This window comes from Aulonocara stuartgranti (genome assembly GCF_965226115.1).
Source record: "Aulonocara stuartgranti genome assembly, chromosome: 20".
Taxonomy (NCBI): Eukaryota; Metazoa; Chordata; class Actinopteri; order Cichliformes; family Cichlidae; genus Aulonocara; species Aulonocara stuartgranti.
The window spans coordinates 27,635,248-27,707,336 of NC_138956.1; the positions used below are offsets into that span (position 1 = coordinate 27,635,248).

General features: G+C 40.0%; 2 protein-coding genes across 2 annotated transcripts; one reads left to right on the plus strand and one right to left on the minus strand.

Moving 5' to 3' along the window:
- Positions 1-18,451: 18,451 nt before the first annotated feature.
- Positions 18,452-42,359, minus strand: LOC309697686 (deoxynucleoside triphosphate triphosphohydrolase SAMHD1-like; the record flags this gene model as incomplete). Its single annotated transcript, XM_082519801.1, has 17 exons — positions 42,313-42,359; positions 42,068-42,154; positions 41,529-41,689; positions 41,093-41,265; positions 40,614-40,690; positions 22,155-22,853; positions 21,970-22,070; positions 21,676-21,811; positions 21,161-21,252; positions 20,959-21,077; positions 19,869-19,987; positions 19,472-19,498; positions 19,320-19,391; positions 19,044-19,088; positions 18,892-18,957; positions 18,647-18,751; positions 18,452-18,535 (listed from the first exon to the last, which is right to left on the minus strand). Coding segments are annotated over exons 1-17 (2,208 nt in total), but the record flags the coding sequence as incomplete, so codon positions are not given.
- A 7,479-nt stretch (positions 42,360-49,838) lies between these two features.
- On the plus strand, positions 49,839-52,013 carry LOC309697740 (uncharacterized protein; the record flags this gene model as incomplete). Its single annotated transcript, XM_082519853.1, has 4 exons — positions 49,839-50,169; positions 50,358-50,420; positions 50,757-51,730; positions 51,974-52,013. The coding sequence occupies exons 1-4, from the start codon at positions 50,068-50,070 to the stop codon at positions 52,011-52,013; spliced, it is 1,179 nt and encodes a 392-aa protein (XP_082375979.1). The 5' UTR covers positions 49,839-50,067.
- Between the last annotated feature and the right edge of the window lie 20,076 nt (positions 52,014-72,089).

Genomic DNA, 72,089 nt, shown 5'->3' on the forward strand with positions numbered 1-72,089 from the left:
TTATACTGACCACATGGGCAAAGATCCCAAATGCCCAGCACGAGGACAAACATGTCACAAGTGTAATGGTAAGGACCACTTTTCAAAAATGTGTCGTACAAAAAGACAGAAGAAACAAAATGTGAATGCTGTTGAACAAGATGATTATGCATTTACTGTGAATGATGATAATGTACCTGAGAAACATACCTTTTCTGTTGGGGGAATAGAGTTGAAAATGTTAGTTGACTCTGGAGCTACAAGTAATGTGATGGGAGAAAACATATCGGAAAAGCTAAAAGCTGAAAAGATAAAATGTCACTCATATGTACCCAAAGAGCAGAGGAATTTATATGCATATTCCTCAGAACAGGCACTCACGGTTAAATGTGCATTCAGATGTGAAATCAAGATTGGTGACAGGACTGAAGAGGCTGAATTTATTGTGATTAGAGGTAATGGTGAACCACTCCTGGGGAAAAAGACTGCCATAAAGTTAGGAGTGTTGAAAATAGGTGAAAATGTCACAATGTCAATGTCACGCTGTCACAGATTTAAAGCACACTCTTAAAGAAAAGTATCCAAAAGTGTTCAAAGGAGTAGGAAAGCTAAACACCAAACAGATCAGCCTGTACATTGATCCAAATGTGAAACCAGTAGCACAGCCACTGAGGCGCATACCTTATCATTTGAGGGATGCATTGGAGAAAAAGATCAATGAACTAATCGACATGGACATTATAGAACGTGTAGAAGGACCTACACCTTGGGTAAATCCTGTAGTGGTACTCCAAAGAAATGTGACAAAGATATCAGAATGTGCTTAGACATGAGAAAAGCAAATGAGGCAATAATCAGGGAAAGATACCTCATATCCACTGTGGATGAAATCTTGCAAGGACTAAACGGCTCTGCAATCTTCACCAAACTCGATTTCAAGTGGGGATACCATCAGCTAGAGCTTACCCCGGAGTCAAGACAGATAACTACATTTGCAGTGCACAACGGAGTATACCGGTACAAAAGGCTAATATTTGGAGTCTCATCAGCTAGTGAGCAATATCAGCATGAGATTGCCAATGCACTAGCTGGCATTGAAGGAGTTGAGAACATTTCAGATGATGTAATCATACACGCGTCAGACCAGGAAACCCATGATAAGCGCCTGCATGCTCTGATGAAGAGACTCTCTGACTGTGGCCTGACACTAAACTCAGAGAAGTGTCAGTTCAACATGGACAGACTCGTGTTCATGGGAATACTGCTGACACAGAAAGGCATCGGCCCAACTGAAGAAAGAGTGAGAGCTGTGGTGGAAGCCCGAGAACCGAAGAATGCTACTGAGGTGAGAAGCTTTCTTGGACTGGTAGGCTTCAGTAGCAGGTTCATACCACAGTTTGCTACACTCTCTGAACCACTAAGACGTTTAACTCGAGAAGAAACTATGTTTACATTTGGGCCAGAACAAAAGCAAGCATTTGAAAGACTAAAGACTGAGTTAGCCAGAGCAGGTACCCTAGCCTATTTTGACAAAGAAGCCCCAACCAGAGTCATAGCAGATGCAAGCCCTGTAGGCTTGGGCGCAGTGCTAATACAAATACAGAATGGAGAAGAGGTACCAGTGTGCTACGTAAGTCGGAGTTTAACAGACTGTGAGCGAAGATATTCTCAAACACAAAGAGAAGCCCTAGCACTGGTGTGGGCATGTGAGAGACTACATCATATGTGTATGGCAGGAAGTTTGACCTCATCACAGACCACAAGCCATTAGAGGTCATATACAGCCAGAAATCTAAACCTTGTGCACACATAGAAAGATGGGTTCTCAGACTGCAACCATATGACTTTAAAGTAGTGCACATCGCGGGAAAACAAAACATTGCGGATTCACTGTCAAGACTGCTGTCTGACACCACGTCAAAAGAGATACATAAGCATGAATCTGAAGAATATGTGAGCTTTGTTGCAGTTAATGCTACTCCAAAAGCACTCACAACAAGAGAGGTTGAAGAAGCCTCTGCTACAGACTCAGAATTAACAGAAGTGCTACTTCTCCTCCCTCTTTTGTCATCCAGGAATTCACACACACATGCACAGGCTGGTCACTCGCCCCCACCTTTTCTTTCTCTCTCACAGACACACGCACACATTTTACTCCTCGTTCGTTCCGCCTGTGAACCCGCCCCTCGAGGCTGGCTCACACAGACTTCATGCTTCTCGCAGTCCAGGGCTCGCAAAATTTTAAAATCCCTGGTAGCCCTTCGGGCAGGCACTCTTTAGTTTTTGGTAGCCCGAAATAAATTTGAGTAGCCCGAATAAAAAAAGATTATTTTTATTGTATAATATTGTAAAGGAAACAAAACATCAATCAAAAAATTGTTAAAACACAAATTACAACAACTGTGTAAACATTACAATCAACTCAAATATCTGGTTCTAATTAAACAGAATTTTCTGTGAACTTGTTAGAACTGTGTAGAACATGAATTAGTCTGTGTCAGATCCTGAATCTGAAATTTCCACTGAAGTCTCGGATGAGAAAATGCCACTCGACGTTGAGGGCATAGCATCTCCTTCATCAGCTTTCTCTTCCTGTGCATTGCCCTCCATTTCACTGCTCTTTGTTCTTGTCGGGGTTTTATGATCCAGGTGTCTTGAACCTTTTCCAGAAAACATCCAGAAACGAATCGACTTGTCAGGGCAAAAAGATTCAACTGTTTCCCCATTAATGGAGAGTTGCATGCAGTCATTCAGTGTTTTAGGGTGTAGAGAGGTACGATGTGTTGTCTTCACTCGGTTCATGCAAGAAAATCCTCTCTCACAGATGGCTGTCGATGGACTAAGTGTCAGCATTAATTTCACCAGCAACAAGATATGAGAGAGATGTTCTGGATTCTCAGAGAGGAGATCTCTGTACAAGCAATCTACTTTGCGACCCCGGCGTTCTGCAAGCCACACTTTTAGATCCATCCATTCTTGTGGAATTTTCTCTTTCTCTTCTGCATCTAGCAAACAGGCAAAATGTGTGACAAGATAATCCACCTCTTCATCCCCATAATTTGCTAGTTCTTCTCTGGGGTAGGGAAGAGTGGAAGGGTCAAAAACCTTGAAACAAGAGAGAGGCTTTTCGTGGAGATTTTTAAATCTGTTGTCCATGTACTTGACTGTGTTGTCAATAATCTTCTGGATCTCTGCACCAAAGGTGTCTTTGTCTGTTCCCTCACCTCTTCTAGCAGGTCGCTGACTTTTTGTTAGCCGAGTTCCACAGTAGCAAATGCTACCATCCTGGTTCGCTGTGAACTTTGTGTCCAAGGTTTTCTGATATTCTCCTGGTTTTGTTTTTAGGCTGAGTAAGCGTGATGTTGTGCTCTCAACTAACTGATTTGTTCGTGTGATGTTTAGGTTATCATGCTGAAAATCAGTAGAGCACTTGGATAAGATGGTACTGTAGTCCAACATGAAATGCAGGAAGCGAACAAATTTCTCAGTCTTCATCTCCTGCACCACCCCCTTAGCCTTGGCTGCATCCTCGGCTTTGACATCACTTCCTTCTGCCATGTTCTCCATATGAACAACAGTGGGAGTGTAATTTTTTTCCACAGCCTTTAGACATCTCAGCCGGCTTGGAAGCCACCGTGTGCTCTTCAGCCCACTGAAATGTGCCAGCCTCTCATTTAGCAGTTCACTTATTTCTGTCAGCTCTCTTCGCTTCTTTGGGGAATAGTAGTACATCTTAAAGATGGTTTTCAGTGTATCTTCAAATTTCACCAGGTACTCACAGACTTTCACGCTATCCAGCACGGCTAGCTCTAGTTTGTGTGCCACACAGTGGATTGTTATGATGTGGGGTATCCTCTGTTTCAGTCTCCCAGCTACTCCTGTTTTCTCACCCATCATCACTGCAGCACCATCAAAATTTGCACACACTACTTTCTTTTTCCATGTGTCCTCTCTGATACCCATGGTGTTCACTGCTTCATCAATAGCCTCTAAAATACCTGCAGCATTTGCACTCTTGACTGGCTGACATTTGATCATGTATGTGGCTATGTCACCATTATCCCTCACATACCTGACGTGAACCAACTCCTGTTCTATTATACCAGTGTCTGTACTGCCATCTGCAAGAATGGATAAGAACCTGCTTTCTTGAATTTCCTTTTCAATCTGGTCTCTTGAAGTTTGTGCTATTGCTCCAATAAACTCTCTGCAAGCATGGTCATTGAGGTAAGTGGAACCAAGATCTAGGCCATTTGCTTTCTGAAGTTTGCAAAGACTGCTAAATTTTGCCAGTGGTAGTTCACTCTTTGCAACATAGTACGCAGTTCTAAACAGCTTTTTCAGGACTTCTTGTTGTGCTTGGTTTATTTTTAGTATGGTTTTTGCAATTGGTGTTTGTTCTGGGACAGATGCTGCAGACTGAGCACCAATGCATTTCTTGTGATGCAGAGATTTCTCATGAGTTCTGATGGGGTCTTTCCTAAAATTACTGGTCCCAGTAACAAAGGCGCTTGTCGACTCAGCAATAGAGGGAAACTCACGACACACCCGGCAGAACATCATGTTATTTACCTTGTCATATTCCAGCCACAGAAATTCTTTTGTCCATGAATCCAAAAAACTGCGCTTTCTTTTTGCCTCGTAATCTGATTTATGATAACTTTTCCGCTTTGTGGTAGGTCTTTCTTTGCCTGTCCCTTCTTCATCCTTACCTGTCTTTTTTGGCTCAGCAGAACTAAAATACCTGCGTAAATCCATCTGTCTTTACACATGCCAGAGATTTTTTTTTAAATTCTCTGCGCAGTCAACCTCTAGCACGTTTAAGCTTGCTGCGGGAGATTTCACGTGTCACGTTTGAAGAGTAAGCTAGTGAGTGATGTTGTGTCCTGTCTGACTATACCATATTGCACCACTAGAGGGTGGTGTCGTGAAATAAGAGGAAAGTGCAGTCGGGAAATTGTAGAGTTAGAATATAGTTAAGACGGCTATCTGATAACTCGATATGTCTCCCTGTTACCTCTACGATGTAAAGTTATGTGCTGCATTCATTAAAGAGCACTGTTCTTTGATGAGGACTCAGCTAATTACTTAGCTACATTTGCGAAAGAAAGTTTACTTCCTATGATAGCCCGACGGGCAGGGCTGAGATAGATTTTGGTAGCCCGACTGGAAATATCACTAGCCCCGGGACGTCGGGCTAGCGATTTTGCGAGCCCTGCAGTCCCATTCAAACTTTCTGCGAGACACTTCTTTCTCTGCTTATTCTGGACAACGCCCTAGACGGCACACAGAGCGGGTGCCATCCGCTCTTGTGCACCTCACAAATTTTCAAACTGCGCCACGGACTCGATACCGCAGTTTCTCTTCCTTTAAAAAATATAAAACCAAACTCAACCCCCCAATTGACTTCACAGTTTGCAACAACTCGTGACATGGCCTCCTGCCGCGATTTCTACACACCACAAACACACACTATTTTGTTTAATCCTCATACACTCAGCTTCCGTATCAAATCACTTTCACAGCACACCCAGTCATAATCAATATTAACAATTCACACAACCAATTTACACTTTATTTTATATACTCAGATGTGTATAAACATGACAAAAGACACCAGATGCCAAAACAAGTTATTCAACAGTTCCTTATCACTCCTTCAGAACCTCTGTACCAGTACACCTAACTTTTTGACTAATTTAAAAGCCTCTAAGCCCAGGTCCAACCTTGCTGGTCAATCAACCCGCTTCGGGAACACCCTCGCCGACAGCGGTCAAATTTTTAAGCCATAATTAATTTATAACCGCTTCCCGCAGCTCGACAGGAAGCTCCACATCCAGCGTCTAAGTATCCCACTTGCGCCTTCAGCTTTACTTAAAGCTCACCTGTCAGTCACGATGAATGGTCACGGCCGAGTCCAACTCTTCACCCAAACAGCGCAGTAAAAATGTGGTCCCTGACCAACTGGTTTTTAACGGGTGTCCGAAATCCCGCGGGAACCACCCGAGCTGATCTGGACGTCGTCAGAAATAACCGTGCGTCCACGGTTACCCGTCGCTGCAAAACGCTGAACAAACCGCGCTCTACGGAGTCCAACTCCGGTCTTAAAGTAATTTAAATACTTTTAAAAGCATCACTTATGTGATGCCTGAATCCAATTCTGCTGATCTGGGAATAAAATCCCTTAGCCAAATACCCTAACCTAAGCCTTGCTTGGCTGGCGTCACAGTCAACAATTATAACACATCAACTTAAACACGTAATATATTAACTTAAACACACAACCTATTAACTTAAAATTCACCCCAGAATTAACAGCAATAAATTTTGTCAGTCAAATATTCCCCAAACTTTTTATCACTAATTACCCAAAATCACCACAGACATTTCCCCAGAAACTACTGAGTGAACATTTAATTTAGCTTAATTTCCAATTTAGCACCTTTGGATATTACTTTAATCAAGAGGTGGTGCTTACCTTTCTATTAAGGGCCCGTCACTCAGTCGACCTGCTGGTCCAAACCGTCTTTGACCGCACCTGCCGGACCTCAGCCAACCCAAGTCCCTCCTCAAACTGGGTTTTCGGCACTAAAACTGTCCTGATTTCGTATTTGAGGTGAGAGACAAACGACTGGAGGTCCATTGTGCATCAAAACAATGATTTTATTTACACACGCGTGTGGTGGAGATGAGCTCTGCAAAACATCAGCCTCGATCTCCCCAGAACAATAAACGAGCAGTCATATATATAACATAGTTGATGACGAGCATCATGCGTCAAAGCAGATAACTAACATGCATCACTTCCAGTAATTCCGACATTGAACACATTCAAAAAAGAACAGTTCCTTCCTCTGTTCCTCCGCCACCGCCAGATGCTTCCTGTTATTTCACTTACTGCACTTCAGAATAGAACATGAGCATGCCATTTACAAGCAAAACAAGTCTATATACTGTGTATGTGTGCAGGCAGCCTTATGTGTGTCTTGACCTCAGTGCATGACCTACTCTGAGTCATCTGTTACCAGGCAAACTCCAATGCAGCAGGCTGCTGAACACACAGGCCTGTATTATATGTGGTGTATTGTATTGTAAGCATGTATGCAATTCTTCCATAGCTTTGGGTCACTTTACTCAATAGATCGGCCGAACACCGCGTCGCCCGAAGCTTCAGACCATTAATTAACTTGACCGAGCTTCAACTCTATAATTAGCACAAAAATGCAATGTGTATAACATGATTACAGTTGCACCTGCAATGAAAGATTATTATGTGATTATGCTAACACCTGAAATACAGACTTTAATGTAACATCAACAGCTTCAGTAATTGGTTTGATGAAATGATAATGATAAATGATAAGTAATGCAACAGTAATGATAATGGTTATGAATAGTAACAGTAAAATAATATTCTAATCTCCACAGAGGGGATAGAATCCACTGACATTAAGCCAAGAAAGCTCCTTACCATGCATGGAAGGTTTTAGCCCAAATCCAACACCTTGAGACTACGTTAAGTGAAACAAAAGACTAAGGAGTGTCAGAACCACTATCCGGATGAAAGAAAAAGATCTATGAGTATTTCAAAATCAGAAATAATAGAAAACGAAACAACTGTGAAAATGACAGAAACCAAAACATTTAAAACTTTCCACTAAGGCTGTCATGGGCCTGGGTCTGTGACCCAGTGATCAAGTGTTATTTTTGGGTTTGATAAATATTTATTCATTTCATTTGTCTTCTGGAATGCTTATGATGGTTTGGTGTGATCTGCCCCTGGTCCCTCGCTTCCCTGTGTACGAGTTGGAGTGAGTGTGTGTGTGTGTGCCATGGTATGTTGGTTTTGCTGCCACACCAGGCCTGGAGCGTCTCCCGCCTTTGAGCCAGCCACACCTGGGATTAATCACTCACCTGTTGCCGATGTGCCTAATCAAGAGGCCCTACTTAAGAGAGCAGTGGAGCAGCAGTGGGTGTGGGATTGTTACACTAAGAATACACTGATAAAAGCTATTTTGGAGAGAGGTCTATATAATCTAAGGAAATCATATAAATTTTACTCTATTATTGCACTCAGCCAAGGAATTATAAAGTAATGGGTTAATTATACCCTTTTCTTAAGACTAACAACATTACATTAAAAAATGCAGTAAAATATACCCCCAAACCATGAGTCTTATGTTCCCAATTGCGCATGCGCCGGACCGCGCTTTTCGACTGAGCGGGACAGCAAGCAAATTCTGGGTCCTTTCTCCGGATTCCATCGAACCCGATCAAACCACAGAAGTGACGGTAAGCTATTTACACAGGGTGAATAATATATAATAGTGCATGCAAATGGTAATTTTTGAAGTGATGAGCTATTACACTTCACTTGTATTGCTTGCGTCTGTGTAATGCACCATTACTTGAAATGAAACTTGGAATCTGTTGCTGTCTGTTAACAGTCTAGACAACTGCCAGTAAGTTGCAATGAAATGTGTTCATGGTGCGCTTTTTATCAGTCAGCATGCAAAACCAGTCCCGGACTGGTAAAGTGTGTAAAGTAAAGTGTGCGTGTTAGTCCCCATAGGGAAATAGTTCCTCTGCATTTAACCCATTCACCCAGTGAAGCAGTGGGCAGCCACCAGTGCAGCGCCCGGGGAGCAGTGTGTAGGGACGGTACCTTGCTCAGGGGTACCTCAGGGTAGCCGTTTAGTGGAGTCGAACCCCCGACCTTCCGATCATGGGGCCACCACTTTACCTACTGAGCTATCCCTGCCCCCAGTTTTTATTTTATTTTATTTTTTTATTTTATTTTTTTTAAAGTGAAGTAAAGGTAATCGGAACACTGAGGTCGTGTCCAACTTCATGGGCTGAATCCTCCTGAGGATCCGGCCTTCGCGGGCTACGGGTCCTCAGAAGGTCGGGTAGGCTGACCTTAAACTTATGTTTAACCTGAGTAGCGAAAGACGGTGGTGATCTGAAAATGATGTGCCGGGAGTTGTGCCGTTCTCGGCGGCTCTAGTGACCAAGCTCTCGGTTAGCTATCGAGCTGGTAGGTAACAGACGTCTCTGAAAACGTTGAAGCACTTTTGCAAATATGCGATATCTTGGTAAACCAAGCACATATTTGAAGTTTACACACCCACATTCTCGCCTGAAAATATGTTAAAAGTTTATTTTGTGATTCAGAAAGATTAATAAGAGTAATTTTAAAACTTGGTAGCAGCCGCCATTGCCGGAAACTGGAGTTTGGCTGGGCTGCGCTATGAATTCTGGGATATGGTGGGCCACGAAGGACACACCCGACCCCTCTTTCAAATTCGGGGAAAAGGAGGACGCTGTCTGTCGCTACCCGATCCGTACCGGAAACCCAATCGGTACCCCGCATGAGCAAATCTTACGTCACTTCCTCTCTTTGCCAACATTGTGACATTCAATATATTTGAATGATACAGTTAGCGCCCAGTTAGCTCCTAGCATTTCTCAACAGCTCTGCCTCTTTTTTGACTACTGGGACATTTAAACAATGGATAATCCGTATACAAACAAATTCATGCTTTTCTCCTCAACAGAGAGTGTTGAACAACAGCGCCATAAAATAAGAAGAATGGCGCCTAATTACAGAGTTAATAATACAGACTTTGTAATATGTCACGTGAAGATTCATCAGCCAGATGAAGTGTTTACTGACAATTGACAGTGATAGCGGGCATCATCATCACTATTCCAATCAATCCTCTCCACAGAGACAAGCATAAACACACTCGACTATCACTAAATCAAATTTAACACATGTTTGTAATGACGCTAATTCAGTTTACAATAGGGTTCATTCGCTCGGTCAGCAGGTGGCAGTATCCTCGTACACTGGGGAGTAAACTGCCATTAAACGAACAGAAGAAGATGAAAACCCCTGCACATGCGAGTGGTGAGAAAGAAGCTTCCTGTGTGGCTGGGTGTCAGAGGCTTTGAATGGAGGAAACATAGCAGAGACTGAGAAGATTTAGTTGGTGAAATATATAATGGCAAAGTAACAGGATAATTAATTAACGTGGTCAGGTCTGTTTAGAAGTACAGAGTTGGACAAGAAATTTATAATTTAGTGATGACACATTGTTATAACGGGTTTATATCTTATGCTAAATCTAAGTATGTTAAAGTGCTTAAAGGGGAACATTATTGTGTGCAAATTGTGTGGCTTTTAACAAGATTTTTTGTGTATTTAGCAGGTGAAATTATGTCAGTTGACCTCGGACTCTTGGGACGCTGTGGAATCTGAGGCCAACCACTAAGATATGATGTGGGGAAAATGAACAGAGGGAGTGATTTTAAGTGTGATTTCAGACTATGTAAGTATTAGTTAAACCAAGAGTAGGGCAAAACCTTTGTGGCCCTGAAGTTCTAATCCCCACAACATATCGATAGATTAATAAGAAATTTTTTTGTGTTTAAGATCTTTGGGGTTGTTGTTTGAGTGATGGGTGGATTCTGTCAGTTAGGTTTGGGTTGTTTTCTTATTTTAATAGAGGGAGTTTTATTAAACATGGACATGTCTAGAATTGGGCCCTTTAAAATTGTAACAGTGCACTTAGAGAAAACCTGTCAGGTGATTATGTTTTGTGTTTTGATGAGCTAATAATCAGCTGTCTTTTTCTCATTTTTGTTGTAAGCAGGCCTGCAAGATTGAATTAACAGCGCTAAAAAAATTTTTTTGGGAGAGCAAATATAAGGTGACCTTTTCCAGATTATAGCTGGCTGAGGAGAAGGCCACCTGTGGGAATCTGGAGTTCCTGTCTAAAAGGATTGCGGCGTGTCAATCCAGACCAAAATGATAGACAAGTGTTTTTCTTTTGAGTGAATGTGTGAATGACTGGACTGTGACTGGACTGACAACTGGACCAAGGCTACCATGAATAAAGGGGGACAAACAATTGACTCTGTTGGGGAGAGAAAGGGGATGCTTTGCAGACTTAATCTTTTGGCTGCCTTTGAAATAAGGGGCTTTATCAAGGGAGCTTGATGATTTAGCTATGATAAAACTTACAGATAAGTAATTGCTTCTATGCTTAAACTTAATTGAATGAAAATGCTTGTTTTGTTTTTCCTTTGATTTTTTAGTAGAATATGTAGGGGGTCAATGTAAAAACAAAATGCTTCTAGACATAGATAACATGAAGGTTCATTTGTAGGTGAGAGTTAAGACACATTTTGCGTGGAAACTTTTGCACTTGCAACAGTTTTTTTTAATGCACGCTTACAGACACAGACATGACGTAGATTGGTTTCTGGGGTAAAGGTGAAAAACAGTTTGCTTTGTCTTTGCTTAGCAAGAAGTAATGCAGAAGGTGTGAAAATAGGCCTGCTCTGAATAGGTCATCAGGAAAACATCTGGAGACTGAGACAACCATATAGGGCAAATGTGGTAGAGCTTGTAAATGTACGTGTGACTAAAAACAGGAAGTAAGTTGAGTACAGGACGTGCTTGAGATGATCAGATAAGAGAAGAAGATAGTTTCTTAAAGGGGGTTAAAGGTTGTTAAACGTGTTGCTTACCCAAATGAATAAAATTGAAGATTATATATATATATATATATATATATATATATATATATATATATATATATATATATATATATATATATATATATATGATTTTTTATACACAAATTGCGACTGTGCTCATAGGAGTTGTCACTCGGTCAACGTTGTTCAGCGTGACTGACTGAACTGATATATTGTAGAGATGACCTTGAGTGCCGATGGATAGATGCTAACACACTTATACACATAATTAGGTTAATACTTTTGATTAGAGTCCCCAACATGACTCATTCTCAAGTGAGAAATGAAGAGGGGGAACTGTTGAGGTTTAAATTTATAATCTTAAATGCTTATATGCTGATTATATTGCTTTATATAAGAAAGGCCTAACTCTGAGTACACTCTGTGCCAAAAGTGCTGACAGGAAACTGTATGCTTTTGCAGAAGCATGGTAATTGCAGTAGAAAGTCAAACCAACTATGCCGTTTGATGGAAACTTAAAGTGTGGTGTGACGTAGAGTGCAAGTATATAAATAACTAGGCTTCCGTTTGTGCTTCAGACCTGGGGTTGTGTGTTTTGTGTTCAGGTCTCCATATCCCGGATATGTAAAATAAAGATAATTTTAAAAGTAAAAGGACCACTTTTGAGCCGTGTCTTTCTTGGCCCTAAAGAATCCAAAAGAACTGGAATTTAATACTAAGAAGTAGTGCTGAAAGTTAGGTAGTTCTAATCCTCCTTTATCCTTGGTCTTTTGTAGTGTTTTTAAGCTTATACATGGGGGTTTAGGGGCTATGCGCTTACCTGCTGCTCTCTGGCAGGTAGCTCCATGCCCTCCTGGGTTTTAAATGCACCTTAGAACACACATACACCAACACTACATATGAGCGGGCGGAGTGAGGTTTAGAGTCTTCACACACCCCCGTTCTCTGCTGCCTGTTGGAGCGGGGGGGCTAGGAGGAGGAGTTGGCCGTCCAGTTGGGGTCTGGAATGTGGGGCCTCCCTGCTGCTGCCTGGCCAGGGCAGTCTGCTTCACTCCACCCCAGGGAAAAGGGTAACACTACCTGGGTCTGAGTGCAGTTTCCCCCTCCAGGGGCAAGGGTACCTAGACCTGGGGCTTAGAGTACGCTTGGGGAGTGTGATTGTGTGTACAGTGTCTATTTATGTCTGTCTCCACGTTGGGTGAGTGTTGAGTATTTGCATATGAGAGCATGAGGGTGGGAATGGATGTTTGTATCTGTGTGTGCCTATTTTTCTGTGTTTATACGTCAGGTTGGATATTAGACGCCACCTCTCTAGGGAAATCTCAGGCCCTCCAAGTTATGGAGGCCTATCTCCCCCCACCCCTCCCCTCCCCCTGCCAGTGGCAGACGCCCTCAGACATCGGTGCGTTGGTGGGTCTTTTTTCTTTCTCAACAGGTGATCCAGGTGATTGATATATATATTTTTTGTCTGCTTATTTTGTTGGTTTTTGTTTTTTTGCCCTTTATCACCATTCCTCTTCCCCGCTGTTTTTCTTTCCCTCTTTCTTTCTCCCCTTTCTTTTCCCCAGTCAAGTCTGTCCCGTATTTAGCAGGTTAAAATAAAATAAACAATAAAAGGCGAATCAAATAGACCAATACAGCAAGGCTGGGTTGGTCAATTTGGTAAAGTAAATCCGTTGGGCATGTTTCTTTGCCTTTAGACAATAATTCTGATGGCAAAAGAGCCAAACAGGACAGGCAAAAAAAAAGAAAAAAAAATACTTTGTAGAACCACTTTTTGATGCAATTACAGCTGCCAGTCTTTTAGGGTATGTCTCTACCAGCTTTGCACATCCTTGCCCATTCTTCTTTGCAAAACAGCTCCAGCTCAGTCAGATTAGATGGTCAGCGTTTGTGAACAGCAGTTTTCAGATCTTGCCACAAATTCTCGATTGGATGTAGATCAGGACTTTGACTGGGCCATTCTAACACATGGATATGTTTTGTTTTAAACCATCCCATTTGTCACGGTTCTGGGTCAAATTGACCAGCATTTTGAGTTCTCATGTTTTGGTTTGATTTTGTATTTTTGGTTATTTTCTTGATCTGTTTTCAGGAGATTATGATGATGGTGATGATTAGTATTATTTAGTATGTTCCAGCTTAATCTGATTTAGGTTTAGTTCTGCCCGTGTAAAGGCCGTGTTTCTTAGTCTGCATCTTTGTGTATTGTTTCCTGTTTTATTTTAAAGGATTATGTCTTATGTCAGTGTGTCCGGCTTCGCTCCCCCCTGTCTCGTTAGTCCTAATCTCTCCCAGCTGTGTCTCCCTCCTGGTTTCCATTCCCTGATTACTTCCCTGTGTGTATTAGCCCTGTGTTTGCCTTTGCTCAGTGTCGCGTCGTACCCTCACGTTAACTGTGTGTTCTGTCTGCTAGCCTGCCTGTCCGCTTAGTTAGTTTTGTATTCTCAGTTTAGTTAAGTTTATGTTCTGTTAATGCCCAGCAATAAAGCTGAGTGTTTTTGAGTTCACGTCTGCCTCCAAATCCTGCATTTAGGATCCTTCCTCTCTGCCTGCCTGCACACAGCCATGACACCATTGTTGCCCTGGAAGGTGAACCTCTGCCCCAGTCTCAACTCTTTTGCAGACTCCAAGAGGTTTTCTTCCAAGATTGCCCTGTATTTGGCTCCATCCATCTTCCCATCAACTCTGACCAGCTTCACTGTCCCTGCTGAAGAGAAGCACCCCCAGAGCATGATGCTGCCACCACCATATTTGACAGTGGGGATGGTGTGTTCAGAGTGATGTGCAGTGTTAGTTTTCCGCCACACATAGCGTTTTGCATTTTGGCCAAAAGTTCCATTTTGGTCTCATCTGACCAGAGCACCTTCTTCCACATGTTTGCTGTGTCCCCCACATGGCTTCTGGCAAACTGCAAACGGGACTTCTTATGGTTTTCTGTTAACAATGGCTTTCTTCTTGCCACTCTTCCATAAAGGCCAACTTTGTGCAGTGCACAACTAATAGTTGTCCTATGGACTGATTCCCCCACCTGAGCTGTAGATCTCTGCAGCTCGTCCAGAGTCACCATGGGCCTCTTGGCTGTATTTTTGATCAGCGCTCTCCTTGTTCGGCCTGTGAGTTTAGGTGGACGGCCTTGTCTTGGTAGATTTACAGTTGTGCCATACTTCTTCCATTTCTGAATGATCGCTTGAACAATGTTTGGAATCATGTATGATTTTCGTTCCACTTCTCACGTGTACACCACTTTGTATTGGTCTTTCACGTGGAATTCCAATAAAATTGATTCATGTTTGTGGCTGTAATGTGACAAAATGTGGGAAAGTTCAAGGGGGCCGAATACTTTTGCAAGCCACTGTATATATACAGCTAATTATTACATTTTTCTCTTTTTCTTTATAAATTTCAATTGTTACACATTCTAATACATTATCAATCGCAGTTGTCATACTTTCCACCACCTTGTAATTTAGGTTTTTGTCCACATACACAGCTACTCCCCCTCCACTTTTGTTCCTTCTATTTACACAATTCACATCATATCCCATCAGTCCAAAGTCCAGTCCTTTCTCAGCATAAATCCATGTTTCAGAAATGGCAATAATTCCAAATGGATTTGTCAACTCATTTAGATATTCCTTATCGGCGTTGGCTGTGGTCTCAAGGCTGAAGCTGATCAACAACAACAAATTCTCTCCCTGATAACAGAACAGTTTAGACTCCTCGTCCCCATCTGGATTCCAAACACCTCCAAATGCTTATCCAATCCAATCCAATCCAATTTTATTTATAAAGCACTTTAAAATACCCAGCACAGGAACAAAGTGCTGTACAGAAAATAAGTTAAAACAATAGAATAACAAAAAACAGCAAATTAAATAAATAAAACACATAAGACATAAAATTAAAACAGCCCTATGTTAAAGCAAAAACAAGATAAAACAGCATCGAATCACCTAAAAACAACTAAAATAAAAATAAAAAACCAACATCTCACGTGGTGTCAAAGGCCAAGGTAAAGAGGTGGGTTTTCAAGAGTGACTTAAAAACAGATAAAGAAGTGGCCTGTCTAATCTCTAAAGGAAGCTCGTTCCACCGTTTGGGAGCTGCTACAGCAAAAGCACGATCTCCTCTAAGTTTACGCCCAGTCCTGGGTATCTTCAGGAGCAGCTGATCAGCTGACCTGAGAGAGCGGGTGGGTGTATAAGGCTGTAGCAGCTCAGAGAGATAAGATGGAGCTAGGCCATGGAGAGCTTTAAAAGTAAATAAAAGAATTTTAAAATGAATCCTAAAAGAAATGGGCAGCCAGTGAAGTGAAGCTAAAACAGGGGAAATGTGCTCAAACTTTCGAGTGCCAGTTAAAAGACGAGCTGCGGCATTTTGCACCCTCTGTAGATGACTAATATATAATGCACTGACCCCTATATAAAGTGCATTACAGTAATCCAGCCGAGTGCTAACAAAGGCGTGGATCACTGTCTCAAAGTGCTGCCGTGAAAGAATTGGCTTTATTTTTGCCAGCTGCCTGAGGTGAAAGAAGCTAGATTTTATCTCCAGCTAAGGTCAGACAGCGGCTCTGCCCCCGCACCAGACGAATGGCAGTAGGGCAGGATGGCTGTGTCTACATCGGCTCACCCCCCCCCCCCCTTACCCCTTACCCCTTAACCACCCCTGTTGCTTGCCATTTGTTTTCATGGTGTTTTGATGTGGAGATTTATGTGCTCTCTGTGCTGAGGAGTTTTGTTTGTTTTTCTGTTCTCATACTGACCTCCCACCAGGAGCCGAGTATGAGTAGAGGTCTCTTTTTTCCCCTCCTCCACCTACCCGTTGTATTGCACATTTCCTAGTTTTTTCTCTATCTCAGACCTGTTTTCCCATGTGACATCTGTGCTATGTATGTTTGTTCGGGGGGGGGGTGTCCAATTTCACTGCAGGCTGTAATATTTGCATGTGAAAAATAAAGGTTTCTTTGACTTTGTTGTGTCTGATCTGTCCCTCTTGATTCCCATGTGTCTCCACATTCCCTAATCGCTCTTATTTGTACATATTTTGTCAGTTCCCTTTTGTCCCTTGCTGGATTGTCTGTTCATCTCCCTCCATGTTCCAGGATCTCTCTCTGTGTTGGTTTTTGTGTTGCCCAGTTTAATTTTCCTTTTAGTGAATGTCCACTCTCCTTTTATGCTTTTCACTTTATATTTTTTGTATTTTTTTTTGTATATTACTATTAATAAGTAAAGATTTATTAGCTTTGAATAGCGCTCCAGAGCTACATAGGAAAGGAATAAAAACACGTTCATAAACAACAAAGTTTTTTTAAAACTGCTCTTAAATTAAACTTGTTCAGAGAGACACTCCAGGAAAAACGTTGGAAATCCTTCAAAACTTTAGAACCCCTTTTTTTGGCATTAAAACAAGACAAAGCCCTGTGTCAGATAGTTGTGGCAGTAGTCAGGCAACTTGATGATGTCAAAGCATATGATGGCTCTTGGCTGGCGCCTACTTGGCACCTTCTCAATCAGCTCTTTGGGTGGAACCTCCAACCCATCCAGAACTGCAAAAGATTCTTCAGATGCTCTCAAGAAGCTGTTGTCCTTACTAGTCAGAAATTCCACTTAAGCTTTAAGCTCTACTCAGCTTTATCATTCTTTCAGGTTCTTGGCTCGCTTTGTGGGTGGATGGATTCTTTACAGATGGTGTCGGGTTCATTTTATGAGAGAAGATAAGCTTAAAGTTTTCATAATTAAGTATTAAGTGGTTAAAGTTTCAAGTTAGTTTTCCATGGGTGCCATTGTGCATGGAGCATTATGGTTACCTTTTTCTGGCAGAACCGAGGGATGCACATTGTTGTGGCATAAATGTTATAGCTGTAACTTCACTGTGGCGTGGTTAGTAGCGTTAGAGGGTGATACACCTAAGCTCAATCAGCTCATCGTGCCTCCCCTGTATAAAAGTCTGTGGTAGTTGTTGTTGGTCTATGGGAGGCTGGAAGCTAAAAAGCTGTAGCTGCGAGTATTGTGGAAACAACAACCAGAAATAAAATGTTTGCTGAAAAGTGTGATGATGTGGTTGGGTTTGTCATTCATGCCACATTCACGATGACACAAAACATGAGGGAAAAAGAGCTTTATTTTGAATTTACCTGAAATCAGCGGTAAACAAATTGGAATAGGAAAGCAGCTAAAAGATTGTAACCTTTGTAGATTTTCATTTAGCGATGACATGAAAAATAATGAATATTCACACAAGAAGCAAATCATAATGCTACCCAAAACTGCATGTTTTGAAACAACACAATCTATTTAGTGTGATTCTTGTGAAAATGTGCAATAAGTAGTCGAAACATTACAATAAATGACTCACTTTAGATTATCAAGAGTTTGTTTCATATTGATACATTTTGAGGGAATTGTTGCAGGAAGTACTTAGTATCAGTTTGTATCAATCACAAAAAACAGATTGAAAGTCATTCAGCATGTAATATTTTGATAAAATTTCATATCTAGAATAAATCAGATGGTTAAGATAAGAAAAAAAACAAACAAAAATATTTAAAATCTCCAAACTACATTAATTGCCAGATTCAAAACACCCATATTAAAATCCCTACAGTCACACAAAAACTTGATACATGAATCTTTCACATGTTCAGATCGTCTGGTCATTTCCTGGAGTTGCTCAACTAGTGTTGGGGTCAGTGTTATCCTCCTCTTCCACATCCTGTAAATAAAGCTTATTAGTACCACCAATATGTTAGAGTTTTGAAGTGTAATCTGAACTCAGGGATCTGACAAGATAGACAGTTTTCCTACTTACACTCACATCATTTTGCTTATTATGTAGTAATGCTGATCAAAGCAATTAAATAGAATAAAGTAAGTAGTACCTCAAAGCCATAGTCCTTGCACCAGTCCTTGAAAGCTTTCTTGATATCGTTTTCTTTCTTTTCTATGTCTTCTGATTCTGATTCTGAGTCTGATTCTGATTTACGGTTCTTCCAGTAAACCCTAAGTGTCTCGTCAGAAAAGCGCTCTGGGAGAAGCTTCGACACCTGACATCAGGCACAGCAGCATATAAATTACGTATTACACAGCCAATGTTTTCTTATGGAGATGCATAAAAAAAGAACACAGCACATAGAAATAAAGGCTGTAGTTCTCACCTTTGATTTGGAGATTGGGATTCCTTTGTCAGGGTTATCCTTGCGATAGAAAAATGCTTTACTGATGGGGTCCTCAGTGTTCATCCCATAGTCAAAAGTGACAGGCTAAAATAAAATTTTACAGAGAAGCCTGTGTTTATATCCACATATAAATATTGGCCCAGTGGAGGTTGCACACATATTTTAAATACATTCGGGGAAAAAAATCCAGATTTTAAGAAAAGTTATTAATCAATAAAACTCACAATGACTTCAAAATTTCCCCCAGGACACTTTTCATCCAGTTTTTTTGTCAAATCTGCCTTCAACTCCTGAACAATGAAGGAGATAATAGGACAGAATGTGCATTTTTATTATTGTTTTGTTAATCTTGTTTTTGAGCTGCTCTCATTCTTACCTTCATTTTTTCCTTTTTTCCTTCCTTGTTGTATTTTTCCTTGAGCTGAGAAAGGGGGGAAGTGGGAGGGAGAAGAAAAAGATTTATTCAGTACTGAAAATGCACAGCAAGCATGATAACATCAAACCAAAGGCACAACCTAAAATGAAAAGCTACAGGGAGGACTATGTTCATATTCACATGAAATAATTGCCCAGTGGGGGTTGGAAACATCTTAAAAAAATCAACAACAAAAATTAATATTTTAAGAAAGGTTCACAAATTAATAAAACTCACAATAATCACAAACTCATTCTTATCGACCCCAGGAACGTCCTTGAACAGTTCTTTTAAACTTTTCTTCTTCTCCTGAAGGATGGAGGTCAAAACATGTGTCTTATTATTATTGTTTTGTTAATATTGTTTTTTTAAGCTGTTCTCATACTTACCTCTGATATGTCCAATTGGTCTTTTTTCTTGTATTGAAAAAGTGGGAGGGGGAAGAAAAGGATTTAGTCAGTACTGAAAAAACACAGCAAGCATGATCACATCAAACCAAATGTTTAAAGAATCTATGTTTCTTAATTTCTCTGCTTCAAACACAATATTTCTCACCCATCAAATATGAGCTGTTCCAAAACTTTCTTCAGATATATTCTTTCTTCAGATATACATTAACAGCTTGGTATTTTAGTACATGCATGGAAAATTGACTCTTTGAAAGTAGTATTGCATGCATTCTAAGCTCAGGTTCTGTGCTTCCTCCCTCCCTTTCTCTGTCAATGGATCCCATTCAGTGTGAATACTTGACTTGTAATACAGGCACATAAAAACATAATTGCTTACCGTGGCCTGACCCACACAGTAGTACAGGTCTCGATCCATGACCCTCTTTAGAATCTTCCTTGCCTTCTTCAACTTATCTGAAGTAGAAGTAGAGTTGAGTATTTTTTCTATCACATGATCTACAGAGTAAACAGAAATAAATTGGAAGTTAAGACAGTTCAAACAAGATAAAACAATAAAATTCATCTTACAAAGTTATTTACACAAACTTATATCACAAAAAACCAACTGTATTATTATAGCAAACATTACTAAATATAGTGTAATAGAGTAAAGCCCCTCTGCAGAGAACAGTAGTTTAACCTCCTAACGGTGTGTTCACACTGAACGTGATAGACGCGACCAGAGCGTCAGGTTTACATGTAAAGTCAATGGAGAAGCGTGATGACCTGCGACTGGGGGTCCTGCGAAAATTCAGGAGCAGATTAGCGTTGCGAAAACGCGTCAAACACGCGTCAAAGTAGCGTGACTGGCGCATTTGACGTGCGTCTAATTCGCGTTGCACACGTGTTGAGGTGCAAATTTGCACGCGTCTGGCGCGTTTTGGTCGCGTCTATCACGTTCGGTGTGAACACACCGTAAGACCTGAACTCTTCCACGGCATGCGTTTTAATTTCTCTTTGATATTTGGGCATATTGGGGCCTGATGAATGTAAAAACAAAGAATTACCAGATTTATTTATTTTTTAACCTGATTTTTGTTTCTAAGAAAAATGAGAGCCACATATGAGGATATTCGTTTGAAATTTCAATAGAACAGTAGCAGTATAATGTCCTCGTAAGTGGATATCAGGCCCCTCTAGAGCAAAATTGAGTATTTTGGTCTAAATAACCCAAAATGTGATGTCCACATATGTGGACGCCAGGTCCTAGGAGGTTAAATAAATATACAGTTAAATTGTTTCAAAAATGTCAGTCAAAAGGAACATAGTCCTATTTGTGTGTTGTCCATAATCTTTCCCAATTCATATCTGTATTTAGTTTATCTGAAATAAACTGAATGAGATAAATAAAAACTTTTATAGGTAAAAAAAAAAATGCATGTAAAGACAATTTGTAATTTATACACAACACAGATCAAAGCCACTACCTGTCAGCTTCATGTATGCCTCCATGTTGTCTTTGGCTTCAGAGAGAGAAAACGTAGCATTTGAAGTTTCAATATGCATTTCTTGAACCTCATTTGCTAGCACGAGGGCATCTTTGATCCTGGAAATAATGACCCAACATATGACTTTAGTGGCACACTGCAAACAAGCTAAATTTTGTGCTAGTATTTTGAGTACACTCACATAATTTCTACAGCCAACGCTATCTTGTGCTTGCAGGCTCTTCTGTGGATAGAGTGCCTTTGTTGGAATATGTCATACAGATTTGCCACTTCCTGTTGACAGCATAGTTTAGTTATAGCTACTCATATATAACTTGTGTAACTTGTGTATCTGCAAATATACACATTCTGTATTTTTCATATGAAAGAAACTATACTGTGGTGGGGCTTGCTAATTTCTTGTTTTTGATTTATGTATGTTATGTTTTGTTTTACTTCATATGTTTATATGTTTCATATGTTGTTTGTTTAATTTAAGACAAAAAAAAATTAAATGAATGAGAGGTAAAACTTGAGGGGGTAGGGACAAATAAGTAAATACTTCAGCCTACTCCTTTTCAAACAAATAATGGAATGATATTTTGTAATGATTGTGAAGGCACATGTTTGAAATGTTTGAAATAAAAATGAACTGAACTGAACTGAAATATAGTTTTCCTTAAAAATTGATTTAAAAAAAAAAGCAGAGGTCAATACCTTGTCTCTAGAGCAAATGTGCTTAATTTTTGTTTTCTTTTTGCTCCCATCCTCCTCCTCCACATCACACACCCTGGCAAACATAATGAAGCGTTGATGGTCAAAGTTGTTCCGGATGCCCAGGTGGTGGCAATCCCTGAGATGGGAGAGAGGAAATGTGAATTAAAAAAACAAACAAACATCAAACAAGCAAGCAAACTAACAAACCAACAAAAAAAGCTTGTGGTAAACTCTTCAAAGAACCACTAAGTCTACTACAAAAATTGAATTTTTCTTTTGTAAAGCACGCTTCACCTGGCAAAGTAGTCAAACTTGTCAACATCAATCCCGGTTTCCTTGTTTGCCACAATTTCATAGAGAAAGGATTTTTCCTTTGTTCGACCTTTATACTCCCACTGTGGAGATAAAGCCAGACTAGAAGCATTAGATTCTCACTTCTGCAGCAGCGATGATTGTGAATTCACACAACTGATCAGTACCGTATCCTCATCTTGTTCCTTCTCCTGAGATTTTCCATCCTGATCTGGTTTCTTTTCCTGAGATTTTTCATCCTGATCTGGTTCCTTCTCCTGAGATTTTCCATCCTGATCTGGTTTCTTTTCCTGAGATTTTTCATCCTGATCTTGTTCCTTCTCCTGAGATTTTCCATCCTGATCTGGTTTCTTTTCCTGAGATTTTTCATCCTGATCTGGTTCCTTCTCCTGAGATTTTCCATCCTGATCTGGTTTCTTTTCCTGAGATTTTTCATCCTGATCTGGTTCCTTCTCCTGAGATTTTCCATCCTGATCTGGTTCCTTCTCCTGAGATTTTCCATCCTGATCTGGTTCCTTCTCCTGAGATTTTCCATCCTGATCTGGTTCCTTCTCCTGAGATTTTCCATCCTGATCTGGTTTCTTTTCCTGAGATTTTTCATCCTGATCTGGTTCCTTCTCCTGAGATTTTCCATCCTGATCTGGTTTCTTTTCCTGAGATTTTTCATCCTGATCTGGTTCCTTCTCCTGAGATTTTCCATCCTGATCTGATTCCTTCTTCGGACGTCCTTTAATCAGTTCTTCAATGAACACCCGGTCAGGATAACTTTTTTCTTCTATTTTCAGTCCATACTCCTTCATCATTTTCTTCAGGCCATTTTTTTGTTCCAGTAGGCGATCAAGCATATTAATAGAGGCATCCTCATGCTACAAGAATACACAGACAGGTGCTTTAGTGGCGACAGGATCAAAGTGAAAAAAAGCAAGCATGCAAATGTTGTTTTTAATCGCACATTTAAAAAAAAAGTCCCAATTTGCTTTACAAAGCTGATGTACAAACGCTGAATTTAAAGCAATACAAAATAAGATGGCTTAAGTGATACCATACATGCCAACCCTCCCGATTTTTCCTGGAGAATCCCGAATTTCAGTGCCCCTCCCGAAAATCTCCCGGAGCCACCAATCTCCTGAATTTCCACCCAGACAACAAAATTAAAAAACCATATCCCTACATCTCACATCCCACTAGCTTGATGTACAAAAAAGACGCAAAAAAAACGGTAAACTACTGCTAACGGAGAAAAGGGAGAGAAAAACATGGTTAAATTGTACAAAGACGAATAGTTCTAGCTACAGTCAACAGGGGAACGAGATTTGTAATGTACATGATTTAATTTGAGCAATCTGAAATGCATAATATGTATTGTATAGTTTACAGTCACTTGGTATTCGCTCGCTCTGTGGTAGAGTATTACTTCCTGTTCCTGCTCAAACACAGTGGTGTTTCTGAGTAGCTTATCTGCTTAGCAATTTAATTAATTAAATTAAATACAATCTTCACGTGCTTCATCCGAAGCACACTTTCTGTGTAGTCACCACCTAATTTATAGCCAAAGAATTCACTCACTGTCTCTGTACTGTTTCGCTAGCTTAGCTTAGCTCATAGCCGACTCGTTAGCACCATGGCTACTTCACCTGTCCCTCCTGCACTTTCTTGCTCATTGTGTCAGATGTTTAGTTACTCCTAGGCCTCCTTTAGCAGTAATGATATCTGTAACAAATGTAGCATATTTGCAGCTCTGGAGGCCAGGATTACTGAATTGGAGACTCGGCTTCGCACCCTTCATTCAGCCGTAGCTAGCCAGGCCCCTGTAGCTGGTGCAGCCAAAGAAAGCGTAGGCCCCACTAGCTGTTCCCCGGCAGACCCCAAGCAGCTGGGGAAAGAGGGTGGCTGGGTGACGGTGAGGAGGAAGCATAGTCCTAAACAGAAGCCCCAGGTACACCACCAACCTTTTCATGTGTCCAACTGTTTTTCCCCACTCGGCGACACACCCGCCGGGGTTCAAACTCTGGTAATTGGTGATTCTGTTCTCAGACATGTGAAGCTAGAGACACCGGCAACCATAGTCAATTGTCTTCCAGGGGCCAGAGCAGGAGACATTGAAGGAAATTCAAAACTGCTGGCTAAGGGTAAATGTAAATTCAGTAAAATCATAATTCACGTAGGCAGTAATGACACCCGGTTACGCCAAACGGAGGTCACTAAAATTAATATTGAATCGGTGTGCAACTTTGTCAAAACAATGTCGGACTCTGTAGTTTTCTCTGGTCCCCTCCCCAATCAGACCAGGAGTGACATGTTTAGCCGCATGTTCTCCTTAAATTCCTGGCTGTCTGAGTGGTGTCCCAGAAACGATGTGGGCTTCATAGATAATTGGCAAACCTTCTGGAGAAAACCTGGTCTTGTTAGGAGAGACGGCATCCATCCCACTTTGGATGGTGTCATGGTCCTGGGCCATGTGGGCCCAGTATTCTTAGTTTTCATGTATTTTTGTATTTTGTTCTTTATTTAGGCCATGCTTCCTGGGTTGATCTGTTACGTTGTTCCTTATGTGTTTTCCCTTCGTGACTCTTACCCCCTGTGTGCCCCTCTGTGTATTTATGAGCCCTCGTCTCTCTTTGTGTTTTATTCTATGTTTTCCCCAGCCCGTTATGTCTGCGTTCTCCCCGTGCTCTCTCTCCTCCTGTTTGAACCTCTGTGTACTTCCTGTTTTACTTTGCCCATCTCCCATCAGTGTTACGTTCACTCCTGCCGTGTCTTGTTATGATTATCAGTGTCACCTGTGTTCCCCGTGTGCATCCACTTCCCCTGATCATCCCTCATGTGTATTTAGTCTCTGTGTTTCATACAGTCTGTGTCGCGTCGTCTGTGTTCCCACCCTCCGTGTTTCCATGCCCAGACCTTTGTATTCTAAATCATAGCCTTACCTTAGTTCATTCCCAGTTTAGGTTTCTGTTTAGTTATTGCTTTTGTGCTGCCCTTATTCTGGTTTGTTTCTCTTGCGTTACCAGCCACAATAAAAGGCTCGCTTTTGTTTAAAGTTCACTCCCGTGTCACTTTTGTCTGCACCTGAGTCCTCCATGCACTCTCCACACGGTCTGTCACAGCGGACCGTGACAGGATGGAGCAGCTCTCATTTCTGGAAATATGGACAAATTTATTAAACCCCCCAAAATATGACTATCCAGAGTTGGGACCAGGAAGCAGAGTTGCAGTCTTACACGCCTCTCTGCAGCTTCTCTCCTCCTGCTACCCCCCCAAAAACCCATCTCCATAGAGACTGTGTCAGCTCCCAAAAAGACAAAAAACAAACTAAAAACCAGCAATAAACAACTTAAACATAAACAATCACAAAGAAAGAACAATACAGTATCCACATCTGAACCAAAGAGTAAAACAGTGAAATGTGGATTATTAAATATTAGGTCTCTCTCCTCCAAGTCTCTGTTAGTACATGACTTAATAATTGATCAACAAATCGATTTACTCTGCCTTACAGAAACCTGGTTGCAACAGGATGATTATGTTAGTTTAAATGAATCAACACCCCCGAGTCATTCTAACTACCAGAAATCTCGAAGCACAGGCAGAGGGGGCGGTGTGGCAGCAATTTTTCACACCAGCCTATTAATTAACAAAGTACCAAGACAGACTTTTAATTCATTTGAAATCCTGATGCTTAGCCTTGTCCACCCCAGCTGTAAAACTCAGAAACCAGTCTTATTTGTTATCATCTATCGTCCACTTGGGCCTTACACAGAGTTTGTCTGATTTCTCAGCCTTTTTATCTTATTTAGTTCTCAGCTCAGATAAAATAATTATTGTGGGTGATTTTAACATCCATGTAGATGCTAAAAATGACAGCCTCAACATGGCATTTGATCTGTTATTAGACTCAATTGGCTTCTCTCAAAATGTAAAAGATGTATAAAAAAAAAAACCCAGGTTTCTCTTCAGCACTGTAGCCAGGCTGACAAAAAGTCAGAGCTCTATTGAGCCAACCATCCCTTTAACATTAAGTAGTAATGACTTCATGAACTTCTTCACAAATAAAATTTTTATCATTAGAGAAAAAATTACCAATAATCATCCCACAGATGTAATATTATCTACAGTTACTTTTAGTACCATTGATGTTAAGTTAGACTCTTTTTCACCAATTGATCTTTCTGAGTTAACTTTAAAAATTACTTCCTCCAAACCATCAACGTGTCTTTTAGACCCCATTCCTACAAAACTGCAAAGTCCTGCCATTAATTAATTCTTTGATCTTAAATATGATCAACCTATCTCTAATAATCGGCTATGTACCACAGGCCTTCAAGCTGGCTGTAGTTAAACCTTTACTCAAAAAGCCATCTCTAGACCCAGCAGTCTTATCTAATTATAGGCCAATCTCCATCCTTCCTTTCATATCAAAAATCCTTGAAAAAGTAGTTGTCAAACAGCTAACAGATCATCTGCAGAGGAATTGTTTATTTGAAGAGTTTCAGTCAGGTTTCAGAGCTCATCACAGCACAGAAACAGCTTTAGTGAAGGTTACAAATGATCTTCTCATGGCCTCTGACAGTGGATTCATCTCTGTACTTGTCCTGCTAGACCTCAGTGCAGCATTTGATACTGTTGACCATAATATCCTATTACAGCAATTAGAACATGCTGTAGGTATTACAGGTACTGCGCTGCAGTGGTTTGTATCATACTCCAATTTGTACATGTAAATGGAGAGTCCTCTTCACACACTGAGGTTAATTATGGAGTTCCACAGGGTTCGGTGCTAGGACCAATTCTGTTTACACTATACATGCTTCCCCTAGGCAGCATCATTAGAAGACATAGCATACATTTTCACTGCTATGCTGATGACACCCAGCTCTATCTATCTATGAAGCCAGATAACACACACCGACTAGTTAAACTGCAGGAATGTCTTAAAGACATAAAGACCTGGATGGCCGCTAACTTTCTGCTTCTTAATTCAGATAAAACTGAGGTTATTGTACTCGGCCCTGAAAATCTTAGAAATATGGTATCTAACCAGATTCTTACCCTGGATGGCATTACCTTGGCCTCCAGTAACGCTGTGAAGAACCTTGGAGTCATTTTTGACCAGGACATGTCCTTCAACGCACATATTAAACAAATATGTAAGACTGCTTTCTTCCATTTGCGCAACATCTCTAAAGTTAGAAATATCCTCTCTCAGAGTGACGCTGAAAAACTAGTTCATGCATTTATTACTTCCAGGCTGGACTACTGCAATTCATTATTATCAGGATGTCCAAAAAACTCACTGAAAAGCCTTCAGTTAATCCAAAACGCTGCAGCAAGAGTACTGATAGGGACTAGAAAGAGAGAGCATTTTTCTCCTGTTTTGGCTTCCCTTCATTGGCTTCCTGTTAAATCCAGAATTGAATTCAAAATCCTGCTCCTCACATACAAGGTCTTAAATAATCAGGCCCCATCTTATCTTAATGACCTTGTAGTACCATATCACCCTATTAGAGCACTTCGCTCTCGCACTGCAGGCCTACTTGTTGTTCCTAGAGTATTTAAAAGTAGAATGGGAGGGAGAGCCTTCAGTTTTCAGGCCCCTCTTCTGTGGAACCAGCTTCCAGTTTGGATTCGGGAGACAGCCACTATCTCTACCTTCAAGATGAGGCTTAAAACTTTCCTTTTTGCTAAAGCATATAGTTAGGGCTGGACCAGGTGACCCTGAATCCTCCCTTAGTTATGCTGCAATAGATGTAGGCTGCCGGGGATTCCCATGATGCATTTAGTTTTTCCTTTCCAGTCACCTTTCTCACTCACTGTGTTAATAGACCGCGCTGCATTGAATCATATCTGTTATTAACCTCTGTCTCTCTTTCACAGCATGTCTTTTATCCTGTCTTCCTTCTCTCACCCCAACCGGTGATTAAACAGAAGTGTGAGATGGTCGAGAATTTACGCCAGCATCCGGTTATATTTAGATAGCATGGAGCAGACGCAGTTTCACTCCACCGAGAGAGCTCGTGGCGTAATTCTGAAGGCTACACCGTCACAGTCGCTCACTTCCGGCCTACCCGGCTGTCAGAGGAACTGGCCCACTTAGACCACGAAGGCTGGGTCCTCAGGTGGATGCAACCTCTGAATTTGGACAGCCGTGGCTGGGGGACAGTAATAACGGTGACATTTAACTTACTTGGGGTGATTGTGGCTCAAGAGTTGGGAGTTTACCTTGTAATTGGAAAGTTGCCGGTTCGAGCCCCGGCTTGGACAGTCTCGGTCGTTGTGTCCTTGGGCAGGACACTTCACCCGTTGCCTACTGGTGGTGGTCAGAGGGCCCGGTGGCGCCAGTGTCCAGCAGCCTCGCCTCTGTCAGTGCGCCCTAGGGTGGCTGTGGCTACAATGTAGCTTGCCATCACCAGTGTGTGAATGTGTGCGTGAATGGGTGGATGACTGGATATGTAAAGCGCTTTGGGGTCCTTAGGGACTAGTAAAGCGCTATATAAATACAGGCCATTTACAGGCCATTACTTTAAATAAATAATTTTAAATAAATAAACACTGTAAAATTCAATTTTTTTGTATATGTGTATGTATACGTATATGTATACCTACCCCCTTCACTTTTGAATGTCTCCCTAATTCAAGGTTGGCAAGTATGAGTGATACAGCAGTGTTAGCTTTCAAACATCATATCCTAAAGTGCATTCTATTATTGTGGATAAGACAATCATTCTAAATCTAACTATTTCAAGTGTTAAATGTTTTAATTACACCAACTATTATATTTATAATTAATTATAAAATTATATTTCATTTGGTTGGGGGGGGAGAGACACCTCCAGGCAAGTAAAATTAATAAAGGTGTGGAAGTATGAAGTTAGTGGTTTGAAACACTGTTGAATAAATTTCATTTCTAAAGTGTATTTAAGATTTTAAATGTTACCTGTACTTTTGTTAAGACGGCAGTGACTGTCAGTGCATGGTTGTTGATCAATAGTCATGACAATTGGCCATATTAATGATCAAGAAACGGTCCTCACAGCCCATTGTTTGTCGATTTTCAGTAATTATGATAACGTACTGTTGTTGGGGAAACCAGCAGTCAGGTGAGACTCAAGAAGTCACTTGGATATTGCTGCACATCTGCCTTTTCAAAGTCAGAATCCTTGTTTGTCTTTTGCAAGAATGTCTAATTACCAGAATCCAAATGTGCTAGCCACCTTAGTCACTTTAATGAGCAACATAGATTCTTGTTCTCACCAGAGCAAAGATACTGGCTGGACAACACTTGAAGTATCCCTTACATTTAAATGGAGGAACAAATATAACTGTATAGAAGAGAGCCATAACAATTACTTAATCATAGTCAGTTTCAAAATTAATTTAACTGAGTAGTTTTGCTGTATTTCATTTTTTTACTTCTCCAATGTAAGTGTACTCAGAGCTCCAAGGGGTTCAAACAGAGCATGTCCAGTAGCGTCCATGACAAAATTGACAGCCGTCAATTCTGATAAACCAGATCATAGATGATGCTGTGGCCCTCGTTATAGTAATCCATGAGAATGACCCAGTTCATTATCAGCCTGTAAATGTCTTCAAAGTGTCTGGAGGTCTCCCAAGAAGTAATACTGCTTGTAGTCATCTATTCACTACACCTTTGATCACAATTATTACTAAGGCACATAACATTGTGTTTATTCAGAGTACAGTAGTCTGGGTGCTGGTAAACTGTATCAGAGCACAGTATCTGTTTTGTTTTTTGTTATTTGTTTTCGTTTGTTGTTGAAATAACTGGACTAGAAGAAGGACAGTGGTATATGTACATTTTAGAATTTAACATTTAAGAGTTTAACAGTTCATGGTGTAATTAATCAAATCTGCTATTGAGACATTCAAAAGTACACATGTCGTCCTTAGCATCTGATATTCTTTTTAAAATTACTTATTTTAGTAATGCCATTGTCACCTGAGCTCTCCTCTCACCACAACCCTGCTTCACCCCTATCCACACATCTATCCACAACAAAGCGACCCCCACCCCCCACTCCAGCCCAGCCTCATATCTACTTCACAGCTGATCAGGTGAGAAATCAGCTCAAGAGGACGAAGGCAAGGAAGGCAGCAGGTCCGGATGGAATCTGCTCCAGACTGCTCAGGGACTGTGCAGACCAGCTCTGTCAGGTGGCCCTGTACATCTTCAACCTGAGCCTGAGTCTGGAGAGGGTTCCTGAACTGTGGAAGACTTCCTGTGTGGTTCCGGTGCCAAAAATCGCACACTCCAGGGAGCCCAACCACTTCAGGCCTGTTGCCTTGACTTCTCATCTGATGAAGACCATGGAAAGGCTCATCCTGCACCACCTTCAGCCACTGGTGGGCTCAGTGTTGGACCCCCTGCAGTTCGCCTACCGTTCTGGAATTGGGGTGGATGACGCTGTCATCTACCTGGTACACCGATCCCTCTCTCACTTAGAGCAGGCGGGGAGCACTGTGAGGATCATGTTTTTTGACTTCTCCAGTGCTTTCAACACCATCCAACCTGCACTACTGAGAGGGAAGCTGGAGGGAGCCGGAGTAGGCAAAAAGCTGACTGCATGGACCATCGACTACCTTACCAACAGACCACAGTATGTGAGGCTCCATGACTGTGTGTCCGAGGTGGTAATCTGCAGCACGGGGGCACCACAGGGCACGGTTCTCTCACCTTTCCTGTTCAGCCTTTACACTTCAGACTTCTGTTATAATTCGGCTGATTGCCATATACAGAAGTTCTCAGATGATACAGCCATCACTGGATGCGTATCAGACGGGAATGATCAGGAATACAGGGGGGTCATCAGTGACTTTGTTGGCTGGTGTGAGACCAACGTACTCCAAATCAACGCCGGCAAGACAAAGGAGATGATCATAGACTTCAGGAGGAAGTCACCCCCTACAACACCGGTGAACATCCAAGGGAAAGACATTGAGATAGTGGACTCTTATAAGTACCTGGGTGTTCACCTCAACAATAAACTGGACTAGACTACAATTACAGACGTCCTGTATAAGAAGGGCCAGAGTCGACTCCACCTGCTGAGGAGACTGAGGTCCTTCAGAGTCTGCAGGACTCTGTTAAGGACATTCTATGACACTGTGGTAGCATCTGCCCTTTTCTATGCAGTGGCCTGCTGGGGGAGTGGATGCACGGACAGGGACAGGAGCAGAATTGACAAACTGGTGCGGAGGTCTAGCTCCGTGCTGGGATGTCCCCTGGAGTCTGTGGAGGTGGTTGGTGAGGGGAGGGGAGGATGTTAGTAAAGCTGACATCCATCATGAACAACCCACATCACCCACTGCATGAGTATGTGAGTGGGCTGAGCAGCTCCTTTAGTCAGAGACTGAAACACCCTCGCTGCAGGAAGGAGCACTTTCGCAGATCATTCATCCCAACAGCAGTTAGAATCTATAACTCCTCAATCACGATGTCATAAGTCACTGGACACTGCGAACATCCACGGTCACCACTTCATGCATAATGGACCTTCCATGACCTTCCAAGCTAAATAGTTTATGTCTTCCATATTTCCAACTATATCCATAATCACATACTGTGTATGCTACCATTGTATATAGTGTATTATCTTACTTTTTTTCATTGATTGTACTTAATTGAATTTTTGTATTTCCTTCATATATCTGTACTTGAGCTGAGGTGACGCAAAAATTTCCCCGTTGTGGGATCAATAAAGTCTTATCTTATTTTATTTCTTAAATATTAACAGTGCAGTGTGTTTTGGGTGGAGGTCAAGAAAATACTGAACTGGAGAAATGTACTTAAGCTTTTAAAATTAGCAGTACTCAATGTGATTGAGGCAGTCTGTTGCCTCAAATTGTTTACGTTTTGTGTAACATGTTTGAGTTTTCAATATTCAGATCTTTGACTTTTCTTTAATTGAATAGGATTACAAAAGTGAACAATAAATACTGAGTTTTGCTGAACTGAAAAAGTGACTGTTGCACTCAGTCCTTTTAAGTTATGTCAGCTAGTTCCCATTGGAGAAATAAATAAAAACTTTAGTTCTAGTTACTAAATATTTTTGAATATAGTTATTAAATATTTTACTTTCATTTTAGTCAAAAGGTACATTTCAAATGTAATCAAAATATTAGAGTTCTGATAACCTTCAACTTTTAAATTCATCAACTTAAATTTAAGGCAATCAGTTGGCTTAATTTTCTTTAAATTCTGCAAACTTCTTTGGGTTTACAGTGTAGCTATAATTTCATATTGTAGGTATATTTACTCTGTATTTATTTCTACCTGGGCTTATTTGAGTTTTTGCACTGAACAGAAAAACAGCTTGTAATGTGAAGTGCTGTTGGGTCAGAAAAGCCACAATATAAATTGTAGTCCATTTCCATTACTTTTTCAGTGATACGGTAAGATTTGATTTGTGTTAAACCCAACCTCAACCCTGCACCCTTAAGAGCATCAAAATAGCATTAAAAGCACCCTTACACCACAGGGTCCAGACAAAGGGTTATTATAAAACAACCTGAGAGTAAGACCTGGGACTTGAGTTTTATGTTTTAGTTTAAGAGTCGACCCAAAAACAGACTGGACACAAAATAAAACCAAGTACCTTTGATTATAAAGGTACACAGCAAATTCAAAAGTGTTAAATGTTTTGGTGTTAATAGTCTTCTTGCAAAAGTAGAGTTAATTTTACTCTAAGTAGAGTCACATTCTTTTCATGTAACTCTGAGGTGTAAAATGATAGTAGTTAAAATCGAGTGTTAAAAATGAGTGTTTCTATGTCAAATCTGGAGGTGTTACAATGGAAACATTAACTCTTGACCTCTTAACTCTGAACTCCTAGAGGTGCTATGACACCAACAGGGATGATCTGATATCCTCGTGTTGGTGTTGTTCCCAAATCATCATTAAAATGTTGTTCCAGGTTCAACATTGCAAGTGACCAATCACATTGTTGTGACGTTATTCTTTTGCGAGCCAAGCCATTCGTGCATTCGTGCAATTCCAATGTTGCAAGGACAATATCAATTCTGCTTACTGTTTATTAAAGAGTTACGGTTAGGGTCAGGGTCCGTTGATCGGCGGACAGAGGCGGTTTCTCGCAGCTTAAGTACAGTTTTTTGTTTTACGGCGGTTTTTCCCGAAGTCGCAAAAGTATGACGTCACGACATTCTGATTGGTCACTTGCAATGTTGATCCTGGGACAACATTTAGTATGATGATCTGGGAACAACACCAACACGAGGATATCAGATCAGGCATTAGCCATGTTGCTTGGTCATAGCATAATATTCTGTTTTAGCTAGCTGAAAGGTATTGTTTGTGGGCAAATACCACAGCCTTGAAAAAAGCTTGCATGTGAATTTTCAGTCAAACCTTTGGTCAAATACACCTAAAACAATGTCTAGAATGTGAAATGTTGGTATAATGGTGCTACTTGAAGCCTGAAAACGATCGCCCATAAAAAAAACAAAAAACGAGCAAACAGCAGTAGCAGACGTCCTGACTGGATTCTACGTTAGCATAGATCCCTCCAGAGTTTCGTGCACACGGTTTAAGTAAAAATGAAAAAGTTTGAGGTTTTACATTTAGTTCAGTATTACCTGTTGCCTGTGTCTTTGTCTTTTGGGAAAATACTTTACACAAGTAATGGCTCAAAGAGGATTCCTTTTTTTTTTTTTTTCACTGTGCTCCAATTGTTTACTGGATTATTTGTGCCATTAATTAGTGTCAACTAATTTTTATTCAATCTCCGCACAGGATATGCTTGTGAAGATGGATTATGGGGGAGAGCAGAAGTGCGTTGAAGTTCCACAAAGGGATGAATGAAGGACATGCATATTGTATTGAAGAAATAAGTGATGAGAATGCTGTTATTTGCATTTACCAGCTCATCTATGTCAGACCTTTTGATAAACAAAATTCTAATGAAAGTGAGAACATTTATACTGTTACATCTTTCAGAAAATGTTTTGAAATTGTGGTGCACAGTTCAGAATAAATGTTTTTCAAAAACCGTTGCATCTTTTTAGTAAATGTTTATTTCCAAAATAAATTTCTAGAAGTTCAGAACAGTAAAATTCCCACTTTTTAGTATGAATTAGAAGATAACTCTTGCGTAGATAAACTAAAATACTCTTTGAGAGTTAATATATAAACTCTTAACACCAAGTGTTAAATTATCAACTCCAGACAGATTTGGTGTTTAACACTAAATCAGAGTTAACATACCAACTCTCCAAAAAGAGTTAAATTAACACTCTCTGGTGTGGACCCATATAGACACTTTAATAGTGTTGAAATCAAATCCGACAGTGTTAATTTGGACATGCTGGATTTGCTGTGTAATGTGGATTTAAAAAAGCACCAAAAGGTGCAACAAACAAAGTCAAAAAAAATAAAATGGGGCAAAGAACACACAACTCACAGGAGAGACATCACTGTATCATGGCTTCCTTGAATTCAGTTAAATTGAGTTTATTTATTTTTTTCTCCCAAGAAAACATTTTTAATTAATTAAAAACAAGAAGGATATAGCTAATACAATAGAAATTAAAAGTTATAGAAGAAAATTAAAATGCTAAAAATGGAGCATGCACCGTGACGCAAACCGTAAATTTTATCCAAACTAAAGGTTTAAATCACCGTCAATTTCAGTATTTTATGCAGGAAATAGATTCAGAGAATGCCGACATTCCTTATCATACAGAGGTCCGTTGGCTGAGTTGGGGAAAAGTTCTCAATTGAGTTTTTGAGCTCAGCAGGGAAATCTGTCAGTTCATGAACATGGCATGTATGATGTGGTGAAGGCATTTCAAGTGAAGCAGTCACAAATGCACCAGTGCAACTTGCCTCTCTTTCCCTGTTGCCAAGTAATGTTGAACCACGTCAGCGCAACAGTGTTCCCAAATGCGCACTTTGCTGATAAACTGAGCGCACTGATTTTACTCAGCGCTTTGGTGACTTTGAAGCACAAAAAGAGAATTTCGAGCTGCTTCACAACCCATTTACGTGAAAACTGCACCTGTGCAGATTCAGATGGAGCTGCACTGTAATGGGACACTCAAGGCAAAGTACGACACTGAATGGCCCGCACAGTTTATTAGTTCCATTCCTGAAGCAAAGCCCAGCTCCGTCTACATGCAGCTCCAAACTTGTGTATGCTTTCATTTATTTTCATTTTTTTGGCAGCATGTTCATATTTCTAACTAGCATAATTTTGACAGGATATATATTTATGAAGAGCAAAATATTTACAGTTTATTTTTTTAAGTTTATTTATTCTGGAATAATATTCCTGTCTATTTTTAATTCATATTTATGTTTAAAAATAATCATTTTAGTGTGTTCAATAAATGTTTATCTTGTTTGGCCCGCGACCTAAAGTGTGCCTTGAGGTTTGGCCCCCTGTGCAATTGAGTTTGACACCCCTGCTCTAAGGGATTAATAGGAAGAAATCTCTGTCAGAACCAGGCTCAGATAGGGCAGCCATCTGCTGCAACCGGTTTTGGGGTGAGGGGAGGAAGACAGGGCAAAAGATCCACTTTGCAAGAGAGCCAGGGATTAATAGCAATGATTAAATGCAGAGTGGTGTATAAAGACATAGCGAATTAGGTGAATGAAGAAGAAACATTCAGTGCATCATGGGAAGCCACCACTAGCCTAGCTGCATTGTACCAGATTCAGCGAGGGTGTAGGGTCACCTGATCCAGCCCTAACTATACAGTCGTGGCCAAAAGTTTTGAGAATGACACAAATATTAGTTTTCACAAAGTTTGCTGCTAAACTGCTTTTAGATCTTTGTTTCAGTTGTTTCTGTGATGTACTGAAATATAATTACAAGCACTTCATACTTCAAAGGCTTTTATCGACAATTACATGACATTTACGCAAAGAGTCAGTATTTGCAGTGTTGGCCCTTCTTTTTCAGGACCTCTGTATTTGACTGGGCAACCTCTCAATTAACTTCTGGGCCAAATCCTAACTGATCGCAACCCATTCTTTCATAATCACTTCTTGGAGTTTGTCAGAAGTAATGGGTTTTTGTTTGTCCACCTGCCTCTTGAGGATTGACCACAAGTTCTCAATGGGATTAAGATCTGGGAAGTTTCCAGGACATGGACCAAAAATTTCAACGTTTTGGTTTTGGTCCCCGAGCCACTTAGTTATCACCTTTGCCTCATGGCACGGTGCTCCATCGTGCTGGAAAATGCATTGTTCTTCACCAAACTGTTGTTGGATTGTTGAAAGAAGTTGTTGTTGGAGGGTGCTTTGGTACCATTCTTTATTCATGGATGTTTTTTGGGGCAAAATTGTGAGTGAGCCCACTTCCTTGGATGAAAAGCAACCCCACACATGAATGGTCTCAGGATGCTTTACTGTTGTCATGACACAGGACTGATGGTAGCGCTCACCTTTTCTTCTCTGGACAAGCCTTTTTCCAGATGCCCCAAACAATCGTAAAGAGGCTTCATTGGAGACTATGACTTTGCCCCAGTCCTCAGCAGTCCATTCAACATACTTTCTGCAGAAGATCAATCTGTCCCTGATGTTTTTTTGGGAGAGAAGTGGCTTCTTTGCTGCCCTTCTTGACAAGAGGCCATCTTCCAAAAGTCTTCGCCTCACTGTGCATGCAGATGCGCTCACACCTGCCTGCTGCCATTTGTGAGCAAGCTCTGCACTGGTGGCACTCCGATCCCGCAGCTGAATCCTCTTTAGGAGATGATCCTGGCGCTTGCTGGACTTTCTTGGACGCCCTGAAGCCTTTTTAACAAGAATTGAACCTCTTTCCTTGAAGTTCTTGATGATCCTATAAATTGTTGATTTAGGTGCAATCTTAGTAGCCACTAGTGATGGCCAAATGAAGCTTTCTGAAGCACTGAAGCTTGTATTGAAAAACGGTTCATTACTCAAAGCTTTTCAACACAGTCCTCTCTGGTGACATCTGGTGGCCAAAAATATGAAGAGCAGCTTGAATCCCCAAAATAAAACCAACTGCTTCATTATGATTGCTCACGCTACAGCAGGGGCAATTCTAGGATCAGAGATATGGGGGTGCTGAGCACTCAGAGAGCTGCCCAGCCAGGCAAGATAAACTTTACTCATCATGATGAGACTTCTTCCCTGTCTATTCCTCGCTGGCTTCAAATCTCTCAGTGGAATGATCAGTGGTTCGCTATCTGTCACCATCAAAACACCACAAATCCCACGAATGATTCATTTCCTTATAAACCATTGAATCAGACGCCGAAGCAGTTAGGCTCTAAATGAAGCTTCGGACGTCACTGATCACGTGACTCTGGCCAAACGAATCAAGCTTCAACACAGTGCTTCTAAAGCAGTGTGTTAATTTTTTTGACACACGCACCGTAGCGTCAGCTTCAAGCGGGCCATCACTAGTAGCCACAATATCCTTGCGTGTGAAGCCATTTTTATGCAACGCAACGATGGCTGCACGCTTTTCTTTGCAGGTCACCATGTTTAACAATGGAAGAACAATGATTTCAAGCATCACCCTCCTTTTAACATATCAAGTCTGCCATTCTAACCCAATCAGTCTGACATAATGATCTCCAGCCTTGTGCTCCTCAACATTCTCACCTGAGTTAACAAGACGATTACTGGAATGATCTCAGCAGGTCCTTGAATGACAGCAATGAAATGCAATGGAAAGGTATTTTTGGGATTAAGTTAATTTTCATGGCAAAGAAGGACTATGCAATTCATCTGATCACTCTTCATAACATTCTGGAGTATATGCAAATTGCTATTATAAAAACTTAAGAAGCAACTTTTTCAATTCAGAATCAGAATCAGAAAGGGTTTTATTGCCAAATGTTGAGCAGGTTTACAACATTAGGAAATTGCTGCGGTGCTTCAGTGCAAATTTCCAATATTTATGTGATTCTCAAAACTTTTGGCCACGACTGTAGAGCATATAGTTAGCGTTTGATCAGGAGACCCTGCATCATCTCTTAGTTTATAGAAGAAGGGAGATTAGGGAAGTAGAGAAAGCTTGGCAAAACAGACAATCAAGACACTCATAGGGGAAGTTAAACTCAAAGCAACGCACAAGAGATACTATCACCCATCTATCTAACTATCATAGTAAAACAGGAAATAATAGAGAAAAGACACACACTTAACAAGGTAAAAGAAGAACACTGGGGAGGCAGGAATAACAAAGTGAAGACAAAACTGAAACTCACCATAATAATGAGAAAATAGACTCTACCATAGTAAAGTGATAAAGGTTTCAAACAAGAATCTAAGAATGCAATAAAAAAACCAAAACCAAAATCGAAGCCTTAACCCTTTAAAGCCAGTCGGAGCGGGCACGCTGCGTTTTGCTTAACTATTTTTAAATCCCGGTAGCACTGCAACCATGTAAGCTAGCAATAATTTTTTTTGTATATGAAACCGGAGAAATTTTACTTATATCTTATGCCATCAGTTTGTCCTAGGTAACGGTTTCCTTCCACATATAGCTTTGAAAAAACTACATAAAAAGCACTTGCAGCAACAAAAACATAATATTACAGAAACAAGCTTTGCTGATCTGATCGGCTGTTCGTAACACTTCCTATGTCCATCAGCGCGAACTATCGCATATCCGCCATGACCTGGCCGAAACCGGAAGTGATGTCATTTTGCGGAAATGTAGTTTTTTTTTTTTTTACCATCAGGGCCTCATGAGCCTATACTGGTGTTTTTAAAAGTTATGTTTGACTTTATGACTTTCTGTGTCGTTTCTGGGATGCTTAGAAGTCAAATTCCACTGCTGGAAATAGTTTATTTTGATGCATATACTATTTTCTTTTTGCAAATTTGCATTTTAATATTTATTTTCGTTTTTCCTGCAGTATATAAAAATTGGTGAATTTCAAAAATAAAACTATGAAGACACTCAAAATAAATTTCCTGTGGTGGGAAACTATTTTGTGCAACTTTTTTGTATTTACAGTTTTGAGGGATAAGCCTCTTAAAATTCTCTAACTAGAAATATATGTTAAAAAAACCAAAACGATTTTCAATTTTTTTGTAGTTTATTGCACTTTTTTGCAATTTATGTAATTACTATGCACTTAATGCATACATATTATTAAAATTTGGGCTATAATGGTTGTTTTGGTGTACAGCAACTTGAAATGCTCCCAAAAATGGCACTACAGTATGTAAAAAATATAATATAATATATAACACTGTGTCGGTTTGAAAGGTACTGTCTTAAAGTTTTTCTAGTCCTACCTGGATAACAGGAGTTTTTCTGTTCACCTCGGTGAACTGTCATCTCCCAGAGCTCCTTTAACTTGTGGTGTACCTCAGGGGTCCATTCTAGGCCCCCTGCTGTTTACTCTGTATTTGCTCCCTCTGGGCGATGTGCTGCGCAAACATAATGTGTCCTTCCACACCTTTGCTGATGACATTCAGATCTACCTCCCTCTGAGGTTAGACTGTAAGGACTCTCTGCAGCCGTTATTCTTCTGTCTGTCTGACATTAAGACTTGGATGGCTCTTAAGTTCCTACATCTAAATGAAAGTAAAACTGAAGTCATTGTGTTTGGGCTTCCTAAAGACCCCAACCTTTCCTTTGATTTTATGGGACCCCTAACTTCCAAATGTACTTCCTCCATTAAGAGCCTCGGTGTTACTTTTGACAGTGCTTTTAAATTTGATAAACAAATCAGCTCTGTAGTCAAGGGATCTTTTTATCATCTACGGATTTTAGCTAAAGTCAAGTCCTACCTGTGCAGGAACAATCTAGAAAGGGTGGTCCATGCTTTTATTACATCACGGCTGGACTACTGTAACTCCCTTTATGCTGGTTTAGATCGTTCCTGTCTGCATCGCCTCCAACTGGTGCAGAACGCTGCTGCTCACATGCTGACTGGTTCCAAAAAGAGAGACCACATCACTCCGGTCCTCTGCTCTTTCCACCGGCTCCCAGTTGCTTTTAGGATTGATTTTAAAATTTTACTGCTGGTTTTTAAGGTTCTTAACGGTACTGCACCTCCTTACCTGGCAGAGCTTCTTAGCATTTATCGCCCCAGGAGATCTTTGAGGTCAGCAGACCTGATGCTTTTAGATGTTCCCAGGTACAGATTAAAGACTAGGGGAGAGAGGGCTTTTGCTGTGGCTGCACCCAGACTGTGGAACAGTTTACCTCCTCACATCAGATTCTCCACAAGCCTAGGAACTTTTAAAACTGCTCTTAAAACTCACCTCTTCTCATTGGCTTTTAGCAAGGTTTAACTTACTGTTTTAACTTATTGTTTTATCAGTGAGGTGTTTTATGTACTTGTGTATTGTACAGCACTTTGGTCAGCCTTGGTTGTTGTTAAATGTGCTTTATAAATAAACTTGACTTGACTGACTTGACTAAAAGCTCTGGCAGTCGTGGTTCGATGGTAGGTCTTAAAGGGTTAAACACTGAGTAGCAGGTAAAAGCTAAAGAGAATCTCAGACATTATATTAACTAACAGGTCAAACAGAAACATAAGAACCATAAGACTGGGGAACAGGTACTCCTACAAAGTTTAAAATCAATTGCCCCTAAAGTTCGGATCACTTTTTACTGTAGTTTAATTTATTTATGCCTTTTCAATTATTATTTACTTACCTCCCATTTCCCATTGTCTTTTTTGTCTGCTTCAGGCATAAACATCCGATCAAAAAGATGAGAAAAGGGCCCGTGCCCTTTATATGAAAAAATAAATATATAAATTATTTGAACAATAGGGTGATTTGTGATAACTTATTATTAGTCATTGCACACTGACTAGTATAGACAGGTACTTGTATAGATGGGAATGCAGTGCAGTGAACAGCTTCTAGTTAAAAGGAAATATTGTATAACACTGAAACGTAGATAGCATTTATTTTATTAAGATGAGAAACATCTGTTGTATAGTGTATATCATATTTTATCCTATTAAATGTTCATCCTGTTTAGACTTTATTCCTAGTCACATCAGTGGTCAAGGTCAACATAATACTTGACATGGGGATAGTTTCATTTTAGTTTCATGTTTAATCACACCTTATGATGACCATCTGCAACATAATACTTGTGATACATAAAATATTTGTATTACTTACCTAGGTCATGACAAAGACCGGCAATCTGCACACAGAGGACATCTTGTTCACTGATGAGTGATTCCTTCAACTCATCTAACTTCTCTAAATCCTTCAACTCCTCCAGTGCCTTGATCTGCTCCAACTGCTTTACCCTCAGAGCTTTTGCAAGCTCACCTGCTAAATGTGCCACCCTTTAAAGAATAAAGGTAGAACACACACACATACACATACTCTTTAGTGCATTGGATTAATTGTTTTCAGTTGGTACATTGCTACACTGCTAAAAATAGTAAAAAAAAAAAAAGTAATACTTTGAAAACACATCAGATCTAAAGTATATCAAAAAAATCTCCTTTGGGCTATATAAAATATTATCAGTCAATCAATCAATCAATAAACCAGTCTGTCCCTTGTTTTGGAATTTTGTTACATGTGTGCAAACCCATGGACATACCCAATTGAGTGTTCAAAGCGGTTGTGGGATGCTCCTGGATAAACAAAATACACCCCACCAAGTTGCTTGATGTTTCGTAGTCTCTGGAACTCAGGGGTGTTTATAATTTTGACAAGAACTGGGTGTAACTCAATGTGGCCATGGATGGGATCATTAAACACCTTTGTGAAGAAAAAGAACAAGACGACAATCAAAAGAAGACTAAAAAGAATTAAACGATTTCCAGCTCTTACCCAAGAACAGGTAGCAGGTCTCAGTCCTTTTATATATAACTTAATGTTTTTCAAACAGTGGTATGTAAGCATTGAGGCTGATGCTAGGCTAAGGATCTTCTAGTATCATGCCTTTTACTGTGGCAATGGCAACTTGTTTAAATAAAAATAAGGTATTTTCCCAAGAGGAAATTTAAAGGATATTTTATTTTACATGGACAGTTACAGTCCTTTTGAATATTTTCAATACTGTACCAGATTATAAGAATATTTTTTTTCAATTAACCGGTTATTGTGAGATAAACACCAAGAGTCAAGTTAAATCACCTTTCTTAAATCTTTGCTGTTCTTCTGGACTGCAATTTTGCAAGTGCCAGGGTTGGTGTCATCGTCATCCTTGTCAGGTTGGTTTATCTACACAAAGTTGATTAGTAAAACCAAGACAACAACCAGGTACAAAACCAAAATGACAGAGTTATATATACAATATATATAATGTTTAATTGCAACTTCTATCATATTACTTTTTACATAGTAATCTCTATATCTACTACAATGAAATAAAGTAGTACCTCAAAGGGTGGTGTTTTGCACGGCTTTTGGTTGACTTTATTCATCTTGGACATAGGGCTGAACGATTATGGAAAATAATCTAATTGCGATTTTTTTTTGCCCCAATATTGCGATTGCGATGCGATATGCGATTATTTTTTAAGGTCTTTGTCTTCTGTATTATTAAACAAAGACAAGCAATACATCATATAGTATGGCCAATACTATATTACATTAATTTTAAACTGTTCTTTCCTGGAAGACAGACCTCTGTTATGATGACATGAGGTGATGCATGAATTGATGACTGACATTTTTATTTAACTTCTTCAATCACAACAGTATATTTGAACATACACAATAGTTTATTTTTAGCTTACAAACATCTGAGCATAAAGTGCTGACAAGGAACCCTGGTGTAAACATTAAAATGAAAGTCAGTGCAATGTGCAGATTGCAGAAATATACTTAAAAAAAAATCAGTGGCTTTACCACACTCAGTTTTTCGACATCTGTGAACTACTAGACAGTCATTCAATTAAAAAATAATATTAAATAAATAAAACTAATAAATAAAAAATACACACATCTTACTGATCTCTGCAGTCAGTAACATTACACATAAAGTGCAAACATAATAGCAATTGTATAAACACACACACAAACACGCCTTTAAAGTTTAAAGGCGTGAAATTGGACGGTCTAGTTCTGATTAGCGTCACCGCTGTCTCGGTGGAGTTTAATAAACTCGGCCGTCTGCTTCTTGCTATCTAAAATATAACCAGACACTGGTGTAAATTCTCGACTGTCTCATACTTCTGTTTAATAAGTTTTCTGTTTGACGTTTAGTCAGCTGTGTGAAAATCAAGGAGGAACCCACCCGGGGGATTAATAAAGTTTTATTTTATCTAATCTAATAACTTTAATCTCAGCCAAACCGATTTACTCACGAACAAACAAAACACTGAAAAAAGCCCAACAATAACATTTTTAGGTTGTCTAAGTGACTTATATATTACGTTTAACCCGAGCAGCGAAACTCCGCGGTGATCTGAAAATGATGTGCCGGGAGTTGTGCCGTTCTCGGCCGCATCAGTAACCCTCGAGCTCCCGGCTAGCTGTCGAGCTGGTGGGTAGCAGACGCCTCTGAAAACGTCGAAGCACTTTTGCAAATATGGGATATCTTGATAAACCGAGCAGATATTTGATGTTTACACAACTACTTTCTCGCCTGAAAATATGTTAAAAGTTTATTTTGTGACCCAGAAAGATTAGTATGAGTAATTTTAAAACTTAGTAGCGGCCGCCATTGCTGGAAACTGGAGTTTGGCTGGGCCGCGCTATGAATTCTGGGATATGGTAGTAATTTCGACAGCCTTATAATCGCAGTATAATCGCAGCCTTTGCGGTTAGAAAATTGCACTTGATCATGTCGCGATATTATCGCAAATGCGATATATCGTTCAGCCCTACTTGGACACCAGGCACACCAGGGACAACAGCACAAAAATGACATATTAGACAGCCAAAGTTGTCTTATGGAGATGCATAAAAGAAGAACAAACAGTGCATGGAAAGTGATACTGTGTTATCATCTTTGAGTGGGAGATTGGAATTAATTTCTTAGGGTTTTTCTTGCGATTAACAAATGATTTACTTTGAATGACGTTCGTGTCTTTCATCCCAAATGAAAATTTTAAATGAAAGAATGTATTTTCCCACGAGGAAATCTAACTGATATTTTATCCTTGTCCTTTTGAATATTTTTGATATTTGATAGAGCTGATGCTCTCATGGAGTCCTTTAGTGCTGCAGGCAGATTCTGCTATTCCTATACTTATTTTCCACCCTGATTTACGAATAAATTCTTTACAAATCCTACCATGTGAATTCATGGATTTTTTTTTTCACATTCTGTCTCTCACAGTTGAAGTGTACCTCTGGTGCAAATTACTGACCTCTGTCATCATTTTAAGTGGGGGAACTTGCGCAATCGGTGGCTGACTAAATACTTTTTTGCCCCACTGTATATTAGGTTTGTCATTCCATGACCAATTCTGGACATCTGTATGACGCCCAAACTTGGTCTACAATTTGGGCATTCAACCACGCCCCAACCTGGATGTCAATAAGACGTTCAACATTTCAACTTTGGAATGGGTAATTTTTTTGGATGTCATGTAGACATCTATGACAGGTGCAGGCCAATTTATGATTAATAAATGTAATTTTTTTTAATTGGACAATATTGTAACGTTCACAAATGCTCTCAAGCACCAGACGTTTTGATTTCACCACGGTTAATTGAAAAGGCAATGGCAACTTGTTTAAATAAAAATAAGGTATTTTCCCAAGAGGAAATTTAAAGGATATTTTATTTTACATGGACAGTGTAGTGGTTTGCAGTGTTTTGTGTTGTTTCAGTTTAAATTTGTTTAAAAGGAAAAAGCTGAAAATTTAAATAGTTAAAAGTTGAAATGTAAATAGTTGTTTTTTGTATTATAAGATTTATTTATTACATTTTATGTGGAGTAAATAAATAAAAGTATATTTACAGTGGCCCCTAGAGACAAAGCACATAAAAACTCCAAAGCACATTCAAACTCCGAAGCATGCAAAAACACCAAAATGCATAAAAACTCCAAAACACGTAAAAACTCAGAAGCACATACAAACTCAGAAGCACGTATAAACTCCAAAACACGTACAAAACACTAGTGATGTGTGGCTCGATCCTGAAATATCGATTCCTCCAATACCAGTCATTTATGTTCTAGAATAGATTCTCACATTAAAATATCGATATTTTTAGTAATTTAGGGTAAATTTGTAGTTTGTCATTAATAGGAACACAGTGGAAAGAAACTATAACATTCGGATTGTCTTCATTCAAAGGAACTACTTCCTCTTCCGCCTTTCATAGTCATGCGCGAAATACGGCTGTATAAATGTCTTGTAATCTGGGTCCAAAACACCGCCGGCTTCATATCCCAAAGTCAAACGAACACTGCAGCATCACTGAGAGTTAAAAACGGTTTAAATCAGGGGTCAACAAGTACCATCTAAAATTTCCAGGGATGTCAATGTGACATATGATTGCATTAGCAATAAATTTAATAACGCTCTATATTAACAGTTACACACTATATAGAACAACTTTATAGAACTATAGTTGTTCGCAGATGTTGGCAGCTATAAGCGAATAGTTATCAGCTATTTTGAAACAAAAAAGACACTTTTTATCCATAAAAAGAACACTATAACAGCAAATGAACTGTACAACAGAAAATGCAAATGCTGATGATTCAGGATTTCAGGATGTTAGTAGGGCACTTTGAGCTCTTGTTGCCAAAATTGGGACCACATTTAATGAGCTAAATGACCTGAAGCAGCATCTAGCTGTGTCTCCAAGGTAAATAGTTATTTTACTATTTACATATCATTGTATATTCAGTACCACTGCATGTTTTGAGCTACGAACAAACTTGTTGCCAAATCCAGTGGTCTGATTGGTCAGATCTGAAAATAACCAAATTCATCCACCTAAGCGCATTTGGTGTCCAAAAAATATCCATTCACATAAATATTTTGGATTCCTTTTCTTGGAAAATGAAGCAAGTACAAAATGGGGTACTTGGACAGAAAACTCAAATACAAAAACATATTTCAATATATCGAGTTTTTTGTGGAAAATTAACCGTCACTAATCCGACTGAAGTGTAGTTAAAAGGCTTTAGCAAACTCATCTTGAACAAAAAACTATATACAATATAGAAATATGAAAACAAATAAAATATAAAATTTAAAAAATAATTCTTATATGAGTCCCCCCAACCCAGCACCTGCTTCATAATATCATGACTTATGTTACTGTTTAAGTGTGTGTTAATTACCTTGGCCATGGTGATGAACTTCAGTCTGCACAAAAAGGATGTCTCTGTTGCTGATGTCAAGTTCTGACTGCTATGTACATCAAGCTCTCCTCCTTATATTAACATGTATTTGGTGTTTATGCTCCTCCCCTCTGTCTTCTGTCTTTCTATTTGTGTATGTGTATCTATGGGTGTGGTGCTCACATCACTGACTACTTACCTCTGCATAGGACAGACCCAGTGTTGCCAACTTAGTGACTTTGTTGCTATATTTAGCGAGTTTTCAGACTCCCTTGGAGACTTTTTTTTTCTAAAAAGCGACTAGCAACAAATCTGGCGACTTTTTCTGGTGTTATTGGAGACTTATTTATGACGACTTTTTGATGTGAAAGCGGGTATCGCTTTTACTCTCAAAAAGCTGCTCCCGCACTGACTGTAACGCAGTCGCTTGGTGTCAAAGCTGTGGTAGCTGGACTCCATTTTGTCCCTGTAGTCCTTTCTGGCCTTTTTTATGGACTTTCGGAGGTCATACCTGGCTGCTTTACATGCATCAGTGTCCCTGGAGTTAAAGGCAGAGAGATATATATATATATATATATATATATGTGTTTATTTACTTAGGAAAATGAAGAAAGGTTGATTGTATTTCGGTAACTGCAAGTACTGTTTTCTTTTTTCAATAAAAATATTTTCAAAAAAAAAAAAAAACAAAAGAAAAGAATATAATCCACCCACTGTTATTATCTTCAATGCCCTGTACCAACACTGAGCAGAGCAGCTATCTGAACGCTACCCCAACAGAGGTCGATTATCTTGTTAATAATTTCACCTCCTCACTACGTACGACTCTGGATACTGTAGCTCCTGTGAAAACCAAGGTCTCTAATCAGAAGTACCTGACTCCGTGGTATAATTCTCAAACACGTACCTTAAAGCAGATGACTCTTAACCTGGAGAGGAAATGGCGTGTCACAAATTTAGAGGATCATCATTTAGCCTGGATAAATAGTTTGCTGCTCTATAAGAAAACCCTCCGGAAAGCCAGAACATCTTACTATTCGTCACTGATTGAAGAAAATAAGAACAAAAAGCATCTCTAGACCCAGCTGTCTTAGCTAATTATAGGCCAATCTCCAACCTTCCTTTCATATCAAAAATCCTTGAAAGAGTAGTTGTCAAACAGCTAACAGATCATCTGCAGAGGAATGGCTTATTTGAAGAGTTTCAGTCAGGTTTCAGAGCTCATCACAGCACAGAAACAGCTTTAGTGAAGGTTACAAATGATCTTCTTATGACCTCTGACAGTGGACTCATCTCTGTGCTTGTCCTGCTAGACCTCAGTGCAGCGTTCGATACCGTCGACCATAATATCCTATTAGAGCGATTAGAACATGCTGTAGGTATTACAGGTACTGCACTGCAGTGGTTTGTATCATATCTATCTAATAGACTCAAATTTGTACATGTAAATGGAGAGTCCTCTTCACACACTGAGGTTAATTATGGAGTTCCACAGGGTTCAGTGCTAGGACCAATTCTGTTTACATTATACATGCTTCCCTTAGGCAACATCATTAGAAGACATAGCATACATTTTCACTGATATGCAGATGACACCCAGCTCTATCTGTCCATGAAGCCAGATAACACTCACCAATTAGTTAAACTGCAGGAATGTCTTAAAGACATAAAGACCTGGATGGCCGCTAACTTTCTGCTTCTTCATTCAGATAAAACTGAGGTTATTGTACTCGGCCCTGAAAAGCTTAGAAATATGGTATCTAACCAGATTCTTACCCTGGATGACATTACCTTGGCCTCCAGTAACGCTGTGAGGAACCTTGGAGTCATTTTTGACCAGGATATGTCCTTCAACGCACATATTAAATATGTAAGAGTGCGTTCTTCCTTTTATTACTTCCAGGCTGGACTACTGTAATTCATTATTATCAGGATGTCCAAAAAACTCACTGAAAAGCCTTCAGCTAATCCAAAATGTTGCAGCAAGAGTCCTGACAGGGACTAGAAAGAGAGAGCATATTTCTCCTGTTTTGGCTTCCCTTCATTGGCTCCCTGTTAAATCCAGAATTGAATTCAAAATCCTGCTCCTCACATACAAGGTCTTAAATAATCAGGCCCCATCTTATCTTAATGACCTTGTAGTACCATATCACTCTATTAGAGCACTTCGCTCTCGCTCTGCAGGCCTACTTGTTGTTCCTAGAGTATTTAAAAGTAGAATGGGAGGGAGAGCCTTCAGTTTTCAGGCCCCTCGTCTGTGGAACCAGCTTCCAGTTTGGATTCAGGAGACAGACACTGTCTCTACTTTTAAGATTAGGCTTAAAACTTTCCTTTTTGCTAAAGCATATAGTTAGGGCTGGACCAGGAGACCCTGAATCCTCCCTTAGTTATGCTGCAATAGACGAAGGCTGCCGGGGGATTCCCATGATGCTTTGAGTTTTTCCTTTCCAGTCACCTTTCTCACTCACTATGTGTTAATAGACCTCTCTGCATTGAATCATATCTGTTATTAACCTCTGTCTCTTTTCCACAGCATGTCTTTTATCCTGTCTTCCTTCTCTCACCCCAACCGATCACATGGCCCCGCCCCTCCCTGAGCCTGGTTCTGCCGGAGGTTTCTTCCTGTTAAAAGGGAGTTTTTCCTTCCCACTGTCGCCAAAGTGCTTGCTCATAGAGGGTCATATGATTGTTGGGTTTTTCTCTGTATCTATGAAGCGCCTTGAGGCGACTTTTGTTGTGATTTAGCGCTATATAAATAAAATTGAATTGAATTCAAAGAAGCAAAATATACAACCTATAACCATAACCTACCTAACAACACATGAACAGGAGAAAACAGGGTGTTAAAGCAAAAGGCAGCTCTCCCCTACAAGCAGTCTGAACATGCTCATACAAGTTACAAAGGCATGCAAGCCTGCACAGGTATGGCAACCAAAATGGCCAGAGGGCACAGAAGCACAGTTCCACAGGCCTTAAGTAGTGCTCTGCTGATTACCAATTAGCCAGACTCTGCGCAGCATCCAATCAGGACAGAGGAGGTGGAGCCTAGACAAAACAAAGGGTTAGAAGGGAGAAGAGACATCCTCCTGGGGGATGTAACACTGCTTAAGCATATGCATTGTTTGTCCTTTATTTTGACCTGTGTTAAACAACAGGTAAAAATACCTTGTGTCTAAGAAGCATGTTTTGTAGTACACTGTAAAAAAAAATTGTAGAATTTACGGTGAATTACTGGCAGCTGTGGTATGGGGCGCCGTTTGTAAACTGAAACATGCCGAAATTAACAGCAACATTTTTCCACATTTAGCTCTAAATCTTACAAAAACATGTTTTTTCCAGTCATTTTTTACAACATTTAGTAAAATATTTGTAACTTTTCATATTTAAAACCGGATTTTAAATGTTAAATCTGAATGCTAAATGTTAAATCTAAATGTTAAATGTTAAATCTAAATGCTAAATGTTAAATATTATATATAAATCTAAAAGTTAAATGTTAAATCTAAATGTTATATATAAATCTAAATGTTAAATGTTAAATGTAAATGTTATATATAAATCTAAATGTTAAATGTAAATATTATATATAAATCTAAATGTTAAATGTTAAATCTAAATGTTATATATAAATCTAAATGTTAAATGTTAAATCTAAATGTTATATATAAATCTAAATGTTAAATGTTAAATCTAAATGTTACGGGAAACTAAATATTTAGCTAATATGCAAATTTATTGTACGGGTCAACGGAAATACCAAAATAAAAGCTTCAAGAAAACCTCCCGCGCTAAAGTGTGCCGGTCGTGGTCAGGTTCTGTGTTTGCGCTCCTCTCACGGTCACTTTTGACTGCCATGAGCTGCTTCAACTATTCCCTACCAGCATGTCCAGCGATTTAGCTGAAAACATTGGAAGAGCCGTTTTGTCGGCCATCCAACGATTCAGCGGTAGTGCACCCTCGACCTCACAAACGCCGCAGCACTTGGTAAGTTTATTGTATAGCATTTTGGACGGGTTGATAGCAGTGTTAGCAAAACTAGCAAAGCTAAATTACTTAGCTAGTCCTCAATTATTTCATTTGGTAGGCAGCAGACAGAGATCGAACATCATACAACTCTATTTATTTATTTGGTAGGTAGGTAACAGTCGTTCTTGATGTAAATGTTTCCTTAGGAATCCAGCAATGCACCTGGACCAAGTAGACCTGCTGTCTCCACTGGGATACCATACCGCTCGGTAGGCCTTCTTACACATATCATTTAGCTGACTGATTTCTGTTTTTGTCACCTTAAATTAAATCCTGTCAAAGTAATGATTCTGATTCTACATACATTTCATCTTCTTAGGGGTCCATCACTAGCAGTGTCACATCACCACCAACAACATTCACAAGTTTTACGTCATATTTTATTACTGTTTTTGCTGTGAAGTGTCTTTTGATTGCTCACTTTCATATTTTAAAACTATTGATAAAATATTACTCTAGCTAATCTGTCACAGTACAATTGCCTCAAATTACCCATCTTTTGTTATAGAATTGTGCTCATTGAGATTTTCTGTGCCGTGTTCTAGGATGGTTACCAAGGAAGGCTTCAGATTTCCAAAGAGGAATTGGAAAATGTTCTTTCCCTGAAAACATCTTTTACTGAAGCTGCATCTATCCTTTCCATCTCCAGGCCCACTCTGTATAAGTTACTGCAAGACTATAATATCTCAGAGTCAAAATTCAATGTAATCAGTGACCATGAGTTAGATCAGATAGTGTCCCAGATAAAAACTGAACATCCAAATGTTGGAGAAGTGATGCTGATGGGTCATCTGCGTTCCAAAAACATAGTGGTTCAAAGATGGCGCGTAAGAAAGTCACTGCGGAGGGTGGACTCGGCTGGTGTTCTATCCAGGAGAAGAACTGCAGTTGCTCGGCGAGTATATTCTGTGCCTCATCCAAATTTCATATGGCACATAGATGGAAATCACAAACTGATTCGTTGGAAGTTTGTTGTTCATGGTGCAATAGATGGATACAGCAGGATGTTGATGTTTCTTCAGTGCTCCAGCAATAATCGAGCTGAGACTGTGAAAGCCCTCTTTACTGCAGCTGTTGGACAATTTGGCAGACCCCTGCATATCAGGACTGATCATGGAGGAGAGAACGCTCAGATTTGGGAGGACATGCGAGCAAGCAGGGGTGAAAGCTCTGTCTTAATGGGAAGTTCTGTGCACAACCAGAGGATTGAGCGTTTCAACCGAGACTTAAACAACAACTGTAGCCGCATTTATGCACCTATATTTTATGAATTGGAATCACTTGGTATCCTAGGCTTGGAAAATGCAACAGACCTATTTTGCCTTCATTATGTGTTTCTACCACGAATCAACCACACTTTGAAGGAATTCAAAGCTGGATATAACAATCACTCTATTTCCACTGAAGGTAATAGAACTCCCATCCAGCTTTTTTCCTGCGGAACTCATGTGTCTCATCGTCACAACCCAGAACTTTCTACAGCAGAGGTCATACCCTCCTTGTCAAACTCTGAAAATAGGTTTGTCCCATTAAATGACAGCGATTTACAAGAGCTATATACAAGCATTATATACAAGCATTCACCCTTTTGAAGAAGACAACAATAATGGTAAAACATTGTTTCAACGAACACAGCAGTATATTTTTAACAAACTTGTAAATGTGTGATCTCAACCACAGGATACCAGTGATGTTCTAAAGAGTGATGACACTTAGTATTCTTAAATGCTGTACAGCAAATGCGTTTTTTGTACTACTGCAGAAGCCCCTCCCCTCTAGCAGTGATGCCTCCTGCCACATAAGGACTCAAAGTTAATGACTGACAGTGACTCATAGGCTATTCAGAAGGCTACAACCACTTTTAGTTTATGGGTAAAACTAAAAGTGGTTTCCTGGCCTCCACAGTCACCTGATCTAAACACAATAGAGATGGTTTGGGATGAGATCGACCGAGTAAGGGCCAAAGGTCAAACAAGTGCTCGGCATCTCTGGGAACTCTTTCAAGGTTGCTGGAAAACCTTTTCATCTGACTACCTCATGAAGCTCATCGAGAGAATGCCAAGAGTGTGCAAAGCTGTATTCAAAGCAAAGCCTGGTTATTTGAAAAATCTAAAATATGTTTTGAGTTGTTTCACACTTTTTTGTTTACCACATAAACACATTTTCCATGTGTTTCAGACTTAAAAGGAGTTTCTAAATTCATGCAGTGTTGGTGAGGGCTGTCGCTCAGGTAGTAGCGCCTACAAATTGAAAAGTCAGTGGATCAATCCCAGATTTTCCAGTCTGTATGCTAAATAAACTTTGGATTTGATATTGAACAGGACATTAGGTCTTTTATGAAGGCAAGAAAGAAAGAGAAGTCTGGGAGAAAGTTTAGATGCAGCAGTCGACCAAGATAGTGTGCATTTCTGAGTCCCTGTTTGGACATCCATCCATCCATTTTCTTCTGCTTGTCCTGGGCCAGGTCGCAGGGGCAGCAGCCTAACCAGAGAAAACCCAGACCTCCCGCTCCTGGGCCACCTCCTCCAGCCTTTCCAGGGGAACACCAAGGCGTTCCCAGGCCAGCCAAAAGATAGATTCTCTTGAGTGTGTCCTGGGTCTTCCCTGGGGCCTCTTCTCGCTGGGACATGCCCAGAACACCCCACCCAGGAGGTATCATAGTGAGATGCCGAACCACCTCAATTGGCTCCTTTTGATGTGGAGGAGCAGCGGTTCTACTCTGAGGCCCTCCCAGATGGCCAAACACCTGACCCTATTTCTAAAGGAGACAGGCCAGGTGTTTGCCAGCCACCCTTCAGGCAAAGCCGCTTATATCTGCGATCTTGTTCTTTCGGTCACTACCCAGTGCTCATAACCATAGGTAATGGTAAATTCAGAGCTTCAGTTTTACACTCAGCTCTCCTTTTACCACAACAGACTGGAACAGCTTCCATATCACTGCAGCAAATGTATGAACAAACAAAATGTACTAGAAATACTGGAGACAGCACATTAACCCAATACTATGAAAAAATGGAAAACAACATGGAGTGGGTAATAGATAGTGATTTGTAAATAACTGGACAGGAATAACTTGAGCGTATTATATTATATCATACTACAGTCCTAACTAACTCGGCAGCTCATTGTCTTTCTCTTGTCAACACTTTTAAAAATAGAACTCATTTTAGGGTCGTGCCTGCCAGCAGGATCTGATATCCTCGTGTTGGTGTTGTTCCCACATCATCATAATTAATGTTGTTAAAGGTTCAACATTGCAAGTGACCACTTCCCTAGATCCCTGATCATTTTACTAACATAAGTAAAGAGAAAAGCATCTAAATAGCCCAGCCTAATGGTTGTGTGCTAAATCAATGAATAAAAATGTCAACTGTAAACATAACTGGCCCATAGCTGTGGAAATTGACTTGAATTCTTTAGTTTGTGGAGATCAACAGTAATTTAAAAAGAGCTAAACTTGTCCTGAGCCATCATGTAAAAGTTTATCCCGACCTGTCTCGAATAGAGAATGTGTGGCGTATTTTGAAGCACAAAATGCCACAACGAAGACCCCGTACTGTTGCCCACCTTAAGACTTGTTTGCAGGAAGAATGGCACAAAATTACACCTGAAACACTTCACTTGGTGTCTTCAGTGCCTAAATATTTAAGTGTTGTATTAATACTGTGTCCAGTTTTTCTACATCATTTTTTTTGGTTCATGCATTAGGTGTCCAACTTTGTTCAATTCTGTTTATTCAACAGTACAAAATAATCACTGAAAAATTATTTGTTGCTAGCTGTAATCAGTCTGCCTCTCCGTTTACTCTTTCAAACCAATTTTTTCTTCAGCTTTCTGCAGTTTCTTCACCTGATTAAATGGCTATGAAAATATTCTCCTGAGCATCTTTAAGTTGTGTCTGATTTCACAACAAAAAAGGAAACAGAAAACATGATGATCAGGAAGACTTGAGTATAAAACAAGAAATACTTGTGGAACAGTCACTCAAGGTCCGTTTTGTTGTGTTCGTCCTGTGTTTCCAGTTTTTAACTGCTATTTATGTTCATGCATTGGGCGTGTCCAACATTGTTCAGACTTGTTTTACCAATTGTTTGAGCTCATACACGTGTTTTAAACAAGTCATGTGTACACTTAACTTGATGCTTGGACTTACTGGGTATTTATGTATCAACATTTGTATATTTACTTCATCCTTCTCATATGAGAGTTTCATATTTTATTTGAACAAAATCAGTGGTTAATCAGTGGCTGTTGATCAATAGTCATGACAATTTGCATATTAATGATCAAGAAACTGACCTCACAGCCCATTGTTTAATCAGTGGGTTTGTTTCAGTCACTGTGCAAAGAAATCACTTGAAATACAGGGAGTGCAGAATTATTAGGCAAGTTGTATTTTTGAGGAATAATTTCATTATTGAACAACAACCATGTTCTCAATGAACCCAAAAAACTCACTAATATCAAAGCTGAATGTTTTTGGAAGTAGTTTTTAGTGTTTTTAGTTTTAGCTATTTTAGGGGGATATCTGTGTGTGCAGGTGACTATTACTGTGCATAATTATTAGGCAACTCAACAAAAAACAAATATATACCCATTTCAATTATTTATTTTTACCAGTGAAACCAATATAACATCTCCACATTCACAAATATACATTTCTGACATTCAAAAACAAAACAAAAACAAATCAGCGACCAATATAGCCACCTTTCTTTGCAAGGACACTCAAAAGCCTGCCATCCATGGATTCTGTCAGTGTTTTGATCTGTTCACCATCAACATTGCGTGCAGCAGCAACCACAGCCTCCCAGACACTGTTCAGAGAGGTGTACTGTTTTCCCTCCTTGTAAATCTCACATTTGATGATGGACCACAGGTTCTCAATGGGGTTCAGATCAGGTGAACAAGGTGGCCATGTCATTAGTTTTTCTTCTTTTATACCCTTTCTTGCCAGCCACGCTGTGGAGTACTTGGACGCGTGTGATGGAGCATTGTCCTGCATGAAAATCATGTTTTTCCTGAAGGATGCAGACTTCTTCCTGTACCACTGCTTGAAGAAGGTGTCTTCCAGAAACTGGCAGTAGGACTGGGAGTTGAGCTTGACTTCATCCTCAACCCGAAAAGGCCCCACAAGCTCATCTTTGATGATACCAGCCCAAACCAGTACTCCACCTCCACCTTGCTGGCGTCTGAGTCGGACTGGAGCTCTCTGCCCTTTACCAATCCAGCCACGGGCCCATCCATCTGGCCCATCAAGACTCACTCTCATTTCATCAGTCCATAAAACCTTAGAAAAATCAGTCTTGAGATATTTCTTGGCCCAGTCTTGATGTTTCAGCTTGTGTGTCTTGTTCAGTGGTGGTCGTCTTTCAGCCTTTCTTACCTTGGCCATGTCTCTGAGTATTGCACACCTTGTGCTTTTGGGCACTCCAGTGATGTCGCAGCTCTGAAATATGGCCAAACTGGTGGCAAGTGGCATCTTGGCAGCTGCACACTTGACTTTTCTCAGTTCATGGGCAGTTATTTTGCGCCTTGGTTTTTCCACACGCTTCTTGCGACCCTGTTGACTATTTTGAATGAAACACTTGATTGTTCGATGATCACACTTCAGAAGCTTTGCAATTTTGAGACTGTTGCATCCCTCTGCAAGATATCTCACTATTTTTGACTTTTCTGAGCCTGTCAAGTCCTTCTTTTGACCCATTTTGCCAAAGGAAAGGAAGTTGCCTAATAATTATGCACACCTGATATAGGGTGTTGATGTCATTAGACCACACCCCTTCTCATTACAGAGATGCACATCACCTAATATGCTTAATTGGTAGTAGGCTTTCGAGCCTATACAGCTTGGAGTAAGACAACATGCATGAAGAGGATGATGTGGACAAAATACTCATTTGCCTAATAATTCTGCACTCCCTGTACAAGTCTAGTGTCAGTGACGCGCCGTCCCTCACGGCTGTGTTTCTTTGTGTGTTTCCCTGTGAGTTTAGTTTATTCTTTTCCAGATTATTTTAGTTTTGTGTTGTATGCCTTTTCCTTTGCCTTCAATAAAGCTGTGGTTTTTCAGTTCATCCCTCGTGTCCGAGAGTCTGCATTTTGGGTCAAACTCCTGCCTGCACACAGCCGAATCTTGACACTCTCTCTGTCTCTTGCTAGCAAAGTTGCAAACCTGTTTCATATACGCGCGCAATAGTTTTCTATACGAGATCACCGCAAAAAGTGCAGCCACTGTTGCTCATTTTATATTAAGATTTAAAAATCTAGTTGGCATTGGTATGGCGAGTAGCCTTCAGTAATAGTAATAAATCACACTGCAATAGTACATACATGTAGTTGTAAAAAGCATAATAATATATTAAGTAATCCAAAGTATTCAAAATACGTTACTCTCATCGAGTAACATAACGGAATACGTTACATACTACATTTTGGGCATGTAATCTGTAGTGGAATACATTTTAAAAGTAACCTTCCCAACACTGGTGGTGCACATACAATAATGTTCCTTGTTCTTTGAAACAACGTCCTGATATTTTGCTTCCTATTTTCAGTTTTTAAAATTAACTACAGCACATTTTGGTTGAGTATTTTAAAGTTAAGGTCTAAGACGATTCTTAATCAAGGTAAACAGCGAAAGTTTGCCTTTATCAGACACTCTGATCATATTTTGACAAACCCAATGTATAGTTTAAATTATTTTACAGTTTGTTTGCCATTTTTGTGCCTGATTTTGATGAGCACAGGCAAGGAAAATGTGTATCTTCAGGGTCGAGTCACCTACATAACATTTCCTTTTACATTCTCAGTATTTAGGTGTTTCAGAGAAAATGAAACAATACTTAAAAATTAGAATGTGGTGAGTCTGTGTCTCTTCAGCACCAGATTATGTTAGCATGTTATGTGAAGATGTCACATATCAGATTTTATGTAAGAAAAAGAAAAAAAAGAATTCCCTTTCAGATATCATTTCATGTCTGGAGACTAGAAGATCTGAAGCAACCAGTGCCATCAAACAGCTGTGTTTTTATCTGTTTTTAGCCAGTGAACTAAATTCAAGAATTGTTAAGGAAGGTGGTGAGAGAGTCTGGATGCACAACTCTGTGTATCCAGAAGCTGTACCAATTTTGTATGATGTGTGAAATTAACATAGTCAATATTTTAAAACAGTGTTTTGTAAAAATTCATATTCTTGCTAAATGTGAAGACTTTGTGCATTGTTGCAATACTGAGCTGAAATAGCATTTTTACGATTCTGCTGACTTTGACTTATTTCTGTTTATAGTGACTGATTGTTTGTTGACCGTTGATTTTTTTTTCACAATAAAGTTGAAAAAAATGTTTTGTTCAGTAATGTTTTGTTCAATAAATTCTTTTAGTAACTCAGATTTTTTTATTCTGAACAAAATTTTTTTAGGAATGGTTGACATATTACATCAAAACCTTAACAAAAGACAAAATGGAACTATGCAGAAATTCCAACACTAACTCACTCACAAAGTAAAGATGCAGTGAGCAAAAAATCAAATAAGAACATTAAGATGGAAACATTTAATGTACTTTACATTATACTTGCATGTTTTTCCTTTGTTTTTTTTAAAAAAAACTTCATGCTTTCTGAATAAAATTGTATCGATAACATGTTATACTCATAAGACCAACCATTTTAATACATACGGACCTGTGATAACTGCCATATAAAACCTTAAACTGAAGGATCTCACATGTAATAATGTGACGTGTGTGTTAACTGATGAACTGATGTTAAGTTCTGACTGCTATGCACTTCAAGATCTACAATAAGATGTATTTGGTGTTTAATTCCCCCCCCCCCCCCCGTGTTTTCTAGCACTGCTGCAATACCTGTGCATGGGATTTAGTGTGCTGTGAGAAAAAGCTGTTTTACTTTTAAGTTGCAGCCAGTGTAGGATTTGTGCAGCAGGCAGGAAAAGGACCCAAACTCGTTTTGGCTTTATTTGCTGAAACGGAAAAAATACAAAACTATACTGGGACATGTGTAAAACAAAACACATGAGGAGGTACAGAGGGAGACACACAGCCATGACGGTGCAAGTTAGGTTAGGTTAACGATGCAACAAAGAGTAAAGGAAAATACAGGGCTAATTAAACATGACAAGACAGCGAGGAAGCAAAACAGAATACACTGACATCATCATCATTATCGTTTATTTGTATAGCACTTTACGAACACACCAGGCAGACCAAAGTGCTGAACAACACAGATCAAAACAACAACCAAATTAAAAATACCATAAAATCATTACATACAATAAAATAAATAAGAAGGTGTCAGTTTCCTACAGAGTTAAAAGCCAGGGAATAAAAATAGGTTTTCAATCTGGACTTAAAGACCTGCACTGATGACGCTTGTCTAATTTGGAGGGGAAGGTTATTCCAGAGCATCGGAGCCGCAATATTACAATATTACATTTGTTTCAATGGAGGAAGCAACAGTTGATCATTGAGGTGATAACTTTGATACCCATTTGTATAGCAAATTCAATATTTGATCATCTACCTCTGTGTCACTGACCTTCCCTCTTGACACAGAAAGAAACTGATCCCACTTTGAATTACTGTGTATTAAAACATGAAAATCACATTTATGATCAAACATCTCCACTTCATTTGGCTTAGCCATACAGGAAACTATACAACCCCTGGCAGAAATTATAGTTCCTCTTTTCTTTCTTTGAACTTTTTTGCTTTTCATCACATTTTTCATCAAACAAAATACACATGGAAAATGTGTATTTTGTTAAGGAAGTCATCTTTATGTTTTAATGGAGCAGCAGCCTAAAGTTCCTCAATCATCATCCTTGGCTAGTTCTTATTTGTTTTGATTGATTCATGATCACCTGATTGTAAATATTACTGTAATCCACAGTGCATGATTGCTTCTCTTTAGCTCACTGTAACATTCTTTTCTTCTGATTAGGTGTTAGTGCTGTACGTAGATTCTTTATTTGTGTATGGGCTTTTGTGTACTTCGGTGGTAATATCACCTTCTGCTTTTGCTGTGACATCCTCCAAGGTGACCTTTGTTTTGCTGTCTGTTGTTCGATGTCTTCAGTGGAGGTCAATTTCCTATGTGTTGATTTTGATCCAGTTATGATTGACACATTTGGCAACAAATCCTGCAAAGGAGATCTTTGTTTTCGATTTAGATTTTTCTGCCCAGAAAATTGCCACTGTTGGAGAAAAAACTGTGTATATGCACATCTGGCACATACATTGTTTTTCCCCATTGATATCTGATGTGTTTTCAAAGTGTCCCTTTATATTTCTTTGTTTACTTTATATTAATGGCTTATGCAGAAACCCACATTATTTAATGGAAACCAGTAGAAATCAGCAGAGGTTAAAAAGGGCAAATAGCCTATCTCCCCCCACCGCTCCCCCTGCCAGTGGCAGACGCCCTCAGACATCGGTGCATTGGTGGTTCTTTGTGTCCAGGGATAGGCGTCCAGGTACCCACCGGCTCACTCCTGGTGGCTGCTTGTCCGGGCCTGGAGCCTGGCCCTCGGCCTCTGGGCCTGGAGCTCAGCCACTCTGGCACAGCTGGCTGGTTGAAGCTCACGGGCACGTCACTGCAATTGAAAAGGCACGGTCTCCTCTGCATTTCAGCCGCGACTTAGGGACCGACAGCAGCAGCTGCTCAGCTGAACGGAGCGAGCGAGGAGGAACATGTGGCTTCAGCAAATCAGATAAATAGACAGGAGCCAGACCATTTAAAGATTTAAAAACCAATAAAAGGACTTTAAAACGAATCCTCAATTCAATGGGAAGCCAATGCAAGGAAGCCAGAACCGGAGTGATGTGATCGAATTTCCTACTACCGGTTAAAAATCGCGCCGCTGCATTTTGCACTAACTGCAGGTGTGACAAGGTGCCCGACCCGACCCCTATTAAAAGGGAATTACAATAGTCCAGACGTGAGGTGATAAAAGCATGAAACATGAGACAAGGAAGTGCCCAAGTAAAACAGGAAGTATAACACAGAACAGAGGGAACATGAAGACAAGCGTGACAACACAAGGAATACGAGAAAGGCAAAATAACAGAAAGCAAAATCCCAGGACTAAAAATATAACACAAGCCGTCCAAAACCCATGAAATACAATAATCAACTAATATAAAGGCGACGGGTTTACAAGCCTCAGGCCTGCCAATCTCTCACTTCTCACCCAAGCTCTCTTTTCAGTCATTAACTTTTACCATTTACTACCAACAGCAGATAGTCCACAGAGGTTTTGCCTCATATTGCTGTATTTTTGTGATTGTGACATGGTGCTAATTTACCTGCTTAGTAAATCTTAGAAAGAATTAGCAAGTTACGTGATACAATGAGAAGTAAAGAGAAACACACACAAAAAAAAATCAAGTCCTTATGTGAATGGGTGAATGAGGCATTTTCTTTAAAGCTTCTTGAGTTCTCAGATTGAGTAAAACAGCACTATTTAAGAACCAGTTCAGTCCATCAGTTTTAATGATCACTAGCTAATTGCAAAGGGGTGTCTCTTTTTGATAAAAAATATAGCTAACAAACTGGGCCAGTTAGTAATAGAGCTATCTGATGGATCACAGCAGAAAACAATATTACATTTGTTTCAATGGAGGAAGCAACAGTTGATCATTGAGGTGATAACTTCGATACCCATTTGTATAGCAAATTCAATATTTGATCATCTACCTCTGTGTCACTGACCTTTCCTCTTGACACAGAAAGAAACTGATCCCACTTTGAATTACTGTGTATTAAAACATGAAAATCACATTTATGATCAAACATCTCCACTTCATTTGGCTTAGACATACAGGAAACTATACAACCCCTGGCAGAAATTATAGTTTCTCTTTTCTTTCTTTGAACTTTTTTGCTTTTCATCACATTTTTCATCATGCAAAATACACATGGAAAATGTGTATTTTGTTAAGGAAGTCATCTTTATGTTTTAATGGAGCAGCAGCCTAAAGTTCCTCAATCATCATCCTTGGCTAGTTCTTATTTGTTTTGATTGATTCATGATCACCTGATTGTAAATATTACTGTAATCCACAGTGCATGATTGCTTCTCTTTAGCTCACTGTAACATTCTTTTCTTCTGATTAGGTGTTAGTGCTGTACGTAGATTCTTTATTTGTGTATGGGCTTTTGTGTACTTCGGTGGTAATATCACCTTCTGCTTTTGCTGTGACATCCTCCAAGGTGACCTTTGTTTTGCTGTCTGTTGTTCGATGTCTTCAGTGGAGGTCAATTTCCTATGTGTTGATTTTGATCCAGTTATGATTGACACATTTGGCAACAAATCCTGCAAAGGAGATCTTTGTTTTCGATTTAGATTTTTCTGCCCAGAAAATTGCCACTGTTGGAGAAAAAACTGTGTATATGCACATCTGGCACATACATTGTTTTTCCCCATTGATATCTGATGTGTTTTCAAAGTGTCCCTTTATATTTCTTTGTTTACTATATATTAATGGCTTATGCAGAAACCCACATTATTTAATGGAAACCAGTAGAAATCAGCAGAGGTTAAAAAGGGCAAATAGCCTATCTCCCCCCACCACTCCCCCTGCCAGTGGCAGACGCCCTCAGACATCGGTGCATTGGTGGTTCTTTGTGTCCAGGGATGGGCGTCCAGGTACCCACCGGCTCACTCCTGGTGGCTGCTTGTCCGGGCCTGGAGCCTGGGGCTCGCTCGGGCCCTCAGCCTCTGGGCCTGGAGCTCAGCCACTCTGGCACAGCTGGCTGGTTGAAGCTCACGGGCACGTCACTGCAACCCCCCCGGCTTCTGCTCCGTGGCTGCTGAGCGACCCCTCCTCTGGGGCTCTCCTCAGCTCTTTCAGGGATAGTGGAATGGTTGCCCCTTCGTTGGTCTTCCTTGGTCTCTTGTGTTCTGCGGGTCTCTGGATGTCTGGAGCCTGGATCTCCTCCATAGGGGCGATCGTGGCTCAAGAGTTGGGTGTTTGTCTTGTAATCGGAAGGCTGCTGGTTCGAGCCCCGGCTCGGACAGTCTTGGTTGTTGTGTCCTTGGACAAGACACTTCACCTACCGCCTACTGGTGATGGCCAGAGGGGCCGATGGCGCAATATGGCGGCCTCGCTTCTGTCAGTCTGCCCCTGGGCAGCTGTGGCTACAACTGTAGCTTGCCTTCACCAGTGTATGAATGTGAGAGTGACTGAATAGTGGTATTGTAAAGCGCTTTGAGGGGTCCCGAAAAGCGCTATATAAAATGTAATCCATTATTATTATTATTATAGCTGCTTCATGCACGGGGCTATGGCTCCCCACAACCTCTAGCAGATCATTACATGAAGGAACCTTTTAAATACAAGTGCGCTAATGTTCACAGGTGTACACACGGGTGCTCACACACACAAACTACACCCTTTTTGGCTGCTACCTCAAAGCACACTGTGCGCTGTCGATTTTACGTGCTGCACAATAATATTTAATATTTACTGTTATATTCACATAGATCATCGCGATGATGTTGTTTATTATATTGCTCTGTTTTTCTTTGCTTGTTTTTTCTTTTTTCTTTCTCAACAGGGTGAACCAGGTGATTGATATATGTATTTTTTGTCAGTTTGTTTTGTTGGTTTTTGCCCTTTATCACCATCCCTCTTCCCCGTTCTTTTTCTTTCCCTCTTTCTTTCTCCTGTTTCTTTTCCCCAGTTAAGTCTGTCCCGTGTTCAGCAAATGAAAATAAAATAAACAATAAAAGCAAAGGTGAATCAAATAGACCAATATGGCAAGGCTGGGATGGTCCATTTGATAAAGTAAATCCGTTGGGTATCTTTCTTTGCCTATAGACAACAATTCTGATGGCAAAAGAACCAAACGGGACAGAACCAAATATATATATATATATATATATATATATATATATATATATATATATATATATATATATATATATATTTTTAGGGGTGCAACGATACACAAAATTCACGGTTCGGTTCGGTTCGATACTTTGGTGTCACGGTTCGATATTTTTTCGATACAAAAAAAAATGTTCATGCCTTTTTAATTTGTCATTTTTTAAAATTATACATATATATTTTAACTCAAAAGTACAGTTTTTAAATTTAATGTTGCTGAAACAAAGTAATAAAAAATATATATATATCTGATTGAGGAATCACTCATCTTTGGAAAAAAGAGTTTATTACAGAGAAATGTCTCTTTCCAAAATAAAAGCTATACTATACGCTTCTTCTGGGCTATATTCTCAGCAGCATATTAAACATATCAGTTCCCCATGAAGGGAATCATGTGCTAACGGCTGTCTAATGACTCGGGTAAAGTTTGTAGCATTCGTGCTTGTTGTTTTTGTCTGCTTCAACTTGTCTTTGCACTAGGATGATGTCGGAGTAAATTCAATTCAATTCAATTCAATTCAATTTTATTTATATAGCGCCAAATCACAACAAAAGTCGCCTCAAGGCTAAATGTGCAGTCATATTCGTTGTGTTCCCACTAGTGCTGTCAGCGTTAATCTCGTTGAAATGACGTTAGCCTCCCTCTTTCAGTAATCTGTAAAGCTCACAGCTTTCCTGATTTAAAGCATAATCATTTTTGATAGAATTTTTAATTGCTCAGAGTTTTGGCTCTTTTTTGGGTGGAGTTGGAGTGGGTGGGTCACGCCCAGGTTACCCCTAGGCCAAGGACGTAACATCAGGAAACTTATATTAACTCATATATTAACTTATATTAAGTATTAACTTGCACAGCACTCTATCTAGATTTCAATCTGAAAGGAATGTCATGGTACAAATGGTCCATGTTAACTATTGTTTGTGAGAATGGTTACAGAAACTTGGGTCCATGCATCAAACAATTTAGCCTATCATAAAACCCCAAGGAGGTGAAAAGCCAGAATGTTTAGGTATTAAACAAAAATAGTTTTGATCATATCTGTGATCTGCTTATTTGATGAAAAAAGTTTTTGTTTTGTTTTCAATAGAAAGCTTTTAGCCAGGGCTAGTCCTTTCCTGTATGTATAAAGTAGAGGTGGCCCTTACCAGAAAGCTGTAGGAGTGACAGAGACCAAAACATGCAAATGATTGCACTGAAATGCACTTAAAAAAAGTGGAGGATTCATCTGTGTTTTGATGGAGAAAGAAATATGTAATTTAATGTGTGTTTTAATTTTAGTGATGGGCAATGCAAGGCTCTGGAAAACTGTAGGAGGTATTTAGGTTTTGAAACAATCTAACATTTGTTGTCCACTTTTTGCTATCGTCAGGTCTTGATAATCCTATTTTGTGAAACAATGATGCAGACAGGCCATGAACAATTCTTATAATATAAGAAATATATATAAGAATTACATATAGAATTCCTATATATAATTCTTATTATTATACCAGACTATTGAAAATTCAACAAACATGTTTTGAAGAAATCCCTGTAGGAAAGGAACAAAAAACATTGAGATTGTAAAAGACAACAAGCTGTGACTAAAATGAACATTGTGCTTCTGTTATGAGGATGTTTTACTTAATAATTCAGTGCAATGCGTAACAAACCAGTTGCTGATATGTCTAAAGTTAATAAAATTCACTGACCTGATTCATTTTCAGTGATTTAGTTTAATTTTATTTTGCTGCTGTGTGAGTGTAGTGTAGTAACAGTATGTGTGTGGTGCACATACAATAATGTTCCTTGTTCTTTCAAACAATATCAAGATATTTTTCTTCCTATTTACTGTTTTTAAATTAACTACAGCACATTTTTTGCTGACTATTTTAAAATTATTAGGGTCTAAGATTATTTTTAATCGAGGTAAACAGCAAATGTTTTCCTTTACCAGTCACTCTGATCATATTTTGACAAACCCAATGCATACTTTAAATAATTATGCAGTTTGTTTGCCATTTTTGTGCCTGATTTTGATGGAAAGGAAAATGTGTATCTTCAGGGTCACGTCACCTACATATCATTTCCTTTTACATACTCAGTATTTAGGTGTTTCAGAGAAAATGAAACATTATTTAAATATTAGAATGTGGTGAGTCCGTGTCTCTTCAGCACCAGATTATGTTAGCATGTTATTTGAAGATGTGACATATCCGATTTTATGTAAAAACTAATTCACTTTCAGGTATCATTTCATGTCTGGAGCCTTCACTAAATGTGAAGACTTTGTGCATTGTTGCAATACTGAGCTGTAAGTCCTTTTTTTTAGGTTTCTGTTGACTTTGACTGATCTGACTTTATAGTTACTGATTGTTTTGACTGTCAATTGTTTTTCATAATAAAGTTGAAAAAATGTTTTGTTCACTGCAGGAACCATAAATTCTTCTTTTTGTAACTCTGATTTTTTTTTCTTCTGAACAAAATAGAGAAAAAAAATTGCCAAATATTTTTCCTTTTTTTAAAAAAACCCCAAAACGTTCTGCTTTCTTTATAAAATTCAAGGTTCAAGGTTCAAGGGTCAAGGCTCTTTATTTGTCACATGCATAGTTATACAAGTATAACACACAGTGAAATGTAGCCTGACACGCTCCTTGACATGTGCAAAAATTGGGGGGGGGGGGCTGTAGAGGAAGAACATTATTTATATATATATATATATATATGTATATATATATATATATATATATATATATATATACATATATATATATATATGTATATATATATATATATATATATATATATATATATACATTGGGTGAATGTGCAGTAGTAGCCGCAAGCAGGTGAATTCTGTACATTAATATGAATAGACATCTGACTATTTTACAGGATAGACAATATAAACATATTTAAAATTAAAGGAATTTGAAATGTACATTGTTCCTTGGTTTAGTGTCTGGAAGAGTCCTGTCTCAGTCAATTATAGATGATGTGAGATGATGTGAGCGGGCGGGTGTGTGTGTTTAGGGCACGGATGGCTTGGGGATAGAAGCTCCTCTTGAGTCTCTCTGTCCTTGCCCGGAAGATGCGGAACCTTCTACCAGAATGCAGAAGTTGGAACAGTTTGTTGCCAGGATGGGACGGGTCCTTCAGTATCTGTGCTGCTCTAGTCCGGCATCTCCTGGTGTAGGTGTCCTGAGGCGGGGGGAGAGCAATCCTGCAGCAGCGTTCTGCTGTACGGATCACTCTCTGGAGAGCTTGTTGGTCCTTCACACAGCTGTTCCCAAACCACGATGTCATGTTCTGTGTGAGGATGCTCTCCACAGCGCCTGTATAGAAAATCCTGAGGATCTTTGGAGAAACCCTGAACTTCCTCAGTTATCGTAGGTGATACAGGCGCTGCCTAGCCTTTTTGGTCTGGACCTGAATGTGGGCAGCCCATGTCAGGTCTGAGGAGATGTGGACACCAAGATACTTGAAGGACTGCACCCTCTCCACTGGAGCTCCATTGATGATAATGGGCTTGTAGTCTCTGTGCTGACCCCTTCTGAAGTCCACCACCAGCTCCTTCGTCTTGCCGACGTTCAGCTGGAGGTGGTTGTCCTGGCACCATGATGCCAGATTCTTCACTTCATCCATGTAGGCCGCCTCATCGTTGTTGGAGATGGCACCCAACACCACTGTGTCGTCAGCAAACTTCACAATGGTGTTGGAGCCATGGGTGGCCACACAGTCTGAAGTGTAGAGGGAGTAGAGCAGTGGCGAGAGGACACATCCCTGAGGTGCTCCTGTGTTGATGGTGATGCTGTTGGAGAAGCACCTGCCCACCCTCACCACCTGAGTTCTGCCAGTGAGGAAGTCCAACACCCATGCACACAGATGGCTGTTAAGTCCCAGATCCCTGAGCTTTGTGAACAGTCTGCAGGGCACTATTGTGTTAAACGCTGAACTGTAATCAACAAACAGCATTCGCACATAGTTACCCTGTTTCTTGTCCACGTGGCTGAGAGTTGTGTGTAGGACGTGGGCGATGGCATCCTCTGTGGATCTGTTGGATCTGTAGGCGAACTGCAGCGGATCTGTGGTGTCTGGGATGGAGGAGGAGAGGTCAGTGCAACTGGCCGGTAATCGTTCAGGGATGAGGGTTTGCTGTTCTTGGGCACAGGGATGATGGTGGATCTTTTGAAGCATGTGGGGACCACAGACTTCGCCAGGGACTCGTTGAAGATGTAAGTGAACACACCTGCTAGCTGGTCAGCACAGCAGCGCAGCAGACGGCCGGTGATGCCGTCTGGCCCCGCCGCTTTCCTTGTGTTGATAACATGTTATACTCAGCGGATCAATCATTTTAATACATACAGACCTGTGATAACTGCCATTTAAAACCTTAAACTGAAGGATCTTACATGTAATAGTCTGTGTGTGTTAATTACCTTGGCAATGGTGATGAACGTCAGTCTGCACAAAAACAATGTTTCTGTTACTGATGTCAAGTTCTGACTCCTATGCACTTCAAGCTCTCCTCCTTATAAGATGTATTTGGTGTTTAATCTCTGCCCCTGTGCTGTCTTTTTTATTTGTGTATGTGTATCTATGGCTGTGGTGTTTACATCACTGCTGCAATAGCTGTGTATATCTACACAGTGTATTCCAAAACCCATGAAATACAATAATCAACGAATATAACTAAAACAAATGAAAACACTGGGTTGTAGACCCAGTGCCGTGGCAGAATTTGCCAGATAGGTGACAGGTATTTAGTTTTAGCTGCAGCCACCAGTTCCTACTTGCAGGCCTGAGGTCCTTTAAGCCTGCCAATCTCTCACTTTTCACCCAAGCCCTCTCTCCAGCCTTCTCAGTCATTCGCTTTTACTGTTTGCTACCAACAGCAGATCATCCACAGAAATTTGCCTCATATTGGTGTATTTTTGTGATTGTGACATCGTGCTAATTTACCTGCTTAGTAAATCTTAGAAAGATTGCCTTAATAAAATTGTAGTTTTCTAATTTAGCAAGGTACGTGATACAATGTGAAGTAAAGGGAAAAACACAAAAAACAAAACAAAACAAAATAATTAGCAACAACATGCTCGTGTGCTTCAGGGTGGGATAAACATGTTTAATTCAATTCAGTTCAATTCAATTCAATTCAGTTTTATTTATGTAGCGCCAAATCACAACAACAATCGCCTCAAGGCACTTTATATTGTAAGGTAGACCCTACAATAATACATAAAGAGAAAAAAACCCAACAATCATATGACCCCCTATGAGCAAGCACTTTGGCAACACTGGGAAGGAAAAACTCCCTTTTAAGAGGAAGAAACCTTCGGCAGAACCGGGCTTAGGGAGGGGCCATCTGGTGCAAACGGTTGGGGTGAGAGAAGGGAGACAGGATTAAAGATGTTCTGTGGAAAAGAGCCAGACAAGTGTGATTCAGTAGTGTTTACTGAAGTGTTTACTAAAGCTTTTATTTCTCACTAACTTATCACTGGCTGGAAATTTGGACAAATCTGCTTTGAAAACCTGCCTTTAATTTTTTGTTAGGTAAATTGCAGCAGGGAATTCCTCCCAGTTAGGACCCTCTGGGTCTCACTGTTGTTGCCCATGAGTGTGTTAAATTCTCTCTTTAGAAAACCAATCCAACCTAAGCCATGGGAACTAAGCTGGGCCTGTTAGTAATAGAGCTATCTGATGGATCACAGCAGAAAACAATATTACATTTGTTTCAATGGAGGAAGTGTTACGGATTCAAATATTGGGGATGGATACAAGAGGAAAAACCAAAATAACAACACTGGTCCGGCCGGGTTGAGTCAAACGATGATTTTAATGATCACACGCGTGGGAGATGGACACCGTACGCGGACAGCATCAGATCTCAAAATGGTGGAGCATTGAGGTAATAACTTTGATACCCATTTGTATAGCAAATTCAATATTTGATTATCTACCTCTGTGTCACTGACCTTCCCTCTTGACACAGAAAGAAACTGATCCCACTTTGAATTACTGTGTATTAAAACATGCAAATCACATTTATGATCAAACATCTCCACTTCATTTGGCTTAGACATACAGGAAACTATACAACCCCTGGCAGAAATTATAGTTCCTCTTTTCTTTCTTTGAACTTTTTTGCTTTTCATCACATTTTTCATCAAACAAAATACACATGGAAAATGTGTATTTTGTTAAGGAAGTCATCTTTATGTTTTAATGGAGAAGCAGCCTACAGTTCCTCAATCATCATCCTTGGCTAATTCTTATTTGTTTTGATTGATTCATGATCACCTGATTGTAAATATTACTGTAATCCACGGTCCATGATTGCTTCTCTTTAGCTCACTGTAACATTGTTTTCTTCTGATTAGGTGTTAGTGCTGTACGTAGATTCTTTATTTGTGTATGGGCTTTTGTGTACTTCGGTGGTAATATCACCTTCTGCTTTTACTGTGACATCCTCCAAGGTGACCTTTGTTTTGCTGTCTGTTGTTCGATGTCTTCAGTGGAGGTCAATTTCCTATGTGTTGATTTTGATCCAGTTATGATTGACACATTTGGCAACAAATCCTGCAAAGGAGATCTTTGTTTTCGATTTAGATTTTTCTGCCCAGAAAATTGCCACTGTTGGAGAAAAAACTGTGTATATGCACATCTGGCACATACATTGTTTTTCCCCATTGATATCCGATGTGTTTTCAACGTGTCCCTTTATATTTCTTTGTTTACTATATATTAATGGCTTATGCAGAAACCCACATTATTTAATGGAAACCAGTAGAAATCAGCAGAGGTTAAAAAAAGGCAAATAGCCTATCTCCCCCCACCACTCCCCCTGCCAGTGGCAGACGCCCTCAGACATCGGTGCATTGGTGGTTCTTTGTGTCCGGGGATGGGCGTCCAGGTACCCACCGGCTCACTCCTGGTGGCTGCTTGTCGGGGCCTGGAGCCTGGGGCTCGCTCGGGCCCTCAGCCTCTGGGCCTGGAGCTCGGTCACTCTGGCACAGCTGGCTGCCGGTAGAGCCACTGCAATTCCCCCTGGCTTCTGCTCCGTGGCTGCTGAGCGACCCCTCATCTGGGGCTCTCCTCAGCTCTTTCAGGGATAGTGGCACGGTTGCCCCTTCGTTGGTCTTCCTTGGTCTCTTGTGTTCTGGGGGTCTCTGGATGTCTTTAGCCTGGATCTCCTCCATAGCTGTTTCATACCCAGGAGGACAGGGCTATGGCTCCCCACAACCTCTAGCAGATCATTACATGAAGGAACCGTTTAAATACAAGCGCGCTCATGCTCACAGGTGTACACACGGGTGCTCACAGACACAAACTACACCCTTTTTGGCTGCTACCTCAAAACACACTGTGCACTGTCGATTTTACGTGCTGCACAATAATATTTAATATTTACTGTTATATTCACATAGATCATCGCGATGATGTTGTTTATTATATTGCTCTGTTTTTCTTTGCTTGTTTTCTCTTTTTTCTTTCTCAGCAGGGTGAACAAGGTGAATGATATATGTATTTTTTGTCAGTTTGTCTTGTTGGTTTTTGGTTTTTGCCCTTTATCACCATCCCTCTTCCCCGTTCTTTTTCTTTCCCTCTTTCTTTCTCCATTTAGTCCATTTGATAAAGTAAATCCGTTGGGCATCTTTCTTTGCCTATAGACAACAATTCTGATGGCAGAAGAACCAAACAGAACCAAATATATATATATATATATAAATAAAAAGGGCAAATATTCTGTGGCCTGGGGTGATTTTGGGTTCTGTTGGAAAAAGTGTCATGTTATCTCATCAATTGCCAGGGAGAGTACACACACACACACACACACACACACACACACACACACACACACACACACAGTTTGTAGGTTATTTTGCATGTTGAAAGGGAGCAAATAGGGAAAATGGATTTGAATGTGGAAACATTTACATGTGTACTTTGAAACCCAAATATATAGTCAATACCCAGCATTTTGCATTTAACCAAATAAATGAAAGCGTAAGACACTGAGTTTGTGGAACAACTTTGGATCACAGCCCTACATGATTCTCTGAAATTATTTCCAATGCAAACAAAACCCATTTAGAAATGAATATGTGTTTCAACATACTTTTTCGGCCCCACACGAAACAAACCAGAAAGCAATTAAAGAAATCAACAAAACAAAATCTAATCAACAAAAAAAGACAAAAGGTGTGTTCAAATAGTTCATTTTTTGTCATTACTAAATGAGACGGGTAACCTGTGTGGTAGCCATTGTAAGAGCTGTCCCAATTCTCCAAATAATAAAGAAAGGAGTTTTGGTGCTTCCAGTGGGCCTGTGAGGTCAAATGCAATGCAACTTAAGGAAGAACCCACAAATAGAAAAATGCTGCTTAAGCATATGCATTGTTTGTCCTTTATTTTGACCTGTGTTAAACAACAGGGTAAAAATACCTTGTGTCTAAGGAGCACGTTTTGTAAGGCAAGGCAAGGCAAGGCAAGTTTATTTGTATAGCACAATTCAACGACAAGGTGATTCAAAGTGCTTTACAGAGACATTAGAAACAAAAACAAATAAAAAGCATGATTTAAAATTGGAGGGGCAGCACGGTGGCACGGTGGTTAGCACTGTTGCCGCACAGCAAGAAGGTCCTGAGTTCAATTCCACCATCAGGCCGGGGTCTTTCTGTGTGGAGTTTGCATGTTCTCCCCGTGTCTGCGTGGGTTCCGTCCGGGTACTCCGGCTTCCTCCCACCGTCCAAAGACATGCAGTTTGTGGGGATAGGTTAATTGGATAATCCAAATTGCCACTAGGTGTGAATGTGCGAGTGAATGTGAGTATGAATGGTTGTCTGTCCTTGTGTGTTAGCCCTGCGACAGACTGGCGACCTGTCCAGGGTGTACCCCGCCTCTCGCCCTATGACAGCTGGGATAGGCTCCAGCACCCCCCGTGACCCTGAAAAGGATAAGCGGTAGCGAATGGATGGAAAAATGGATG